This window comes from Helianthus annuus, chromosome 17, assembly GCF_002127325.2.
Source record: "Helianthus annuus cultivar XRQ/B chromosome 17, HanXRQr2.0-SUNRISE, whole genome shotgun sequence".
Lineage (NCBI taxonomy): Eukaryota > Viridiplantae > Streptophyta > Magnoliopsida > Asterales > Asteraceae > Helianthus > Helianthus annuus.
This window is the reverse complement of record NC_035449.2, coordinates 7571230-7643318: the sequence shown is the minus strand read 5'-3', so window position 1 is coordinate 7643318 and position 72089 is coordinate 7571230. Positions and strand designations below refer to the sequence as shown.

At 37.2% G+C, this 72089-nt stretch overlaps 3 protein-coding genes across 5 annotated transcripts; 1 reads left to right on the top strand and 2 right to left on the bottom strand.

Annotated features, from left to right (window-relative positions):
* Positions 1-17110: 17110 nt before the first annotated feature.
* On the top strand, positions 17111-22914 carry LOC110921325 ((E)-beta-farnesene synthase). Of its 3 annotated transcripts, XM_022165623.2 has the most exons (8): positions 17111-17255; positions 17402-17493; positions 17596-17884; positions 18168-18552; positions 21502-21720; positions 21805-21943; positions 22070-22318; positions 22416-22914. In XM_022165623.2, exons 3-8 carry the CDS (start codon positions 17695-17697, stop codon positions 22707-22709), a joined length of 1476 nt encoding a protein of 491 aa, XP_022021315.1. In that variant the 5' UTR covers positions 17111-17255; positions 17402-17493; positions 17596-17694; the 3' UTR covers positions 22710-22914. The 3 variants fall into 3 exon arrangements, with proteins under 3 accessions (XP_022021315.1, XP_022021314.1, XP_022021313.1); XM_022165622.2 differs by lacking the exon at positions 17402-17493 and having other exon boundaries at positions 17125-17341; XM_022165621.2 differs by having other exon boundaries at positions 17125-17493.
* A 21476-nt stretch (positions 22915-44390) lies between these two features.
* Positions 44391-44744, bottom strand: LOC110923639. The gene has a single exon (XM_022167709.1). It carries the CDS (start codon positions 44742-44744, stop codon positions 44391-44393), a length of 354 nt encoding a protein of 117 aa, XP_022023401.1.
* Positions 44745-46927: 2183 nt separating this feature from the next.
* LOC118488785 lies at positions 46928-50905 on the bottom strand. Its single transcript, XM_035986127.1, has 2 exons — positions 49648-50905; positions 46928-47184 (listed from the first exon to the last, which is right to left on the bottom strand). Exons 1-2 carry the CDS (start codon positions 50903-50905, stop codon positions 46928-46930), a joined length of 1515 nt encoding a protein of 504 aa, XP_035842020.1.
* Between the last annotated feature and the right edge of the window lie 21184 nt (positions 50906-72089).

The window sequence follows — 72089 nt, the reverse complement described above, 5'->3', positions numbered from 1 at the left end:
GTTTAGTCTTAGGAAATTCAGAATTTAGAATAGCTACCATGATAGCAATTATTAAATGAGTTCTTAATTATCATAAGAGACATAATGTTTGACTTATCCACCAATCATACTCTAGTTTTCTTATGTAGTACTTTTATGAGTAAGAGCAGTAAGATTGTTATGTATTGGGGATCTAATAAGAGCAAATTTTATGAAAACACTTAAGTCAAGCATATCTCAACTTAGAATAAAGCTTACGAAAAAACACCAAGAATAGTTTTATGAACATTCTAACTGCTCTTGACTAATTATATCAGCCTGGAATCAAAATCTAAAATCGTGTTTCATTATAAATTTTGACAAAAATAAGTGTTCAATGAGACCAAAACAGGTTTTAATCAGATCTGATAATCCATGAAAACACAACTATGATACCATATCCAAAAAATGCCTAAAGAACCGATTTGTATTAGGTTTTTTCATCAAAACTTCATGTTTCTGATTTTAATTCTAAATCTATCCTATCTAATAAATGAAGAACTTGGGTTGCCATGTGGCACCCTTGACAATCCAACATTTTGGAGGGAAAGTTTTCTACAATTTAGAGATTTATTATAATTAATTAATAATTAATTAAGTAAACAAAACAATATAGATATTCCGCAATTTCTGTTTCATTTAGGGATTTAGAAACGTAAAGGTCAAATTGAATCCCGCATATTGCTTGATTTCTTCCTAATATGGCGTCCCTTTTCAATTCCTTCTCGATTGCACATCAAAACCCATTCGCGAAACACTTGATTCATCCCGATTTTGTATCGTTTCTGGTTTGTGATCTATTTGAGATTTCAATTTCAAATAAACTATATTCGTTTTCTCATTTACTTCTTACTGTTGCTCTCAGTTGTGATTATCAGCTTAAGATTTCAGGTAAGAATCATTTATTTTTTGTGTTAATTCTTTAATTAGGGTTAGGTTAATTATAATGCATATATGTACAATTTCGTAGTGGTTGTAGAGCTTAATGAAATTTTTGGCTATTAAAACCTGATTAGAACCTTGAATTAGAACAGTCCGGTTTCAACAGAGGTGGTTAATTATAAATTCGGTGTGTGGTTATGTCAATTTTATGTTTCATAGTTCTTCAGTTGTATGAAAATATGGGAACCTTCAATATTACTGTGCGAATTGTTAAGTGTTTAATTTTTTTTTCCTGTTATTAATATTCTGGCTTAGAAATTCAATTTGGTTGTTATTTTCATTTCCAGATCGTTTTCACCAATACACCTCACGATAGCATTCTTAGTTTTTTTTGTGTGAATTGCTATTTAAGGGGTTATACTTGATTGAAATCTATCAATACAATTGCAAAATGAAGTATGTTTTTCTGGCTTATTTATTCATATCCTTTGCAATTGTGATTCAACTTCAAATAGATACAGATGTTACTATGTTAGATGAAAAGTCTTTTGCATTTAACACACAGAAAATTTTATTCAACAATTCTAAAGTCGTCTAAAGCTATAATAACCAGATAATTAGTTGTTAGTGTTTGGAAGGTTTATTATTTAAGGTTTGCCATGTGAATTAACCCCTAAATATGAATTTTTATTTCTGAACTTCTCTAAGTATCATTCAGCAATGGAACATTGTGATATAACTCAATTTTCCTTCTTCTGAAACATGAGTGACGTGCTTACTTGTAATTTTTTGTCTCATAATATAAACTATTTTTTCTTTTTGTTTCATTGTGTTATGAACCTGCAACACCTAAAGACAGTCCACTCACGACATTTTTCCTGGTCTTCTTCCTTGATCTACTTAAAGTTTGTTGTGTTCTTCATTGCTGGTTCTTATTTATGTGAACAAAACTATTTTGCGGACTTATAAAGTTCTCATCCGCCATGGATATCTTGGTGATCAAGATGCAAACAAGAGAGGGCGTTATTATTTATTAGTTTTTTAATTTATTTTTGTTTTTAATGAAAACAAATTGGAGTTTCGGAGAAGACTGAATATTCAAATAGTAGGCATTGAGAATTACTATACAAATTGGAGTTTCAGAGCCGTGAACCTTAGATTTTTATATTTTCTTGTGTTTTTATTCTTTTATCATACTAGAAGGTAGGCACTATAACTTTCCATACTCCCAATCTTTGTTTCTGGTAATAAACTCATATGTATCTACTTTTCAACTTGTGCAGTGACCAATATTTTATTATTATGCAAAAGGTTATAGTAATCTTGATTGATAACTCTTTTAAGAAATAACAAATTGGTGGATGAGATAAATTTGTCCATTAGGACTATGTTCATGGGTGGTTTTTGGTGATTAAAGTATAATAGTTTAAATAACCACCTTGGATTAGGATTAATGGTTAACATTATAAGGTTATACGTAGTGGGCGCCATGTGTGGGGTTTTTTGGGTGATAGCGCCCCATAGCGTCCGCCACACCACGACAGACGGCGCTATGGGGGTCAAATTTGGATGAAGTGCCATGGCTATAGCGGCGTTTTGAGAGGATGATTTTGATAAAAAGGACCGTTGAACGGTCATAAACTTAAAAAAATTAATTCAATTTCCAATCTATAAATACATCCCACATCTCCCATTTTTTTACAATTCATCACACGATGGTGACGACGAAGAAGAAGAAGTTGGGGAATTCAAAGCCGGAAACTTTGAAAATATAGGTTTGGATGCTAGAGAAAACGAAGAGGAAGGAGAGAACGACGATGAAGACGAAGAATAAATGTAATTTTTTTAGTGTAATGTGTTTTATTTTAATTTTAATGAATTAATGATCTAAGCATGAAAGTAGTGTAAGTTAACTCTTAAACGTAGGACTAAGTGCTCTACTATCAAAGGTGTTACCATGTTTACTCATGAAATATTTTGTTTATGGTTACAAATGGTAAAATTCTAGGTCTTGGTTATAAGTAGAGACGGACTAAAAGTATTAAGTTTAGATTAAGATGTTCAATTTATAGATAACCAAATGTTGTTTACAAAGAAGTATTTAAAATTATAACTGTAACATTTCAATTTCAATATTATATGCAATATGTGAATTCAATCATAGAAGTATTTAGATATTTATAAACTATATCATTTTTTATACTCAACCCGTGTAATACACGGGTTTCTAACCTAGTTTAGGAAACATAAAAGAATTGACTTATTAACATATAATCTGATAGCACATGTTGATCAATTCTTTAGTAAATATGACAGAAACAAGAAGTATAGAACATGTATATCTGATTTAGCTAGCAACCGCAGAGATGGATGTGGATGTAGACTGATCGAGTTCCCGTTTAGGGTGTACAGTTATGTTATGATGGCTAAGATGATTTGGCGATCACATTTTGTAGAGAGAGAGTGAGAGAGAGAGAGAGAGGATGGGACAATTTTAGTGTTGGTGTTGTTGCTATTGTGTGTAACCCCCTTAACCTCTCTATTAATCTATCTATATATACACACAAGGGGAAATCCAAATGTTTATCTAGTAATGGAAATTACTTCCATCAAATAATTACCAATTAAAATCAATGATGTAGGGGTAATAAAATCAATGATCATTTATCTAGTAATGGTAATTACTTCCATCAAATAATTACCAATTATTTCAAAAAAAAAAATAATAATTTCCAATTAAATGATATAGAGGTAATAAAATCAATGATCATTTATTAGATAAATGATAATACTGACCATATTTAATATATTTAAGAAATATATTCTCACATGTTCATTACGTATAGTAGAAGATGTTTTTCTCTACCATATTATGGTGGATTACCTGATCATGTTAGACTCCACCTAGTTTATCAAAGTTAAAGATCAGACCATTGTGTCAGTCATGTCTATGGTTAATCATTGAATCATCTACGTAATTCATTAAATATTTCTCAAATAAGTAACCAAACCAAGAGATGGAAGTGGTTGCTTGTTTATTATATTTACATCGATTTAAGCTTTCTAAAAATTGGTGCTTTTGTTCTAATTAATTTGCATTTTACATATTTTCTTAATCAATCAAATCATTTAGTAATTGATTTGCATTTTATATATTTTCTTAATCAATCAAATCATTTAGTTTTTCTTTTCTTTTTTAAATCAAGCAAGATGTGTTATACAAATTACTTAATGATCATAGTGGATACATACCCAACCAAGCATATCTATTTATGTTCTTACATGACTTCACGAAAATCATTATTATACAAATAGTGTTAAGTTTATGAAATTTATAGTTTTGGGCTCATTAACTTTAGCTATAAGTGTATGAGTGTTCTTTGTATCCGATTTTACCTTCTTCGAGTCGGGTTCCTCGTATTTGGAATTTCTGAAAGTGAACTTCAAGTAAATTTAAAAAAAAATATTTGAATTTTAAAGTTTTAATTTGGTTCCAATCTGGCTTAGTTCGATCAAATTAAGAAGAAAAATATAAGCACTGGATAGTGGATATGGGTAAACTTTAAAATAGTCTCTTCACTTTTAATTTTCAAAACATGCAAAGCTTCATCAAACTAGATCTACTATGTCCAATTGTCCATTATCTAACATCAAATGCCCATATCTACGAAACTAAAATCAATGCAAATTAGACTACGAAGATGGCATACGAGTTGTGACTTGTGAGGCGAGGCGAGACTTAGAGGCTGTTTGTTTAACTCTAAGCCTCTTAATGGTTCAAACCTCTTACTGATTCAGCACTTAATGGTCCAAACTGTTCGCTTCGCAAGCAGATGTCTGAATGGTTTAGACATTTGCCTTTGAATGGTTAAGCAATGTACTGAGTTTGAATGGTTAAGACCTCTAATCTAAATTGGTCAGACATTTGCCTCTGAACGATTAAACATTAATACTGGCTCTTAATGGTTTAAACCTCCTCTTACCAGCAATTAACTATTTCAGAAGTTGTCAGACAGCCCCTTAGACGAAATACGAGTTGTGACTTGTGAGTTGCAATTAGTTCTTAATGGCAAACGAATTGAAGTAAATTCGAATTTACATATTCAATTTGGTTATGTTAGAAAGAAATTATAAATTCAAATATGAATACCGAAATATTAAAACCAATATACTTCCTAACTCGATTCACATAAATGTAAAGCCGATTTGGTTCGACTTTTAGTCCAAATTACGAGTACAGAACACCCTTGCTAATTTATCTTTTTAACGATGAATGTAGTAAAAAATAAAATAAAGGGTGAAATATTTTTATATATATTTATTAAATAAAAAATATACATAATAAGAAAAACATAGATGTCAAAAATATTTAAGAGATTTATAGGAAACAATGGTGCTATTTGTTTTTTAAACGTTAAGCGGATTTGTAGGTCCCTTTTCTCGGAGGATCGAGAACAAACCTAAACCTTGTTATACTAACCCACTAGCGAGTGCGGAATCCAAGCTAGCGGGCAAACCGGGATGATGCAAGAACAAACACAAGAACACACAAAGTTCACCGATTAACACCACTGTATTAATACGTATGAAGGTTTACGGTTACAAGCACAAGGTTTACAATCTGTTTGCAAACTCTCTAAAGTGTGTGTGTGTGTGTGTTTTCCAGCAGAGTTTCTCTAACTCTCCAAATGTGCATCTATCTAACACTAACACACTGCATGGGTATTTATACCCATACATAACAGGTCTTGGTCGAAGGATCGATAGATGGTCCGAAGGATCATCTGTCGATGACAATGTGTCCGAAAGATCAGCATGGACATCGAAGGATCATCCTTCGATGCCTAATGGTCGAACCATGGTCGAACCATATCTTTCGAGCACCTCGAAGGATTAGCAGTATCCTTCGAGGCTATCCTTCGATCCAGACAACATCATGTTGTCCAAGTCAAACTAGGAGGATAGTTGACTTGGTCAACTTACAGACTGATTTAGGACATCGTTTACATACAGACCGAATACAGACAAAGTACAGACACAAGTGCACCAACAAACTCCCCCTTGGCTGTAGCTTTGTCTTTATCTTGTCTTTATCTTCTATAGATGTAGACTTGTCTCGAACTTCGACAGTCTTTGGTCTTCGAGTTTCCAAAACTCTGATGTCCTTTCAAGTCTTCATGGTCGGAGGATCTTCAAAGTCTTCACGTCTTGAAAGCAGAGAGTGTATCAACAAACTACCCGTATCATGTAGGCAGTGTGTTAACAAACTCCCCCTTAACATAAGCTCCCCCTTGAGTTATGCTCGTGAAATACTTTAACTTTATGAAGTGAGATCCTTGTGGTGTTGATGATAGCCAGCGGCAACTCGATCATCTTCATCTTTTGAGTGCCTTCTCGTCGTGTCTTCATTCCAAAGCTTGTCATCGACCATGTTCTCCTAGCCTTTAGAATCTGCACATGCAAGAAATCTAAACGCGTAATGAGAACAACTGCTTGGAACATAGTATAAGCAAATGACACACGAATGACCATGTCACAATCAAGCACCGTCCGACAGTTTGAAAGTTTAATAAATTTTTCAAATTTTAAATTCTAACTTTCAAAACATGCAAATTTCGACCGTTTATGAAGATTTAGTCAGTTTGGTTTTCGTTCAGGTTTCAGGCAACGAAGACTTGAGCTCCAACATCGTACGATCGAAAATAAAGCAGAAATAAAATCTTTTTGGCTTTTATAAAGTTTATATTAAAACACAGATTTTAGGTGTGTTTTTGAAATTAAAAGACAACAATTTTAATATCCTTTGAGTGTTATCAAACGACATCACCGCTAATGTCGTGCTGATATGCACCAAACGACGAAACTGTTTAAAAGAAAAACAATAAAAGTTAAGCAGTAAATAAATATATACAGACATTCTTTTTGCGAGTTTCGAGGGTAAGAGAATCATATCAGTGTACGGTCATGCCAAAACACTCTTGTTGTTCAGTTAGTTAACATTAAGATAAGCATCCTATAACAATTATCGGTATTGTTGTCCACTTAAGCTCAACTTATCAGATGTAATCATGTTTAGAGGATACGTTAAGGTATGATTTATACTTACCGACCGGTGTTCATCCACATCACGACACATTCCCGTATCAAGGTATGCACGAGAGTTCATCTTACCGGTGAGTATACCGATTATCATCTGTTTGACCGTATAAATTGTGAGATGCTCACTTATTTTGATTCGAAAACAAGCCCTTTGTGATATAATCACTTATTGATGAGGAACTTGATTTTCGTATGCATGAGGGCACAGGTGCAAGTCCGTGAACAGGTCAGTACTTCCGTACAGCAGAGAGACGAACTTGACACCCGGATAAATGTGATATTTTATCACTTATTTGAGTTGGACATGTGATTGTTTATCACTTATTGAGGTCGAATGCAGTATGCAATATGTACACGTATGTATAGTATCATGGAAGATCTAGACTTGCGTCCCCGTTATTTTTCGGTAAAAGATACAACCATGATACCCAGATGATAAGCAGCATAAAGACCGAATATCTCAGAACCTCGGCAATCTATCAAACGAAATTTCGGTACTAAGACCATATGCCAATGAATGGTTCCCACCTGATCTTCAGTCGATTAAGATTTATATCACCCTGCACACTTTAAAATGATTGTGAGCCTACCGATACATCTTATATAGAGCTGCTTATCGTTTTTCATTTAAGGTTTAAAGAGGTTTGGATAGACCACTGATGTACTATCATTTTCTCTTTTGCTCGCCAGGAAACTCATTTTTGTTTTTCTATTGTTTTTGTGTTTTTGAAATTTTTCGATGTTTTTGTATTTTCCGATTTTTGGATTTACTCCCCCTAAAATCAACAAACTAAGATAAATTTAAAAACACACAAAGATATTTACAAAAATGATTTTCCGATGTTGGTTTACTCTTGCTTGACCTTAATGCCATTTACCAATAATAAGAAGTCAAATCTAGATTTGTCAAAAGCTTTGGTAAATAAGTCGGCACGTTGGTCATCGGTGTGGACCTTAACAACATCGATTAGCCTTTTCTCAAAGCAATCACGTATGAAGTGATATTTGATTTCGATGTGTTTGGTCTTTGAATGCTGCACAGGATTTCTAGTGATATCTAAAGCAGCAGAATTATCAACGTAAATAGGAGTAGTTAGGAATTCAAAACCGTAGTCCCGCATCTGTTGTTGGATCCAAAGAACTTGGGAGCAACAACTTGAGGCAGCAATGTATTCAGCTTCGCATGTTGATGTAGCTACACACGTCTGCTTCTTGCACTGCCATGTGACTAGGCGATTTCCTAAAAACTGACATCCAGCCGTTGTGGATTTGCCGTCGATTTTACATCCGCCAAAATCAGAATCACTGAATGCGACCAAGTCAAAGTTATTATCCCTAGGATACCACAGACCGGTGTCTGGATAAGCCTTCAAATAACGAAAAATCCTTTTGACAGCTGCAAGATGTGAGGCCTTCGGGTTGACTTGATATCTGGCAAGCAGGCATGTTGGGTACATTATATCTGGCCTTGATGCTGTGAGGTACATAAGGGATCCGATCATCGCGCGATAGTATGAAGGGCTAACAGGTTCCCCCTTTACGTCAGGAGTTATTCCGTGATTAGTTGGCAATGGGGTACCAATGGGCGTTGCATCGGACATCTGGAACCGGCTCAAGATGTCTCCAACATATTTAGTCTGATGGATGAATATCCCAGACTCCGTTTGTTGCACTTGTAGGCCCAAAAAGAAATTCATTTCCCCCATAGCACTCATCTCGAACTTATCCTGCATGATGCGCTCGAAATTCCTACACAAAACATCATTAGTAGAACCAAAAATAATATCATCAACATATACCTGTACCAGAAGAAGATCTCCATCTTGTTCTTTGATGAAGAGAGTACAATCGATAAGACCTCTTCGAAAACCGTTCTCCAACAGATATGTAGATAGGGTTGCATACCAAGCTCGTGGCGCTTGATGAAGACCATAGAGAGCTTTGTTGAGCAACCAAACCCGATCGGGATGGACAGGATCTTCAAAACCTGGAGGCTGTTCGACATATACCTCTTCTTCAACCACACCATGTAAAAATGCACTTTTGACGTCCATCTGGTAAACCTTGAATCCTTTGAATGAGGCATAAGCCAGAAAGATCCGAATAGCTTCCAGACGTGCAACTGGTGCATAGACTTCGTTGTAGTCGATTCCTTCTATCTGACGAAAACCTTGAACGACTAAACGAGCTTTGTTCCGAATAACTACTCCACGGTCGTCTTTCTTGCACTTGAAGACCCATCGAGTGCCAATCTTCTTGTAATTCTCAGGCTTTTCAACAAGCTTCCAAACACCCAGCTTGTGAAATTGCTGTAATTCTTCCTGCATGGCCTCAACCCAAGCACTGTCTTTCAATGCTTCTTTCCACGACTTTGGTTCTTCTTGTGACACATAACACGCGAAGGACCAGTCATTTTGTTGACCAGATTCTCTTATAGCTGAATACAAACCAGCATTCCGGTTGTTTCTCAGCTGATTACGCGTCTGCACACCGCGATGGACATCTCCTATGATATTCTGCTGGGGATGGGTATCGTGAATCCGCATTTCAGGATTATCTGGCACACGAGCATTGATACCCAAATTATTCAGATTAAGATCAACAACCAACTCCACACCAGGAATGTGGTTAGAAGTGGATGCATTCCCTTCAGCAGTATCGACATTCTGCGTATGAGGTGTATCCCCAGAGGCACCTTGAACAGGAGCAGCTGGAGCTGAAGATCCTTCGGCTGCATCATGATATTCATCATCTTCAGAAGAGTCATTATAATCAGCAGCATCTTCATAAACCTCATTTTGAACCATATTGTTGACTGACGTAGAAGCTTGAGGGTCAACAACAATAGGTCTAACCAATGGCGAGACAGCAGCGTTGTCACTTTCCAACAACATTCGAGCCGCTGCTGATTCTTCGTCAAAGGTTGGCAGATTGAAGGAGTCAAATAGCCCATCATAATCGAACATCCACGGATCACCCGGAGCCCTAACAGGACTCGTGTACCTTTGAACCCTAACTTCACTCCATAGCTCAATCTTTTTGGTAGCTAGATTCCAAACACGAAAATTCGGAGTTGCATATCCAAGGAAGAAACCCTCGATAGCTCGTGCACCAAACTTTCCATCCGGTTCAATCATAGTACAAGGAGCACCAAACGGTTCAAGGTAAGAAAGATCCGGTTTCCTTCTCTGAAGGAGTTCGAAGCAAGTCTTGCCATGTCTCTTAACTGTAAGAACTCTGTTCAACGTGTAGCATGCAGCCGATACCGCCTCCCCCCAGAATTGAATAGGGAGTTCCGACTCTACTAACATTGTTCTTGCAGTTTCAATAATAGTTCGATTCTTCCTCTCAGCGACACCATTTTGTTGTGGAGTATAACGAGAACTGTACTCATGAAGAATGCCTTTAGAAGTACAAAACTCATCCATAACTTGATTCTTGAATTCAGTTCCATTGTCGCTTCGGATCCTTTTCACTTTCAACGTATAGAGATTCTCCAACATTGTAAGAAGATCCTTGAGGATGCCAGGAGTTTCACTCTTGTGTGCCATAAAAGATACCCAAGAAAATCTAGAGTAGTCATCAGTAACTACTAAACAATAAGCATCACCAAACGTTGTCTTGTGCTTCATAGGTCCAAAAAGGTCCATATGAAGACGTTCGAGAGGCATGCTGACAGTGTTGATTTTCTTCAAAGGGTGAGACTTCTTCGTTTGCTTCCCCTTTTGGCAAGAGACACAGATATCTTGTAGATGAAAACTTCTTACAGGCACACCATTCACAAGATTATTTTTCACCAAATGGTTCATTTTCCTCAAGTGAATGTGTCCCATTCTTCTGTGCCAAGATATAGACTCCTTTTCTGTGGCTTTTGAGACAAAACAGGTGACTTGTGCAGATGTAGTAATCGCTTGGCTCATGTCGAGAATATAAAGATCATTAACTCTCGGAGCCGATAAGAGAACCCATTCTTGTGGAATTTTGAAACCAGGCTTCAGCACATAACAGCCAGCATCATCAAAAATCACTGAGAACTTTTTATCGCAGATTTGCGACACACTGAGAAGATTGTGATCAATTTGCTTCACATAATTGATCTTATCAAAGCACACGATGCCATTGGAGATACTTCCTTCTCCAGTGATGTACCCTCCTTTATCACCCGCAAAGGCAACATACCCTCCTCTGATATTTCTCACGTCATACAGGAGCCGTAAGTCGCCAGTCATGTGCCTGGATGCTCCACTATCAACAATCCAATGACTATTGATAGTTCCTCCTAGAACATCCTGCACATGTCAAATAAACACATCAGTTGAGAATGGGGACCCAAGCCTTAGTGGTCTTGGGTCGTCCCTTGGCATCACGATACGTAAGCTCTATCTCTTGATGGTTTTCAAGAACAACCGCTCCCCCTGAATTGTCACCCGACTTAGGTAACCAAGTTTGTCTTTGCCTACCAGTTTTTGAAGATTCTGGTTTTACAGGTTGTGACACTCTTGGTTCCTTTTGAACTGTTTTAACTTCAGATTTTAAAGCTTTTTCAACAGTTTTTATGTTCTTACGTCGTTGTTTAGTTTCTTGTTCTTTTACAGTTCGTTTATCTTGTTTAGGTGAAACTGACCGACGTTGAGGGTGAACTGCTTCAGGTGGAGCCTTTTCAACCAACTTCTTCTTTGGAGCATTTGGGCAATTTCTGATAATGTGCCCAATTTCTCCACATTTGAAACAAGTTCTCCTTTCAACAGACTTAGGAGAACTTGATCGACTACCAGATGTCGATCTTGTAGAACCTGAGGTACTTGCTTTTTCATCACACCCGTTTGTGTGTTGGGTGTAATTGTTATCACTGTTTCGTTTCAAAATTTTGACTTGTTGTACAAAATCAGTATTTGATTTGTTTTCAAAAGTCTCAATTTTATCTGTACCTCTTGATGCTACAAACTTAACATCTTTTCCTTTCTTCATGTCACGAGCTCCTTTTGATTCAACTTTACCTTTTGGCTTTGGAGCTCGTTGTGGTTGTTTACCCTTAGAAGCAGTAGGTTGTCGAGTGGTTGGAGATTTTTGATTGCCAAATTGTTTCCTAATCTCAGCCTTAGGAATTGGATCACATTGTGTTACCACAATTCCTGGAGGTGTTTTTCCCAAAAATTTATTTGTATTGTCTTCAAAGACTTTGTCAATCAAAGATTTATTTACATTTTTAATTGGAAAAACATGATCTGAGTAGATTTTATTATCTCCGACCAAAGTGTACAACACATTACTGCTTTTAACAGTAGACACACTTGTCTTATCAACCTTGACAGGATCAATCACTTGCTTCTCAACAGATGAAGCCTCAGGAGTATCAGGATCACAAAGGATGTGATTCTCAATGGGAATGACAACTCCTTTCATCTTGTTAAGTGAGTTATCCTGTTCACTCACATCCACTTCTGATTCATCATCCGATGACTCACAGTCCTCGATGATTGGAGGACTTTGTTTCATGGATGTTGAAGCTTCCTGTTGCTCTGTGGATGTATTTTCAGAATTCTCCGGTTTGAACCCTAGGCCAGTAGAAAATTCCTCAAAGTTCAAAGGCACACTGGGTTCATACCGGGGCATTTCCTCTTCATCAGGCATCTTGGTATAGTTGTCCATCAAAGGGGGTGGACACGCCTTATACCCTACACCTTTCACGTTACCTTTCAGTTGTTGAACGTCTATGATGTGATCAAGCACAAATCGGGAGTTAGAATAACTATCCAATTTCTGTTTGATCGCATCATGCTTGCATTGGGCAATGGCTAATTGCTTCTTAGTTTCTTCCACAAGGTTAATGTACTCATTTATACTTACTTGTTTGTGGTAAACTACTTTGTTAACCTCGGACACATTTTTCTTTAATGTTTCTATTACAGATTTAAATTCTTTTTCATTCCGGGTTAAAGCCATGTTTGCCTCTTGGCATTTTGACAGTTCAATAACCAAATTCTGATTATGACTATGAAGCTTTTCTGATTCAAGCTTCATCTCTGCACATGATTTACAAATACTAGGAGCAGGAGGTTCAGAAGTTACCTGACTAGTAGAGGCTGAACCATTTGCCATAAAGGCAGTTTGAAAAGAAAAAGCTCCATCTTCAGAGAATAGCTTTTCCATTTCCATTGATGTATCAGCAGCCTTCCTAATCAGAATTGATTTCTGACATTTAAGCTCATCAGCTTCATTCAGTAGCTCCTGTATATCATCATCTCCTTCTTCATTCACATCAGGCTCTGAGTGATTATCCCCAGAAACAGAGCCTTCTTCATCCGAACTGCCCGAATAACCAGAACTGTCATCGCTCCCAGAAGATTCTTCTTTATGAACCTGCTCGATGACTTTAGCATACAATGCAGTTCCACTTCCTTGATCACCTTCACCAAACTGCACTGACCAGTCACATCCTTCATCAGCTTGAACAGCCAAAGCCCGATTGTGATTGGTAGCTCCAGGCTGTCCCTGATTGTTGTTCACTGCCACCATCCTCCTCTCACGGTTTTCTTGTTGGGCATTCGCATTAGTCTGGTTTCTGAACGGGTTGTGATTGCCGTGTTTTGTTGGTCGAGTGCACTCACGTTTAAAGTGCCCTTTCTCGCCACAATTAAAGCACGTGACGGCATTAATATCAAACCCATACTTCGTGTTTTTCTTTCCTTCCAACGAAGTTCTTCCAGTTCGTGCCATGAAATCTTTTGCCCTTCTAACCGCACTAGCAAAAGCCCATTTAATATCCATCAACTCCATTTCTTCCTTGTCGATCTGATCATAATCTTCATTGGTCATGTTGATGTTTCCAAGCTGACCAGCTACCAAACCACAGTAAGCACTGACCATGGTGTTGATAATTTCCATATGTTCCTTAGCAACTTCAATACTAAGGTGTGAAAGATTTGAGTTGTCGACTCGGATTGTGTGATGACTTTGAGGCTGAGGTTGAGGATTGCTTGTATAGTGAGCTTGCTGTTGTTGTTGTTGAGGTTGTGGTTGTGGCTGTGTTGGAACAGGAATGTAAGACCTCGGATCGAATTGAGGTTGTGGTGGAGCAGCTGTTGATTGAGGAAATGGAAAAGAACTCGTATTGGACACAAAAGCAGTTTGAAGCTTCGGTTGCTGAACAGAACTAGCTGAAGGACCAAAACCAGGCAAATACATTTCTGTATTTTGAGGAGCTGGAGCACGCCTTGCTTTCCTAATTTCTTCATCATTTTTATGTTCCAGCTTCTGAATGAACTCATAGATGTTAATCTCATCTAGAGCTTTAGTATGCTTCAACAGCTCAATAAACGAACTCCATTTTGGGGGTAGGGCGTCAGCAAACCTGTTCACCATGTCTTGTTGAGTAGCTGCCACCCCATAAGCACACATTTCACTAATCAAATGATAGAAACGTGTGGTCATATCATTCAGAGTCTCGTTTTCCAAAAACTGAAAAGATTCAAATTCTTTCTTCAACAAATCATGCCTAGACTTTCGAGCAGCTGCATTGCCTTCTCCTCTAGCAACTAAGGCATCCCACAATGCTTTCGTGGTCTTGCAATATGAAAACTGATGGTAGATGTCTTTGTTGAGTGCTTGAGTAAGTATGGCATATGCCTTTTTCTCCAATTCATAAGCCTTCTTGTCATTTTCAAGCATATTGGCGTAACCTTCTGAAGTGGATGCTCTACTTTCAAGACTTTCATTGAATGCATTGACAAAACACATCCAAAGGTCGGTGCTTTGTCCTTGAACATATGTGTGAAATCGGCCTTTCCATGATGGAAAATCGTTCATGTGGTTCAGCTTTGGTGGACGATTGTTACTGCCTGTTTCACTCTCACTAATCAGAAGATTCTGAAGACTTTGACTTTGATTGGATACCAAAGCCCATTGACACGAACTTATTGATTGTTGTTGTTTTGGAATGGCACTCGTCATATATTCAGCCATCGACATCTGTTTCAGATCTGGTTGTGGATCCGTACTCCAATCCCAAGGACTTGTGCAACTCATTGTGATCAAAAATTAATAAATCACCTACACACCACAAACTGTTAACAACAAACAGACAACAATTGAAAGATCCAATCTGATCGAAAGATCAAGACTTGTTCGAAGGATCAACAGTGATCGAAAGATGACTGTTGAGTTTCGAGCAAAGTCTTCGAAAGATTCACAATTGAAAGATCCTTATCTTTCGACTGATTGTCACGAAAGATTCACAGTTCGAAAGATCTTTATCTTTCGAATTCTGGTCTCGAAGGATTCACTATGAATGATCCTTATCTTTCGAGATGAATTTGTATCTTTCGGACAATTATCTTTCAAAAAGATTCCAACTACGAAGGATAACCCTTAGACTTCGAAAGACTACTCGAAGGATGCTTATCTTTCGAGCTGCCTTTGATCGAAAGATGTCGAAGGATATCTTTCGATGTCGAAGGATATCTTTCGACAGCTCTGACACACTGACACAAAGTACGACGGGTTGGTGAAAAGGTGATGTGTTGATGTACCAACTTTCGGCAGAAAGGATGTTTCTGCAACAACTTTTCACCAAACAATTGACTTTCAAAAATTTTGCCAAAATAAGCAACCTTATCTTCAAGAACTGGTCACCGGAAACACATCGGAATATGGCCGGAAAAATCAAAGTTTTACAAACACGATTTTTATGTTACCCAAACCGACCCCGAACACTCCCGATAGGTTTAGAACACGTTTTTCAGTTTCAAAACGCAAGGAAATCTCCAAAAACGGGTGCTAAACCAAGTGTTCAAACACACCAAGAACTCGAACAACCCGGTTTTAAACAAGGTAAAGAGCCAAGCTCTGATACCACTTGTAGGTCCCTTTTCTCGGAGGATCGAGAACAAACCTAAACCTTGTTATACTAACCCACTAGCGAGTGCGGAATCCAAGCTAGCGGGCAAACCGGGATGATGCAAGAACAAACACAAGAACACACAAAGTTCACCGATTAACACCACTGTATTAATACGTATGAAGGTTTACGGTTACAAGCACAAGGTTTACAATCTGTTTGCAAACTCTCTAAAGTGTGTGTGTGTGTGTGTTTTCCAGCAGAGTTTCTCTAACTCTCCAAATGTGCATCTATCTAACACTAACACACTGCATGGGTATTTATACCCATACATAACAGGTCTTGGTCGAAGGATCGATAGATGGTCCGAAGGATCATCTGTCGATGACAATGTGTCCGAAAGATCAGCATGGACATCGAAGGATCATCCTTCGATGCCTAATGGTCGAACCATGGTCGAACCATATCTTTCGAGCACCTCGAAGGATTAGCAGTATCCTTCGAGGCTATCCTTCGATCCAGACAACATCATGTTGTCCAAGTCAAACTAGGAGGATAGTTGACTTGGTCAACTTACAGACTGATTTAGGACATCGTTTACATACAGACCGAATACAGACAAAGTACAGACACAAGTGCACCAACAGGATTACATCTCCAGACATCTATAAAAGAATAGATGGATCAAACCTCTGCAGTCTGCAAGAGAAAGCTTGTTTATTTTTAACGTATGTGGACCAAACCTCTACCACCACCACATCTACAAGAAGAAGGTGGTGGTAGACGGTGGTGGTGGGCGGTAGTGGTGGGTGGTGGACGGTGGTGGTGGTGGTGGTGATGGACGGTGGTGGGTGGTGGACGATGGTGGTTGGTGGTGGGTGGTGGTGGTGATGGACAGTGGTGGTGGGTGGTGGTGTTTAACCCTACGCAGACTTTAGAAGATCTTAGAAGTGGTTAGGCCAAGTCTGCACCAAAAAGAGCTCACGCAGGCGTTTTTTCATGAAACGTCTTTGAAAACATAAACAGTCCGCAGATGACTCTGTTTGTGTGTGATCTGCGCGACACAGATAGAAGAGCCTTTGCATATTTTTTTTTTTAAAAAGAAATACCACCTATATCTAACGTGAACCACACAAACTTACGTCAAAATTAACCCAAAAGGCCAAAAGTTATTAATAAATACATTTGGATTCTTTTGACACATTTTACAAGGCTCTAAAAAATTCAACATCACTTTCACATGTCTATATGTTTTTGTAAGCGTCCAAGCCCGGCCATCGGTACACTCATAGATAAAAGGTCATTCATGTTCGCGGTCGCAGTCGCCCAAATACCCATTGTGGTAAAATCCCGGCTCGCGCATGACATTTTGTCACTAACGAGACTTCAACCAGCGACCTCCCATAAAGAAAGTCACCGGGTACCACTAGAGCATTAGCCCTTTGTTGATTTTGTCTATATATGTATACATGTTCAAGTCTAGCACTCCATTCATGCACACTAAGGGTAACTTATTAACGCTCTTAATCATATATTAAAGCATGTCTATATCTTCATCTGTTTCAGCCCTTAATGAAAGTTTTAAGCAAAACCTTGTTCGCAACACGGTGAACTTCAGTCCTAGTATATGGGGAGATCAATTTCTCATATATAATGAGGTTTTGTGACTTTTATATCACTACTTTCTAATTATGATATGAATTAGAGCAATTTGATTTGGTTGGCATTTTTTTAACTAGCTGTTTCTATTGTTGGTGTAGAGAAAGGATATTGCTTGTGAGGAGCAACTGGCTAGGGAACTAAAAGAGAAAGTGCGGAAAGAGCTCCTGGTCGAAGGATCAACAGGACCTACACAGCATATGAAGTTACTAGAACTTATCGATGTGGTCCAACGTCTTGGTGTAGCATATCATTTTGAAGATGAAATTGAGGAATGTTTAAAGCATATTTATGTTACCTATGGGGCTATATGGATCAACAAGAATAACCTCGAAAGCACTTCACTGTGGTTCAGACTCCTACGACAACAAGGCTTCAATGTTTCAAGTGGTATTGTATTGTTTGCAACTAATTATTTATATGTTTTCAAATAGGTTAAATGCAAAGAGTTGGCTAGAGTGAAACAAGTTAAACTGATCTAAAGAGGCTCAATATTGTGAAAACAAATATGAAAATTTTAGAAAGGTATTTGCTAGTTAACGACTAACCAACTCATACCAAAAAGACTGGTTTACCCCTACCCCATCGGCTAACATGTATGCCGATATCCATTTGTTACCTCTATTGTAAAATATGAGATCCATGCTTTAAATTTTTTCTTCTTTTTGTATAGGAATATTCTACAAGTACAAGAACGAAAATGGTAATTTTCTGGAGTCCTTGAGAGACGATATTCATGGTATGCTTTCTTTGTATGAAGCAACGTACATGAGGGTGGAAGGTGAAGAAGTTCTAGACGAGGCCCTTGAGTTTACAAAATACCATCTTGGAAATATAATCCAGAAACACATTTGTAGTAACGGCGCTTTTCTTGAAACTCAAATATATCAAGCGCTACGACAACCGCTTCGAAAAAGATTGCCACGGCTAGAGGCATTGCGTTACATACCAATCTACCAACAACAAGATTCCCGTAATGACGACTTACTAACACTTGCAAAGTTAGATTTCAATTTGCTCCAAGAATTGCACCGAAAAGAGCTTAGCCAAATTAGCAAGTAAGTGTATTAAAACAAGACTACTATTATAGTCCAGTATAAGGCCCGAAATGGCAATTACGAAAAATATGTAGACCGGTCGAGGTTAATATATATCATTATAAACGGTAATTATCTTATATTTGAAAAACAAAACTTTATTAAAGAAATTTAATTTATAACATCAACTTGGTTAAATGAAATAAACTAATTGTACATTTATGGTTCGTTGTTAATCATGAGTAAGGGTGTTCAACGAACCAGATAATGAATTTCGAATTAAGAGAATCAAATTTATATATGAATTCATAAGGAGAGGATCAAATAGGAAGTTTAGTTTGGCTAGGAAGATAGAAAGCAATAGGATTATAACAGGTGACACAATTTAAAAATAAATGGGAAGAGTATTTTGGTGAATTTTATCCAATCTTCTCCCTTCTTCTCTCCCTGTAACGTCAAAACCCGTCATCTTTAATCTTTTCCCTACGTCTAAAAAAAACCAGATCCGTATAGTTCATCCCACCTCCACACCGCCACCACCACTCCACCACCCACCCCTCCACCACCGTTTTGCTCTGTCACCATCATGAGGCCTCAGATCCAGCGCCGCCGCAGTCTCCTGTTAAGAGGTCCCGCCATGGAAGAAAAATAAAGGCAATTTTATTGAGTTCTGCAGATTGAGTTTTGAGGGAAAGGATAGAAATGGTGGCAATTTCTCTAGTCAAGAGTCTTCTCATTTTATAATCAACTAACATCTATGGTTATCCAGTATCATTTTTATCTAGAAGAACTTATACTTACATCCATTTGTTATCCAGTATCATTTTTATCTAAAAGAACTAATACGCGTTGTGTTAAACTGAAAATTTGGATGATTTTTGATAATTTATAAAATGTAATGGTTTCAATTATATTATTGTTTTATGCATAGGTGAAAACATCACGTTATATTATTCATTTTCATAACAAGTTGGTTGATTTTTGATAATTTTATAAAACACAATGCTCCAATTATATCATTTGTTTTATGCACAAGTTACAACAACACCTAGTGCTACTTATATTATTCTTTTTTCATAAGTTATTCTTAAAGCAAAGTTTCAATCATTGAAAAGTGGGTTAGTTTGTGGGAATTTCTAAAACGCAGTTATTTTGATTATGGAAAATGTCAATACTTTCAATTCTATATTGTTTTCCATAGGTAAAAAACCACCTAGCCATCAAACATGACACTGTTATACGCATTTTACAACTTCTGATGTATATTTCTATAACGCAAGAACACATCTAGTTCATCACTTTTTTTGTATTATGTTTTATAAAAACACTAAATCATTATGTTTTATTCCATTGCGTTTTATAACACAATGATAAAACTGTGTTTTTAGTCCATTGTGTTTTAGAAAAAAAACACATTTTATTGTGTTTTTGGTCAATTGTATTTTAGGAAAAACACATTTTTTTGTATTTTTTCTCAATTACGTTTTAGAAAAAAAACACATTTTGTTGTGTTTTTGGTTCATTGCATTTTAGGAAAACACATTTTATTATGTTTTTGGTCTTTTGTGTCTTACGGAAAACATTTTTTTGTGTTTTTATCCATTGCTTTTAGAAAAAAAACATTTTTTTTTGTGTTTTCTAGCCATTGCGTTTTAGAAAAAAGACATTACTTTGTGTTTTCTTGCCATTGCGTTTTAGAAATAAAACATTTCTTTGTGTTTTTTAGGCAATTGCGTTTCACAAAATTTCTTAGTGTTTTTCAGCCATTTCGTTTTAGAAATAACACACTTCTTTTGTTTTTTAGTCTATTGCATTTTAGAAAAAACACTTTGTTTTGTGATTTTGATCCATAGCATTTTAGAACAGACACTTTTTTGTGTTTTTTTGTCAATTGCGTTTAAGAAAGAACACTTTCTTTTGTGTTTTTGATCCATTGCGTTTTAGAAAAAAACAATTTCTTTTGTATTTTTTGTCTATTGCGTTTTAGAAAAAAAAAATCATTTTTTTGTGTTTTTTGTCCATTGCGTTTTAGGCATCTGGGTTATCGATTTTTTTTTTCAAAAATATACCAATAGTATGCTCGTTTTAAAGATTAAAAAAATTTGTTTTTATGGTGCATTTTTTATAACAATAATGTAGTACGAAAAAGTTATTAACGTTTTAAAAAAATGGGGGGAATTGTAGGAGAGAGAAACTATTGACTTTGGATGAATTAGAATGCCCTCAAATTAACCCAGGTGCATTCATCTTTTTGTTCAATCTCACTGATTCAATCTTAGCCCTTGATTAGTTAATAGATGGTCAGGATTACTTCCTAGCCTTCCTACTAAATAAACTTTCTAGTATATCTTGACCCTGAATTCGTATTCAATTTTGATTTGATTTAGTTGATTCGATCTGATTCCTATTTGAAACAATAAATTATATTACTTTTATTTTTGAAACTACTACAATCTAATTATTTATAACTTAAATAAAATACTAATTTATAAAATTGATAAACTATCAATATGTCAAAAGACCAAAATTTAGAAGTTAGGTTAGTTACTTGTAGCAAGTAAGTTAAGAAAAAAATTTAGAAATAAGTAGTATGTATTATTTATCATTTAGGCTTGGTAATGTTATATGGACTTATCCTTATGGATGCAATTTATATTTTTGCCCAAATTTAGAAGTTATGTGTGTATATTAACGAAATCAAATTATATGTATAAATTGAGTTTGAATTTCGAATCGAAATGGATTGAAAATCATAAATTCGTATTCGATTCGAATACATTCGAATACGAATTGAATTGAATTCAATTTTTTAAATTGATTCGAATCTTGATTATCAAATTCTATTTCAAATTTTTGGAATCCGAATCGAATTCTTAATACCACTATAATCATAAGGGTATGGTTAATTCTAATCTAGCAATATAGCATTTGGGTTATTCTCATGAGCTCACATTTTGTGTATGTGTCTAGATGGTGGAAGAATTTGGATGTGATGAACAAAGTACCTTATGCTCGGGATAGAATAGTCGAAGGTTACTTTTGGATATTGGCGGTCTACTTCGAGCCTCAACATTCTGAATCAAGGATTTTTCTGATGAAAATTTGCAATCTACTAGTCATTTTGGATGATACATACGATAATTATGGTACTTATGAAGAACTCCAGATCTTTACTAAAGCTATTCAAAAGTAGGTGGTAACTAACAATTAACTTTTATTCATACATGCAAAAAGTTCGCAAAATTTATTGGTTATTGTGAATGACTTGCATAGATGGTCGATAAGTTGCATGGATATGCTTCCTGAATACATGAAACTCATATATCAAGAAATTCTCAATGTTTACAAAGAAGCTGAAGATTTGCTAGAGAAGAAGGGAAATACATATCGTTTATGTTATACAAAAGAGATGGTACATCATATCCAACCTGTTTGATTTTTATAGTTCATTTGTTTTGTTTTATAAACTATCATATTCTTGCCTTCAAAAACATGAAATCTAGTTAATGTGCCAATTGCTCGTTCATTTGGAATTTAGGTTAAAGAGTACACTCAAAATCTCTTGATTGAAGCTAAATGGGTAAACGAGAGGTATATCCCAACCTTTGAAGAATATATGTCCGTTGCCATAGTATCTGTTGGCTACCCGTTGTTGATCATGTTGTCTTATGTTCACCGGGATGATTTGGTTACCGAGGATACATTTAAATGGTTGTCTAACTATCCTCCTATTGTCAAAGCTTCATCTTTGATTTTTAGACTCATGGATGATACTGCCATGCGTAAGGTATGTGAAACTTCAAGATTCATTTTGTGAATATTCAAAAGAGAATATAAAACTATGGGAAGCAATTAAGTTGTAGTAATTTAAATTAAAATCGCAGGACGAACGAGAAAGAAACCATGTAGCTTCGAGTGTCGAATGCTACATGAAGGAACACGAGGTCTCAAAGGAGCACACACATGAGTTATTCTCAAAGCTAATCGAAGATAATTGGAAAGTTATTAATAAGGAGTCTCTAAGGCCTACACACATACCCGAACCTTTACTTATGTCTCCTATCAATTTTGTACGTGTTTGTGAAATCCTTTATACAGGTGGTGACAATTATACTCATGCCGGGAAAGAAATGATTGGCTACATTAAATCACTTCTTGTTACTCCCATAACTGTTTAATATATAATGCATATGTAATAATCAAATCATGCTTAGAAAATGTTTATGTGTAAGTTATTATACCGACTTGTGTTATTATTGTCGGATAAGTTCGTGCACATGTAGTATTTGATACATATGTAACAAATAAGTAATAAGTGTGGTTTGAGTTGTTATTGTCGTAGAAGTTTATTGATCTATAATATGTAACTATTGTGATTCCCCATGCATAGCGCCGGGCATTGGTTGGTACCTGTTTGGTTCTTTACAATAGTAAGCACTTAGCATAGTAACCGAATAAGATATACTCAAGAAGGATCGATAATAAAAGAAAATAATGAATTCTAACCAATTCCTTAATCTAGAGGCATGACTATGACCACTTGTATAGAAGGAAGGCAAACAACAAACTACGCTGACTTTGCATTTCTTTTGTTATTGGAAAGAACTTTATGCCACGTGAAATCCATTGGTCACTATATATCGATAAGCAATTATATCCACCTTTTATAAAACAACAAAAAATACTAGTGACCATACTTTGATCCTTACATATGTAATAGTCATTAATCCTTAATTTTGACAAACTTGTTTTATCACTAAATCGATAAGAAAGATACCAAGATAGAATTATAATATTAACTTTTAACTATAATGTTGTAAACCAAAAAGAAAATTCAAGAGTCTACTCTAGACACCGGAAAATAATATTCTGAATTGTCCTCTAAACAAGTTTTGTTTCTTTGGTTGGTATATTTATATCAAAAATTGACATTTTAAGCTAATAATTAGATGCCAAGTCGATGTACCCTTCCTTACCTTAGTAGAGGCAAATATTTAGTAAAACGTTATGGTATGAACTTAAAACTAATCTTTTAGTAAACACACAACACACAACTAACAGCACACAGAAATCCCCATTTGCCAACTTTACTTTTCTTTTCTATCCACAACCATCCTATGTTGCTCTCTCTAAACCCCTCTTGTGTGAATCTTTGATTCCAAAATAAATAAATAAATAAATAAATAAGCTTGTTCCATGTTCTATTTCAACAATTGTGCAAATCTAAGAATCTTTGTATGTATCTAAATGTGTAACCTTATCAATTCTGCGCGAAAGTTGTTTCCAACAGAACCCTCTCAAAACCTCATCGCCAAAGCATCCACACGCGTCGCTGGAAAACAACCGCTATGGTCGTTCGTCCTCTACTTCTGGATCGGTACTGTTAGTTTCACAATTACATGGTAAAAAATATATCTTAACAAGTTTTATTACAACTAATTATTAACTATTATATAACCACTGCATCATAGCACCCATGTAACACCCTAACTTATGGCGAAAATATCAGGGAGAAACTATAATTGTTCAAAACACATGATCAACTATTAACATTTAAATGATTATTCAACCAAATTAAAAATATCCTTACATGAAATAGAAAGACAACATGAATGAGAAAACCATGTAATGCTCCAAAATCCAATCTAATACTAATAAAAAAGCATCCTTAATGCCAAATGGCATTATCTCATAATAAAGAATTTTATCAAAATGCCATATGGCAATTTATTGTACTACTACATCAACCATAATAATAATAGTAATAATAGTAATAATAGTAATAATAGTAATAATAGTAATAATAGTAATAATAATAATAATAATAATAATAATAATAATAATAATAATAATAATAACTAAATTAATATAAAAACCATTCTCCACCTTAATAACTAATTTTTTATACATCGTCTCACTCAAAAGAAATTGATATACCATGATACTTGAGTTACTAAATTATACTATATGATATATAGATAAAAATATAACAATTACTTTATCTATTGAATATACCGATTTTACATATTAAAGATCAAGATTATCTTCACCTCTATTACATACGATAAAGGGTCATTATATATTTTTTAATATGTATGTATTTAATATGAATATCCTTTAAAATCAAAAGCCTTTTGATCGTAGGTTTATTATTATCTATAGCAAAACTATTATTATTTTTTATTATTATTAATATCCCCGATTTAATTATTTTATATTTACTTTATTTGATAATATAACACCTCATTAAGATTAACCACATATATTTCTAAAACCAAATGATTTAAAAGATTAATCATTGACAAAAATGATAAATTGACAAAAATGATAAAGTAACAAATCTACTGATAAAAAAATCCCCTTAATGCCGCATGTCACTCTAATTTAACTTTAATTTAACTTTTAATAAACATCAAATATTATTTAACTTTTAATATAAGATTCCAATTATTGTCATGGGCCACTCTCTCTTTCACCTTTACAATTTAGACTTACATTTTATTTAAAAATATTTTTTAATACTTATCCTTACTAATATAATAAATTTAATTTAAATATGTTAATAACCATATTAGGATGCACTATTTAATTAATTTTATAAATAAATACAATGTATTTTACTAAATATTATCGTAAAATAAAATAATACAATAATTAGATCTTTTTTACTAAACCATCCTTATATTAATACTAATCGGAAACACGCAATAATTAAATTATACTGTTATTACATTTTTTAACTATGTGATTAGGATTATATAGAAGTATGGTTTACAAATTTTTTTTATTTTATGTGTGTAATACACGGGTTTGTAACACTTATAAATTAAAATGTTGTTCAATCTAAAGTTCTTTTTTATATTTAATTCGTGTAATACACCGGTTTATAAACTAGTGTTTTAACAAACATGGTGTTTAATAGATTTATGGTGTGAATTAACTTAACTAGGTTGCTTAACCTAGTAAACATAAAAAGTTAAATAGAAGAATGAAGGAAAATACAAGGGCCAATTGTGACATCTTTGGAAATTGATGAAAATGGTCAACGGATTTAGAGTCAAAATCCTGCATTCTTTAGTGTGTGTGCGCGTGCGTCGATGTCTAGAGAGAGAGAGAGAGAGAGAGAGAGAGAGAGAGAGAGGAAGAACTCTCTAGTTCAACTTATCAAGTTCAAGCCAAATCAAGACCAAACTGGATGTTGGAATCAATACATGAATGAAGAATCCTTACCATCTAATGCTAATAATCACGTGGTAAGTTGTAGAATTTAATTTTGTAATTTTGTATGAAGTTGATTTATGATCAATCCACGAATTAATAAGAAATTAAGCATGAATATGTATTAGAATCACCATATGGATCATGAATTATTCAAGACTTTGAGTAATTTGATGATTTGGGATGAAAAAGGAGGGTACACCCCTAACACTTGGAGGTTTTTCAAGTGAGGTAGTGATGTGTGAAAAGTGTTATTAACTACATTCAACAAGTTTTAAAATTGGAAAAACCCGTAAACCACACACTACCGACAAGTGTACCGGTCGTACGTAGTAAAACAAGTAAGTCCGAGTATCGAACCGTGGACACAATCTAGCGACTATTGATACTAAATCTCTATCGACCCCTAGCCTAATAATTTGGTTTTGTTTTGAGAAAAATATTTTTAAACTAAATAGCAATTTAAACAAATAGACAACCAGACTGACAGCAAGCGTAGACAACTAGAGATTGGACTGGAACTCAAGTATGGGAAAAATAGGTTACCTAGGAAAGAATGTGACAACCCGAGCTTTCAAGGTCCTTCCCGACACGTCACCTGTTTCATACTATGTTTTTGTGATTAGTTGCACTGTAACTTGTTCACGTTTGTTAGATGACTAGGTTATCACCCGGGATTGCTTCCCGGGCTGAAGAAAGTAACTTATATTATTATTTATTTTTTAATGCATAATGTTTTGAAAAAAAAAAGTTAAAAACTTTAAGTTTGAAAGAAGGTTTGAAGTTGTATGTTTAAAATATCATTTTTCAGTTTATACAGATATTATATTAATCGATTCTTTAAATAAATAACATTTTTGTACGATTGTCTTTTGATTCTTTTGAATATATTGAGTAAACATTATTATTTGAGTATATCAAAATGCAACACAACCATTTAGAATCTAAAAATATGTAAACACAAATATATCATTTATGGTCAATATGTATAAAACGAAATAATCCATTTATGGTTGATGTACACAATGAAATAAAAAACCTTACAAAATTTAAAGATTTGGTAATTATTATTATTTTAAGGGAGAACTACATATATCCCTTTATTTTAATATCTCATTGTATTATAGCTTCAAACTTTATGGATGTATAAATTAGGCATTATATTTTCATCAATTGTATACCAATTTTTGGTCTCCTGTTTTACTTCCTTAAACGAAGGTATTAGCCAAATACATCTTGTTTACTTACATTTTGAATGTATTGCGTATTAATGCCTTGTGTATTAGATTGAATGTAATGAGAAATGTGATTTGAAATGTTTGTAGTGCATCAGTTTATTATATACCGTGTGAATAAAGAATTGAAATTTAGAGATGATATTGATAATAAAGGAAGGTATACTATTTTAATTACTAACAGTTGTATATTGGCTTATATTTGTTAAGCATATATATGCTAATGTCAAAAAGTCAAATAATTTGTAATGTATAATGTCTATATGATTTTATGTATTTAAACTGCATATTCATATCAATGCATATTCGTATCGAAATAAGATATGGGAATTAATAAAATATTCGTATTTATCAATAAAACACTTACCGTCAAATTTCATATTTCAAGATAATTTTTGATTTGATGTGGTGTAAGTTGTCATCATGACATTCTTTTTTTTTTTCTTGAGACAATCAAAATAATAATGTTTATTGTCTTACACCATATAATAATTTTTTATTTTAACTACAATTGAAATCATAAGAACAATGTTGGTGAAATTCTTATTTAGGGTGTAACGGGTGCTCACCTAATAGGTGAGTTCCCTCTCTTACGTCCAACCAATCCTCGTGTGCCACGTCAACTCCCCTCTTAAACTCCCTTAACACCCCAATTTGATGGCGGCACTCCCCTCTTAGGGGACTTGGTTTTTTATTAAAAAAAAAAAAAACAACAACAACAATTTGATTGGTGGAAAAAATGGACCCCACACCCTCTCTCTTCAATCTTCATCGGTGAACAACCCACGATTTCACTCCCCTAATTGCCTCACCTAAGGGATGGCGGCGGTGTTCCCCTTAGGTGAATGGGGTCACCGATTTCACTCACCGCTTACGCCCCTTACACCCTTAATCCGAATGTAACGGTTACAAAAATCAATGTTGGTGAAATTCTTATTTAATCCGAACGGTTACAAAAATCGCAATTTAATGAAAATTCTACTTTCATTTGATAACCTACTTACAAAAAAATGGAAATGATTTATCACTAAGTAACGACAACAATAAAAAGAACACTGTCAATTTAAATTTCAAATTCGAATCAGAAAAAAAATGGAAAGATGAAAACTATTGTGGATTAATTACATATCTATCATCTAAAAATATCAATGATTTAGTTTTCTTTTAATCATAAATTAATTAAAGAAAAATATCCATCACGGATATAATAAATTCGAATGGTTGAAGAATGGTAAGGGTTATACGATAAAGTATAAATTAGAATTATAAATTTTTGTTAAGAGAAAATATGGAAAGTATTGATAAGTAATTAAGTAAAAAAAACAGAGAGACAAACTGTCATTTTGAATTTGAAATTCGAATGGAGACAAACACTAAATTAGATAAAGATGCAAAACATGGAAACTATTAAGGTAATTATAAATAACCTAAAACTTAAATACATTAAGTAAAACATGGAAACTATTGAGGTAATTATAAATAACCTAAAACTAAAATACACTAACTGTTATACATTAATTTCGTTTGTGTTTTAAAATTCGAAATATAAGAAAAATAAGATTCAATATTTAAATATTAATAAAAAACGTGAAAGTTAAATACAAATTCTAATTCAATACAAATACTAAATAACAAAACGAAAAAAATCATCAATCTTCAATACTTTAATTCAAAACAAACACTAACCCAACACGGCAGCAAACACCAATAAATGATAACAACCAACCTGCCCATTAATTCAACCAGCATAGTCAGTAGCATCAATTTGACCCATTAATCATAAACTTCGTAACTTCAGCAGCCATTGATACACTCTGAGGTGCATGCAAGGATAACCCCATAAGCCTCATTCTTAACATATCAAAGATTAGATTACATAAAACCTGCACCAACCTTTCAAAACTATTAAACGACCTGTTATTTCGTTCCTGCCAAATGAAACAAATCGAAGCAGCTAATACCAGCCTTCTAATCACACACTAAATAGTTTAGATACATTTCACTGTTTAACATACTCAACAATAGGTGGCCGAGAGTCCGAAGCATTAGTAAAATTCGCCAAAACTTTAATTTTCCTTGAAACCACTCTAAAAATAATGAAAATATACAATATAAAAAACAACAAAGATAATGAAAACAACACAATAAAAATCAACAGATATAGTGAAAACACTCCAATAACAGTTGCGATTACATAGAAAAAAAAACACAAGAGTGTTGAAATTCTAATTAGACTACATTGATGCAACTTAAATTTATTACCACAAATCAATAGAAAATGGTAGTTACATGATTAATTGTATCTCCTTTGCGCCAACATGATTATGAACCCTAAAATCGTCAAATCTAAATAAGGATAAAACATGATGTTTATAAAAAAAACCTAATAAATCAACATGCATAGAAATCCTCAAATCTAAAACCCTAGAATCGTCGAACACTAAACGGACAAAAAAAAATATAGTTGTAACAAAGACATTAGGAAACAAATAAGCATAAAAATCGACTAAAATAATGTTAAAACATTATCATTACGTTGTTCAAGAAAAACATCTACCTCGAAGTAGATCTAGATTGTAAAAACCCAAATAAATCAACAGGGACTGAAAACAGATGAATAAATCACATGAAAAAAACATAAAAAGGAAGCAGATGACAATCAAACGGAAAACCTGTTATAAGATACAGGATTGTAACATAAATACCTTGAAACACTTAATCGAAAGATTATAGTAAGAGATTGTATCGCCGGTGTTGAAAGATTCGATAACAGTGACAGATTCGAGTTAAAATGAGATTTTATGAAGACACAAGTGAGAGAATGGAGAGAAAAAGGAGAGACAAATAGGATGTTATATGGTTCTAAAAAGTAAAACAGTGTGTATTAGATGAATAAATAGGATCCGAAATCATGGGTCAAATATCTTTAACTGGTGCTTCGTGAATGAAAAAAAATACCCAGCTCATTTTCCCGCCAAAATGGAATCTAAGAGGCTCTCAGCTAGCTAATGACACATCAGCCCAAATATTCTCATTTATTATATATAATAGATTGATGTATTGTGTTATTTGGTTATTTAATTAAAGTTTATGAACTGTTCAAGACATATCACATGCATTCTCCATTCGACGAAACATTGAACTTTCGTCGCCATCAAACCGACGAAACAGTGGAGTTTCGTCAACCTCATCACCAACGAAACATTGAACTTTCGCCGTGTGGGCTTTTGTCCCAAAGGCTGCCCAGTAGAATCTCTATCTTATTATTCTCGTAACCGTCCCTTGTCTACAAAACTTAACAGCAAACCCTAATCTCTTTATCACCTCTCCTCTCCTCCTTCAAAACCAACGACAAACCTTTCTCAATTCAAGCTACTCTTCGATTTCCATCTTGGTTAAGGTTAGCATATATTGCCCCAGAGGTTCTGTTTATCCATTTGTCCTACATGGTTGCGTGATTTATTGGTGTGTTAATGGAACAATATGCATGTTTTGGATTATATGTTGATGTGAATTATAGTAAACATTTGTTGATAGACTGTTGTTATTGTTGTGAATGATTTATAAACATAATCAGTAGTTAGTCGTTAGATTTATGGAAAATGAATTCTAGAGAACTAATAAATGGTTAATGATGGTGACCTGATTACTTATGGTTTTCAGTGACGTGATTAAGGTTAAGGGTTAAATGCTGATTGGGATTATGTGGAATGAAATCGGTGATTAAGGAATGACTACAAATGATTGTATTGTTGTGATCAGAATAGTTGCAGTTAGGGTTTCTGCATTTTTAGCAACTGGTAGGGCACCGACGAAAGATTCTTTGACGGAACTAGATGATTCGTCGGCTTATTACTTCGACGAAACATGTGAAGTTTCGTCACACTCACATGCCGACGAAACATGTGAGGTTTTGTCACACTTCCATGCCGAAGAAACATGTGAGGTTTCGTCACTTTGAGGTTTCGTCGCTTTGAGGTTTCGCCGTAGGTCAGAATCTCACAAACAGGATGTAGTTTGGTACGAGTATAATAATGTATGATTATATGTTGACCTTTGTCTGTTGAAGATATCAGTTATTCATGAGGAAACATGAATCGGTTTTGATTAGTATACTTGACTATTGAATATTGATACGAAAAATACATGTGGGTTTGGATATACATGAGTAGAATAACTGTTATGTGCCATTCGGTGATTGTTGCATACACACACATTATGATTATGATTCATACGTAAACCTTATGAATGTAAACTAATATCGCATACATGAATACCATAGGCTGTGATTGTTTAAGTGTGAACAAGTAACAAATCATACCGGGCAAACCAAGGTGAGTTCACTTCTCTTAAAACAAGCATGCATCCGGTGGGGACAAATCAAACAGACAAAACTTGTAAACGGATTTTCGTAAACCCATATCCTCGTAGGGGATATAAGGCGGTTTCCAAATACCCACATCCTTGTAGGGGATGTGAGGCGGATTTCACAACGCTATCCTTGCAGGGGATATGCAACGGTTTTCAGTAAACGTTATGGTTGGATAATACACTCACTTCTATCACTTAAGTCCCATCATTCTACCGGGTTGTTGCTTGTACGTCTGCTGACTACGTCTTCCATCAAGTCTTGAAGATTAAGGAGATCAGACATGGCACGAAATTCTAGAATAGCTTGGTTGTATATAGGATCGCTTATATGTACAAGGTCTAGGATCGCTTATGTGTCATGGTGTCTGGATCGCTTATTAGGTCAGATGTTAGGATCGCTTATACGGCATCATGTAGGGTCGCTCATACGGACGTGTCGTATGAGCGGTCCAGATTACCTATATATAGGGGAGCGTTCCACAACACATTGTAACGGTGTAATCTTCCGGTTGAGCCACGAAGTGCTGCCGAAGTGCTGTCAAACCTTGTAATAGTGTTCAAGATCAATACAACAGCAGGATTAAAGTGAATATAGCTTAAATAGCACCGGATTATTAGTTTCCGCCTCTTAATTCGGTTACGAACTTCTCTGAACGACTCAAACAGGTCGACGAACGATCCTACAAGTGGTATCAGAGCTCAGGAGGAGGAGTTCTTGCCATTTTAGCTGCTATTCTTCTGATTTTCTACACTTTCTTCACTTTTTCAAAATTTTTCACGGTAAAACAAGCTCAAAATCACACAGTGCACTCGGAATCATGAATTAAGAAATCCTTGAAGTTTTCAGATCTAAAATCGAAGTAGAAACCAAGATTTTAGGTGATTTGTTCATTCAGGTTCGCTCAAAAGATGACGTAAGCTTCTGGATCGCTGATTGATACACTGTGTGAACCGCTCGAATAGACCTATCTGGACCGCTCATAGAAACATTTTTGAGGTTGAACCGCTTGAAAATTCAGTTTGAATCGCTCCAGTGACAGTTTTCTGGACCGCTCGAAGACACAAAGGTTGAACCGCTCGAACGTACAACATCTGAACCGCTCGAACGAACATCTTCTAGTCCGCTCGAACGGACAGTGTTTGGTCCGCTCTTTAGTCAGACCGCTTATTTGACAAATCGCTTGAACAGACGTTGTCTGGTCCGCTCATTTGATAATTTGATTGGATCGCATATTTGCCGGATCACTTATACAATTTGTCTTGTTGGAACGCTTATTTGAACAGTTTGTAAAAGCTAGGAAATTGTTGAGAATTTGTGAACGATTTGAACAATGGATACTGAATTTTATAACGCTTTTGCTACCCCGGTCTCGATTACTCAGAATGCTTTGATTGAAAATGAAACCGGAACGTCTCAAAAGCCACCGAAACTCATGGATATTGATGATTACAACGTGTGGTCGGAAAGATTTGGAAATTGGGTTGAAGCTTATCATCTTGATGCATGGGAACACACTGAGGAACCATATGTTAAACCAGTTAAAAATGGTGTGCAACTAACACTTCGAGATATGAGTACAGATGAGAAAAAGAAGTATCGAGATGAGAAATTGATGGTCAGTCTACTTCAGCAAGCGATAAAAGAAGATATTTTGATACTGCTTCAACATGACGGAACTGCATATTCGATTTGGACAGAATTGGAAGCAAAGTTTACGGGAAGTGATGACATGTTAAAGAACAAAATGTCTCTCATGAAGAAAGAATTTGACTTGTTTCGGGGATTAAAAAATGAAACCACCAAACAAATTATTGGTCGATACTGTAATTTGGTGAGAAATATGACAAAGTTGGGTGTTAAGAAAGATACTGATGAATTAATTGAAAAACTTGCAGATGCGCTTCCATATGAAATCTGGGGAACATTTTTGATGATGCTGAAGTCCAACAAAGCAGAATACAAAAAGATGAAACTAGGAGACTTCATAAAGCATTTGGAAGCTCAAGAAATGGAACAAAGAAAGATTGCTAGGATGAAGAACTACGATGGAGAGCAAGATATCAGTCTGTACTACAAGCATGGTGCTACTGATTCAACAAAGTTCTCTCCTAAGATTGAAACTGCTTACAGCGTTAAAGATTCTCTTGAAAAGAAGACATCTCAAGGATCAAGCAACAGCACAAGATTTTCATCTTTCGATCCTAACATTTGTGTAACAAAGAATGGTAGAAAACTTCAGTGTAACATTGTGTTAAGCCTTGAGAATGATCAAGACTACACTGAAGATATTGCAAAAAATCAAATGTCTTTGTTAGGAATGATTTTAGAGTCTTATAGTTGTTTTGTTGCAGGAAAGATCGGAAATCCAATGCTCACGAAAGAGGATTACGATCAAATTGATGCTGAAGAAATGGAATTGATGGATATAAAATGGTGTATGGCGAGTGTGATGAGACGCGCTGAAAAGTTCAAACAAATTACTGGTCGTGATGATTTTCGTGATGCAAACATTTCAGCTTTGGGTTTTGATAAATCCAAAGTTACATGTTTTCGTTGTAGGGAGAAGGGGCATTTCAAGAGAGAGTGTAAAAACCGTGAAGCTACCGGTGCCCAGAATCCTTTCGGAAACAATGATTATCACAAGAAGGCCATTTATCATCAAATCACTCAACCAGCATAGCAGCATCAGGCACAAACGGCTCATGGAAGAGATGTGGTGGATAAAAGAGCATGTGTTGTTAGTCAGGGAAAATATGATAATTTTACCTGGGAAAAGTATCTTCCAAAAGATAGCAAAGTGTGTCTAGCTGAACAAGATGATGAAAAGATGGTTGAAGGTTTTACCTGGGATGATTTTTGTCCAGATCAAAATCTTATGACTAAAGAGATGTCTAAAAACACTTCTCATGCTTTCTTTGCTAATGCGTATGATTTGAAATGTGCAGAGAGATGCAGAAAAGTCATGGAAGCTGCTGAAGAGAGACGAAAAAAGATCATTGAGGAGGCTGAAGAGGAAGAGAGATTGAAGGAAGAAGCAAAAGCTGAGAAATTAAGAAGAGCTCATTTTTTAAATTCAAGCAGGACAGTGAAAGAGGTTCCTGAATTTGAGATTAAAGTGGATGCTGAACCGGTCATGGTCCAAGAAAAATGCATGAACTGTGATTCGCTGATTAAGCAAAACAATGAGTTGCTGCACAATATTCACAAGCTGAAAGAATCGTATGATACTATGAACAGAGAAATCAACAAATATACTGATCCTGATGGTGAACAAGCTGAAGCGATGAATACTTTGAAGATAGCTTATCTGAGACAGCTTGATACGGCAAACTATAACATAAAGAAATGTGCAGATCTCGAGCTTGAGTTGGCAACACAAAAGATAGAAACTGAAAAGGTAAAGAAATTATTAGACAGTTACTCATGTTCTACTTTTGTTGTTGACAGGATTTATCCAGTGGTGAAATATTTGAAAATGTTTGAAAAAGTGAAGATGTCTGAAGAAAAGAAAGGTGTGACTGAAGATGAAGAAAAAGTGAAAATTTCTGGTAAGAAACCGAGTGTATCCTATAATAGATGTCCGCCCCCGGTTGAAAATGGATATTCACCTCGAAATCCAAATTCAGAAAAAGTCAATCAAGCAATCAATTTGAATTGGGAGTCTGGGTCATCGGATAACTTACCAGAAAGTATCGATGTCACATATACGTCATCCGACACTGATCATGAGTCAAAATTGATAAAAAGTATGGTCGATCAGGTGTTAGACACAGATGACAATGAAGAATCAAAACCGAGGTCAAAACCCGAGTCAAAGTCTGGGTCCAGTGCGTCAAAGCCAACAGTCAAAAAGGACAAACGGGTTTATGATAAAGAGTTTTTACTTTCAAAATCTAATTTGAATGATGAATCGGTTAAAGTGGCATATACTTTGAAAGGTTCTGACAAATTATATTCAGATGAAAGTTTTCTAATAAGAAGTGTTAGACTTGAAATGATTCACAAGGTTTTCAAAATCACAGAAATTAATATTTCTGAAATAAAAGATTTCAATCTTAATGGAAAACCTAAACAATACACTTCAAGAGATAAACAGAGAATTAACAAGAAAATGGGTTACAATTGTGGTTATAGTTTCCAAAAGGAACCAAACCATAATCGTAATTTCAAAAAGAAAGGTCTTGGTTTTGCTCCACAGAAAAACTATAAAAATGAAAAAGTTTATAAACCAAAAACAATGTTTGTTGCAGGAAAAACAACAGAAGCTGAAAAAGAGAAATCATTCAGAAATCAGACAAATAAAGAATTCCTTGCTAAGAAGCAAGAGGACATGAAGAAGAAGGTTGAAAAGAGATCTTGTTTTCAGTGTAAAGCTGTGGGTCATGTTGCGAAAGATTGTCCAAAGACATTTCGACCAAAACAAGAAGTCTCAAGAAAAATGAAAGAAAAAGTTGTTGAGAAGACTGAACTGTCAACCCGGAAGTTCACAGGCTTTGAGAATTCGACTTATGAAAAAGGAGAATCTTCAAAGAGTGCTTCTGATGCAGCGTGTGATACGATAAACGAAGATCAACACGTTGATTCTACGAATACCCGTGTGTCTCTTCCCCAACCCCCAAATTGCAACCCAAAGGCCACGGAATTTGAAGTGAAAAATAACTTTTCTCAAAATTCAATTCTGATTGTTTCATTCACTAAAGGGACATATAAATAATGACAGAAATTCGAAACGGGCCTAAAAAAGACAACGGGCCAAACACAAGCCCAAAAACAAAATGCCCAAAATACTTGAAAAAACATAAAAATGGAAAAAACTAATAGAAATAAGCGTTTTTTCGGCCCGGACGATGACCCAAACCGCCGTAGGCGTTTGCAGCAAGATAGAGCTCGTTCTCCCGTTCGTTTTGACTGGTCACACGCCCCAAACGGACCTCCGTAGCCCAAGTTAGGGCCATTTTAGTGAAGGCCCTTTTCTTACGCGGTCTTGGGCCTCCAAGTACAAAATAGCCCGTTCCTCCACACTTGGGCCCACATCAGCTTCCAAAAGAATAGACAATGCCACAAATCAGAAATGGGTTGTAAAAGGTTCAGGTAACAAATCTGGTGATGAATCTGATTCCATAAAATCAGAGGAGCCACATGTTGAGAAAGAGATTGTAAGACAAGTTTCGAAAGTGGACGATGTGAATTTTCCGCCACTAAGTGCTAAAAATTACAAATCTAAAATCGGAAAAGTTGAAATTTCAAAACAATTTTATTCTGATAAGAAGAAAATTGATGTTGAAAAAACTTTCAACGGAAATGTAAAACGCATCTTTGGAAAAATGGTCAGTGGTAAGGCCCAAAGCATTCAAGATTTTTATGCTTCCAAAGGATGGGTTTACAGGTCAGTTGAAAGAAACAATGAAAACGATGAGGTTACACCCAAGGAAGGTCAGGCTTGGGTGGATATATTTTTTCAAGAATGAAAACCTGACTTGCCGGAGATCCCAAGATGGTATCGTGGATCATGAATCGGCATCTTTCTAAATTTGTGTTTGAGAAGTTGCAGGACTTGCTGGAACTCCCAGGTTTGTAAGCGAGGAGTAGGAATCGGCACCTTGAGAATTCAACCAAAAGATGGTAATTGGTTGAAAAACAGGTTTGATAAGCTTATTTGCTAAATCTACAAGTGGTTGTATGTTGGTGGATGTTATAAATGGTTCAGAACGAGAACCAGTAGATCTTACAAGTGGTTAAATCAAGGTCATTAAATTGAACTTGATTTAATTATCATTCAAGAATTTGGTAAACAAAGTGATGATGTGAACCCCATTTTTACAAAAGGTAAAAGCAACTAAACTTATTTTCCGGAAAAACCATTATGATTAAAACAAACTTAAGTGTTTTGAAATCATTATGGGAAAATAGTTTGTTGTGAGGGGGAGTTCTGATTGTTTAAGCCAAATGGATGGAGAATTGAGGTGTTTTGATATCAGTTGTCATGTTTTGTACAGTTTGTTTTCAATTTTCTTTAGATGTATTTGAATTTTAGGGGGAGTAAGAATTTTTTAGAAAATCCAAAAACATCAGAAAATTTGAAAAAGACAAAAACATGATAAAACTGAAAAATGCGTTTTTGTTGCATAAAAGAGGAAATGATAGTACATTAGTGAACTATCACAGCACGCTAAAGAATTGAAAAGTCAAAATGTGATAAACAATCTTACTGCGGATGTGTCAGTAGATTTTTGCACATTTAGTAAATTGAAACGAGATATAAACCTAAATCAAACTTACTTAATTCGTGGGTAACTATTCTTGGATATATGGGTAACCCCCGAAATCTTGTTTGAAAGGTCCCGTATTCTGAGATACTAGGTCTTTATGCTCAGTGATATCTGGGGTATTATTCCGGGACTTCTGCTGTATGGAAATACTGACCTAGTCCCCGAATAATACTTTATGCAAAAAGCTTTGAAACATAAGCGCCGCCCTCAGCAAACTGATTAAACAATAAAATTGGTAATCTTTGCTGTTGTAACAAAAGATCCTCTAAAGGGGACCCACCAAAAGTCGAACCGTCATCTCTCTGCTGAACGGAAGTTCTGACCTGAGCTCTCACGGTTTCGCATTTACCCCTTTACAGATATCATCTGTGGTATACTCACCTGTAAGACTGAATATTTGGGATCTGGATACGGGAGTATATTCAAGTGGAGTGATACACAATTAAGTTTAAGTCTTTAAAACATTAATATCGTATCTCGAATCAGTTGAAATCTGTGTAAAAATTTAAGTGGACAAACATACTGACAATCTAGGTAAATTGTTTAGAACTTAACATGTAATCAAGCTTAACGGTGTTAGTGATATGTTTCATAACTGATATGATCCTCTTGCACAAACTCACAAAAATATTGTCTGTAAATATTTCAATTTCTGCATTTACTTTTATTCAAAAATCCAAAAAGATTTTCAGTGTGTTTTAGCATAAATTTTGAAAATTCAAAAAGATTTTCGACAACTAGTGTTGAGATGCTGATTTTCGAAATTCAAAGTGCTAAACTTGAAGAACTGGTTTGGGAAGTGTTTGTGTAAAGATGATTTTTGATAAAAATCAGTAATATTCTTGATTGCAAAATCATTACTGTTTTGGTTCAACATAGTTTCAAAATTGTTGAAAAGTTTTTATCTTTGTAGAAACTTATGGATGGGTAGAGATTGTGCAGGTATTAAAAAGCCAGGTTACGATCTTGAACCTGATGGGAGCCTGTTAACGATCTCAGAACCAATGATAGATTGAATTCCAGACTACGATCCCAGCTGTGTGAGAGGGGGAGTCTGAAGACACCAATTCAACATTCAAGAGAGAAGAGTTTGTTGATGATGAAGATAGAGAACGAGGATTCTTGGAACGACAGATATTTCAGAGGAAGATTGTCAACTGATGAAGATTGTAGATAGACATGTGCGAAAGCAGATTGGAAAGATCTATGAAGACTCCGTCAACATCCGAGGGGGAGTTTGTTAGTGCACCTACGTCTGCTGACTACGTCTTCCATCAAGTCTTGAAGATTAAGGAGATCAGACATGGCACGAAATTCTAGAATAGCTTGGTTGTATATAGGATTGCTTATATGTACAAGGTCTAGGATCGCTTATGTGTCATGGTGTCTGGATCGCTTATTAGGTCAGATGTTAGGATCGCTTATACAGCATCATGTAGGGTCGCTCATACGGACGTGTCGTATGAGCGGTCCAGATTACCTATATATAGGGGAGCGATCCACAACACATTGTAACGGTGTAATCTTCCGGTTGAGCCACGAAGTGCTGCCGAAGTGCTGTCAAACCTTGTAATAGTGTTCAAGATCAATACAACAACAGGATTAAAGTGAATATAGCTTAAATAGCACCGGATTATTAGTTTCTGCCTCTTAATTCGGTTACGAACTTCTCTGAACGACTCAAACAGGTCGACGAACGATCCTACAATAGCGCTATTAGGTTTGGCACCCTCACGACGCTCCTGGATAGGACGGGCGTGAACTAATAACTTTAAATCATGACCAATGTTTGATAGAGCATTGGGGAAGGGCAAAAAGGGCCGTTTGCGGTATCGAGTTATTATCAACATAACAGTCATAACAAATCATAATTCACTACTTGGTATTAAACGGATAAAACAAACTATGAACTCACCAGTGTTGTCTGACACACATTTTTCTGCATGCTTGCAGGTCCTTAGGTACATGGATTGGAACTTGCTATCTGGGAGTGCTGGAGTGGTCATGGGTCGTAGCTCTTGGATACAAGTTTAACGATTACCGTACTCATGATTTGAAACACTTGATTTATTATTTACATTATGCTTCCGCTGAACAGAATTGTTTTACTATGTTTGGATTAACTTTATGAGACAAATGAAAACTTTTATTTACTACTATGTTATGGTTCAATGTGACTGGTGGCTAGATCCTGGTACGTCACACGCCTCGCGGGGGTTCCCGCTTGTGGTATTTTTGGGGGTGTGACAGTTTGGTATCAGAGCCACTGGTTATAGTGAACTAGGTTTTAAAACGTTTTCATAAAACCAAACTATAACCAAACAGTAACGAAAACGACCATGACACTCAGCTCCAGATTACAAGGTTCGTCCTCTATTTACTTTATGCATTACTCGTTTAACAGTCACACACTCACGACTTGCATGAAACTACATACTAGATACCATGATATGATTACATGTGCGTGTATTAGTGAAGCTAGATAGTGTGGCACTACCCATCGACTCTTGTGGTTCTTAATCTTGTAATGCCTTTCGTGTTGCTATTTGAATGTGGGGGGGGGGGGGGAACTTTTAGCGCAAGTTAAGAGGCACTGAGATAAGCATGCAAATTGCCTTATTATTATGGGTGCACACATAATAATAACGTGAGGTGCATGTGACTCCCTGTGAGGCTTAATGAGTGTGAGAAGGGTTCTGCACTTTTGCTTGGTGTGAACTTTGTAGTTGTAGATGTCAACTTGAGATTTGACTCCTACCTTATCTCGATTCTTAAACTTATTCCCTCTCCTTATATAAAATCATGAGTGGACAAGTGACGTGTGCTAAACAGACTATAAAAATTAACTAAATTAGACTCTCTAAGCTAGACACTACAAAGCTTTAAATTCTAGACTCCACCTAAAACCACACAATCGGCAAGTGTACCGATCAATGTAGTATAACCTAGGAAGTCCGGATATCGAACCACAAGACTCTATGTATCACGCAAGCTAGACTCTGACAGACGCTGACAGACGCGACTTAACTTGTTTTAATTGTTTTTTTTTGGGGGGGGGGGTTGGTTACGGAAAACTAAGGAAATCTATATTAAACTACTTAGTAGACTAAAGCTAGACGAAAAACAAATAAAGACTGAGGACTTTTCTTATGTGAGAATGAGACCACCTAGACAAGAATCCTGGATCGTTTTTAAGAGATTACCGATTAAGTTAAATGCACGAGTTATGGAACCGGGGTCTTATAATACTAAACCTATTAAGAACCAACAAGGCCCCTCGACCCTTCTCAAGGAGAAACCTGTGGGGCTACCTAGGCCGTTAATCCTACCGGTTATTAGACGCCTTTCCAGTTGTCTAATTATTGTGTAAGTACCCTATTGTTGACCTATTCTTTTCCAATCCTAGATCTAGGGTAGTTGAAGTAATTAATTTGACTTGATAGACTAATAAAACTGACAGGTAAACCAAGACATGACCTTTTCCAAGGACTATCTAAAGCAATTCGCCGGGTAAGACCTACCAATAGCCCCTCACTTTCCAGGTATTAGGACTAGTAGAACCCTAAGACTTAGTAAATTATTACCAGTTACTTCTAGGGGTTATCGGCCGATTCTCCCTAAAGAGTGAAGGTTTTCTAACGTGATAACCGAAACCCTAAACCCTAATATGACTCTATGTTGTGATATAGACCGTCACTAAGAATCATATGAAGCAAATTATAACAATAAACCAAATCAAAGCACGCATATACATCAAACCATTAAATCAAACCGCTTACTAAACACAATCACCCATAACAATCATGCGAATAAAGAAAACGGTAAAAACTTTATATCAATCCATTCATCAAGTCTAGGTGGCTTAAATGTTTAGCCGAGCATATCAATAAGTGCAAACGAAACAAAGATATCTAAACTAGAATTCATCATAACAAGTTTCAAGAAAAGAAATCGACAAAACAAGGGATTAGAAAACCCGATAGATCCTTCGATTCTTCGCCCTTCTCTCGTACCGATGATTCCAACGCCTTTTTATCTCCGAATATACTCCAAGAATGCTCTAAAGTTGCCCAAAGAAGTTTGAAATTCGTCCTTAGGGTTCTTGTTTTGTTTCTTGGGAAAGTCCCTCAAAAACCCTATCTGCTAAACACCAAATCCACGATTCAAGGGCTTAGCGTGACGCGAGGGGGGCTTGGCGTCACGCGGCGCCCCCTTCTCCTGAATATTTTATTTTATTTGATTTCCAGCTCTCCGGTTCGCGTATGGATCCCGTTTTTCTTCCAAACTACTCGTTTTGACTCGTTTTTCATCACTTTAAGCTACGGGACCTGAAATCAAAGCTTAATGTCAGCAGTATCGAAATTCTAACCAAAACTAGACTCAAAATAACCGAAAACTGACCAAAGTATACACTATAAACATATGTACTTTGCAGTACATCAAACATCCCCACACTTACTCTTTTTTCGTCCTCGAAAAAGAATTGTGCAACGGAGTCATAGACAAATAATCACTCGGGACAAAAACATAGATATACTTTATTAAAACCAAAGCTTGCGTTAGCTGCGATTGCGAATATACTTGTCCACTTTAAACCCGAATCTAATCCTAAACCCTTATCATGTGATTTTAATTTAAGTGCAGTCAGTCTACCTAGGGTCTCACACTAGAATTTACGGTCCACCTACTCCCACCTCAAGCTTATAGGACTAAAAGAACGATCACTGGACCAATTCCTAACCGTCTTATATCAAAACCAAGAGAGTTTACAACCAACTTTTTTTCTTTTTTTTTTTAACGTGAGTCTAGACGATGCTTTCCCTAACCAAGAGGCAATCCGGCTGTAGAGTCGCTATCCCCAACCACAGACTACTTAGGTTTTGGTACTTTTTACTTTTTCTTTGCAAGTCGATTTCACACACCCTAGCGGTAATCTTGCTGTAGAGTCGCTATCCCCAGCCCAGACTACATAGGAATGCATTACTTTCATTTAGTTTCTAGCTCACTTTTTATTCTATTTTTTTCTAATCACAAACTCTAACAATTTTAACTTATAACGGTGCCCCTTATACTATTATTGGCAGTTTTAGTTTCCCATATCTCCCAGGCGAAAACCCACTAGCAGACCGACAATTAAGGTATATTAATTCAAAGGGACTTAATACCAAACCCGGGCCTATCCACATATCCCAAACTAGACGTAAGCTCGATTTATTTTAATCTCATATTATTATTATTCAAACCCGAGCAAAAATTCACCTATTCTATCATTTTCCGTTTTAATTGCAAACTTCTCATTTCAAAGGACATTTTTTCTGATTTTTTATTTTTATTTATTTTTTATTTATTTTTTATTTTTTTAACGACTCAAGACTCACTAACTAAGACCTAAACGACAGTTTCCCATCCCCACACTTAAACTCTACAATGCCCTTAATGTAGGATGGAAACTGACTCAAAAGACTAAAATAAATAAGAAATAAAAAACAAAGGGCAAATTTGAAAGGACTTAGCTAGTTAAAAAATGCATAAGTTCCAAAACTCTCGTCCGATCCAGCTTGACCGTATAGCATTTCATTCGCGATCGGCTTTTGACACTAACTAGTACACTCGGAAAATGCTTGATATTCGAAAAGTAGTTTCAAGATCACCCGAATGGAGATTGAGTACGGGTGGTACGACTCAAACCTGCATAAACAAAAACCAGCAACAACCCAAGCAGTACCAACTTGACACAACAAATGAGCAATAATGGTACCTACTAACGAGAAATCGCAGAAAACATACCTTGGAATTGGATTTAGCAAGAAAAATGAAGCCTTGAACTTGTGGTGCACGAGCTTGTCCAAAAACGCGAAGATTTGTCGCGATTTCAGGTGAAATTGATGGTGGGTATTGTGGGGATGGTGATTGTGGTAATGTAGGAGGAAGAATGGAGTGATTTGGTGGAAAAACGAGTGAGATATGGCGATTTCAATGTTCTTGCCATAAAGGTTTCGTCTTAGAGAAAAGGAAAAGGTTTATTCAGCGAAAAGGGTCAAAATCAATAGTTGAACCGGCTCAAGGGGTCCTCACGCGATGCGAGGGGGTCAGAGGGTGCCGTCACGTGACGCGGCGCTGCCAAAAATACTCAATTTTGACCCTTTACCCTAGACGTGACGCGAAGGCCCTAGGCGTCACGCCTAGGGTCGTTTTTCACAGAATGTGTCGAGAAAAGTTGTTGATCATGCCTTAGAATTATTTCCAATCTTTTCCTAACCATCCAAAACTCCTAAAAATTTCTCTAAGTATCAATGGAGCATACCTAGGACCTCTTTTCTCTTGCTTCATCCGTTCCATAGGGGTGACGAAACCTGCGAAATTCTCAACGACACAAAACAAACACCGAACAACTACGAAAATACTTGTTAGAACACGAAAAACACGCAAACAAAGACTCATATACAATCAATACAAAATGTACACTTGAGTTTTCAACTTTTTACGTACTTATGGAGGATCATAAAGATGCTGCTCACCTCGAAACACACACTCACGGGCTACAGCACCATTATACCTATCATTGCTCAACTCAGCCCAAAGACTCTCATCTCTCTCTCCACCTCTCAACTCCTCACCTGGCGGGTTGAATCTATACTCTCCATATTGAACTTTATCCCCACACTGAGCTTTGCTCAGTGTCTCCATCTTAGATTCTAAACGCACCATTCTCTCCTCTAATTCCTCTACTCTCCTATCCGGTGGATCCCCACACTTGAGTCCTAATTATTTCTCTAGACTCGGATTACTCACCACCTTCTCCTCATCTCTCCCGTCCTTCTCACACTCCCCTACTAACGATATCGCCTCTACTCTATCACTAGGCGCTCTCGAATTCATGACCTTAAAAACTACCGACTCCTCGCCCGCTCTAAGTGCGATGGTGCCTAAAAAGACATCTATGAGAGCTTTAGCGGTGTTCAGGAACGGGCGTCCCAAGATTAACGGTACGTTTTCATCGGCTTCCATGTCGAGAATGACGAAGTCGGCCGGAAAAACGAACTTGTCCACCTTAACAAGCAAATTCTCGACTATGCCCCTCGGGTGTTTTATGGACCTATCAGCTAAGGATAATGTCATTCGGGTAGGTGAAAGCTCGCCTTAGTCTAGCTTTTCGTAGAGAGAAAAGGGCATCAAATTGATGCTAGCACCTAGGTTAGCTAAAGCTTTAGTATTGGTGTTGTGAAAGCACCGGATCGATGACGAACATCAAACATTGCACTTGATTCAAGACATGAAGAACAAAATATGAAGAACAAGATAGAAATATGTAGAAGATAAATCTCTTTATTGATGAATCAGTCATCACAGATTACACAAACCAAAGGAGTATACATCATCTACAAGCTGGTTTAGAGCACAAAGATCTAAACCCTAGCTTTCTCTCACTAACACATAGTCTCTCTCTCTAGAATTCACACCAGGAGGCTGAACGAGTGGGAGAGGTGCACCAAGCTACAAGAGTTACCCTAATCTACACAATACACACATATATATAGGCTAGGGACTAAACCTCGGACAAACCAATTTTACACATAAAACTCAGACAAAAGTTCTCCTAAAACTTGGACAAGTTGTCCAAGGATAAACCTTGGACTAACTTTCAAGACATGTACAATAAAGACCCTAACAATTGGAAGGCATGCACTTTTCACCCAAAGTGCATTAACAACTTGTAAAACCCACCCCGTAACCCGGGCGATTGTGCACAATTGATACACTTACAGCGAAAACAAACTAAACTTTCATTAAAACTTGTAATAGTCTGAGTACAACACTTTATTTATTTACGAACTTTTGGCAACTAAGAACTCCTTGATCTTCTAAAATTCCCCAACTGTCAAGTAGTTCCTATAGCTTTCCTCATGACTAACCTGAGATAAGTATACTCAAAACGATGTCAGATATAAACTGGTGAGCTCATACTATACAATTTTTATAAAGACAGACCACAGTTTACATTATATGCATACACAATATGGGCATGTGACCACATTATAGTCAGGTTGGACCTCATTGAACCTTATAGGTCACATTTGACTTGTCACAAACCACCGTACAAGAGACATACTGGTCCTCCAGCTGTGTCCCCCTACGGCCGTCACATAGGTATGAGTGTGTGTCGCTGGACCTTATAAGCACGAAGTGCCTGTGGGTACAACACCTTATTACCCTTCCCAGAGTGACACACCTCATTAAGCATAACAGGATCCCATATACCCCTACTGACACATGCATACTGCAACATTCTCATTATTACCAGTTATGGACGAGTATACTATCACAGTTTAAAAGACAAGTATGATGACTCACCTGATTAGCAATTGCTTAACAGCCGCTAGTAATACTGGGTTATGTCTCAAGGTCCTGACACAATTACATAATCCTAGGTTAGGTAATGGTACACCTAACTAGTCATTATCATGGTTGGATATTGGTTAGCACTGCCTTGTTTAAGCATGGTTGATCAGTCCATGCCTAACTAAGGCTAGGCTACCCAATACCTGCCCCTGACAATAACCCTAGTACCTAAAAATAATACTAACACTACTACTACTAATATATTATTACTAATAATAAAACTAATATTAATTACTAAAAATAAATAATAAATAACTAAACATAAACTTAAACGAGAGTATACCTCAAAACTATCTACGGCACGTTGATGTAGAGTTTCCCTACTCCTGCTCCTACTCGCGCTCCAAAAACGACTACTAACAACACCCAACGGGGTATCGTATACTCATGATTCTCTATACTAGAGCATTCCCGTTAAAGAAACTGGTACCTAAACAAACTACTGAGACTCTTATTTAAAGCAAGCAAGCAGGCACCTCAAATCCCTTTCTGGTCGATGTGGGATTCAATTGACGTGCCTACCTACCTGCTAGCTTGCTTGCTTATATATATTAATTCAGCTGCTTAACTCGTTTTTCTTGTATAACTTTTAAAATATGACGTTTTATAAAACGACGAATATGTCATTAGAACAAGCATATTTTTATCTATGTTTTAACCTAAGTTTCATTAAAAACGGAGTAAGGTAAATAAAATAATATATTTAATTATTAATATTAACGGTCTCTTATATTAGCCAAGGTTTGTCAAGATATTTCACCTTTCACACAATTATCTTACTCGTTTAACAATATATGAAATATAAATTACATATTTCACACGTTTATAACTAGCACATTAAGATTCGGGGTATTACATCCTTCCCTCCTTACAAAAATTTCGTCCTCGAAATTTGTCATTACTTAAAAAGATGAGGGTACATATTTCATTATGTTTTCTAGTTCCCATGTAAAGTTGGGTCCATGATGTGCGTTCCACTTGACTTTGACTAACGGGATTTCCTTCTTGCGTAACTTTTTAACCTTCCTATCTTCGATTTGTAGTGGTTCTTCAATGAAGTTGAGTTTTTCGTCAACCTGTACGTCTTCCAGGGGTATTTGTTGGGCTTCGTCCACTAGGCACTTCCTTAAATTTGATACATGGAAAGTATTATGTATTCCTGCCAGTTGTTCAGGAAGTTTTAGCCGATAAGCCACTGGTCCTACTATGCTTGTTACTTCAAACGGCCCAATATATCGGGGTTTCAACTTTCCCTTCCTTCCAAACCGAATCACTCCTTTCAGAGATGATACCTTAAGCATTACTTTATCCCCTAGTTGGAACTCTAAGGGTTTATGCCTCTGATCTGCATAACTCTTTTGTCGATCTTGAGCACTTTTCATCCTTTCTTTGATTTGCTGAATCTTTTCGGTGGTCTCCACAATGATTTCTGGTCCTGACAGTTGACTTTCGCCTACTTCTGTCCAGCAGATAGGAGTTCGACACTTTCTTCCGTATAAAGCTTCATATGGTGCAGCTTTAATGCTAGTGTGATAGCTATTATTGTAGGCGAATTCGATGAGTGGCAGATGAGTGTCCCAACTTCCACCAAAATCAATTACACAAGCCCGAAGCATATCTTCTAATGTCTGAATAGTCCGTTCACTCTGCCCATCCGTCTGAGGATGATATGCAGTGCTTAGATTAAGCTTGGTTCCCAACTCTTGTTGGAAACTTTGCCAGAATTTAGATGTGAAACGACTATCTCTGTCTGATATGATCGATACAGGCACCCCATGTCGCGAGACTATTTCTTTGATGTAAATTTGAGCTAGTTTGTTCATCTTATAGTCCTCACGAATTGGCACGAAGTGTGCAGACTTGGTCAATCTATCCACTATTACCCAAATAGTATCATAACCGTGACTTGACCTTGGGAGCTTCGTGATAAAATCCATGGTGATTTTCTCCCATTTCCATTCTGGGATCTCTGGTTGTTGCAAGTATCCAGAGGGTTTTTGATGTTCTGCCTTCACCTTAAGGCATGTAAGGCATTTTTCAACATAATGGGCAACAGATCGATTCATTCCTGGCCACCAATAATCTCTCCTTAAATCCTTATACATCTTGTCACTGCCAGGGTGAATGGAATACTTAGACTTATGAGCTTCCTCTAAGATTGTATCCTGCAGTCCTCCAAAATTAGGAACCCATATCCTATTGTTGAACCTAAGGATATTATCATTTCCCATTGTCAGTAGCTTCAGTCTCCCAATCATTCTTTCTTTTACAATATGATTCTCTTTTAAGGCTTCTTGTTGTATATTCTTAACTTGATCTAAGAGACTAGTTTTAACCTCTATTCTGGTTGCACGAATTCTTATTGGTTGAGGTTTCTCTTTTCTACTTAGAGCATTTGCTACTATGTTTGCCTTACCTGGATGGTATTGGATCTCACAGTCATAATCACTTAATAACTCCATCCATCGTCTCTGACGCATATTGAGCTCCTTCTGCTCAAATATGTGTTTTAAACTTTTATGGTCACTATAGATAGTGCACTTTGTACCGTAAAGATAGTGCCTCCAAATTTTCAATGCGAACACTATGTCACCAAGTTCCAAATCATGGGTTGTGTAGTTCCGTTCATGAATCTTCAACTTTCTAGAGGCGTAGGCAATCACTTTGCCTCTTTGCATGAGTACACATCCCATACCATAGTGAGATGCATCACAGTAGACGGCAAAATCTTTTATTCCCTCAGGAAGTGACAGTATTGGGGCGCTACATAACTTATGCTTTAACGTGTTAAAGGTTTCTTCTTGTTTAGGTCCCCAATTAAACTTAGAGGCTTTCTGGGTTAGTGTGGTTAATGGTGTTGCAATCTTTGAGAAGTCTTGAATAAACCTTCTATAGTATCCTGCTAACCCGAGAAATCTTCTGATTTCAGTGGGATTCTTCGGTACTTCCCATTTCTTGATGGCCTCGATCTTTGCAGGGTCAACTTGTATTCCACATTCATTTATCACGTGGCCTAGGAATTGCACCTCACGTATCCAAAATTCACACTTAGAGAACTTTGCATAGAGTTTTTCTTTCTTGAGCAATTCAAGGACTGCTCTTAGGTATTGTTCATGTTCTACCTCGTTCTTAGAGTAGATAAGGATATCGTCAATGAAAACGATCACAAACTTATCGAGGTAAGGTTTACAAACCCTGTTCATGAGGTCCATGAACACTGCAGGTGCGTTGGTTAATCTAAATGGCATTAGCAAAAATTCATAATGACCATACCTAGTCCTGAAGGCAGTCTTAGGTATGTCTTCTGGTGCAACTTTCACTTGGTGGTATCCAGACCTCAAGTCTATTTTAGAGAAATAGCTTGCCCCTTGTAATTGATCAAACAAGTCGTCGATCCTGGGCAAAGGGTATTTATTCTTTATAGTGGCTTTATTCAAGTCTCTATAATCGATGCACAGGCGCATCGTCCCATCTTTCTTCTTGACAAACAAGATGGGTGCTCCCCATGGTGACGAACTAGGTTGGATAAACCCCTTGTCAAGCACCTCTTGTAGTTGCTTCTTGAGTTCTTGCATTTCTGTCGGGGCTAGTCTGTACGGCGACTTAGCAATCGGTGATGTACCTGGAACTAGGTCAATGCGAAACTCAACCTGTCTATCCGATGGTAGTCCCGGGAGCTCATCGGGAAACACTTCGGGGTATTCTCGTACTACTGGCACGTCCTCGACCTCCTGCTTTTCTGTAGTGTTTACGACATATGCTAAAAAGGCAACATACCCTTTCCTTAGGCATTTATGTGCTTGTGCTATCGTGATGAGGTTCTTAGTCTTGTCAGTGCGGTCTCCCGATACAGTTAGTTGTTTACCGTTGGGTAATCGGAGTCGGATGATCCTTTTGTCACATATAACTTCCGCATGATATGGTGTCAACCAGTCCATTCCTATGACTATGTCGAATTCTCCAAGTTCCATAGGCATTAGGTCTATAGGGATAACATGGTTGTTTAAGCTTATTTTACAATTCTTAACTATGTCAACTATCTCTCTTTGACTTCCATCAGCCATTTCTACTGTAAAGGCATGATCTAGGGTTTGGGACGCCTGGTTCAAGTAAGGTCTAAAGGTAGTCGACACTAGACTTCTATTTGCACCGGTATCAAATAACACACGCGCATATACATCATTTATGAGATACGTACCCGTGATAACGTCTGTATTGGTCTTGGTTTCTTCTGTGGTGAGTACAAATGCCCGCCCTTTTGGCTGATTTGGTTGTATCTTATCATTTCTTTTAAGTTCGGGACATTCAGATCTCATGTGGTTAGGGTCTCCACATTTGAAACACTTCTTCTTTTCCTTGCATTCTTGAAGAGCATGACCCGTCTTTTTACAATTTGGACAAGGAAAACGACATTCCCCCGTATGAAAGCGTTTGCAAATTTGACATTGAGGAAATGTTTTAGGCCTTTTAAAGTTGTTATTCCGGGTGTCCCCCTTTCTTTCTTCCCACTTTCTTTTTGGTGCGGGAGATTCAGCCTGCCGCAGAATCATCTCGGCAGCCATGACGGCGCCAACCTCAACAGTTTCTGCAAAAGTCTTGGGGGATTTGGATTTGATAAACACCCTCATTTCAGAGGGTAGACCCCAAATAAACCTATTGATCAGTTGTTCCTCAGTCAATGCTAAATAAGAAACCAGTCGAGATATGTCGTTGAAACGAGAAACATACTCTCGATAGGTTTTATTTCCCATTTTTAACTGAAAGAATTCCACTTCCAGTTGCTCGGTCTCACTGGGAGGGCAATACTTAGCAAGAAACTTATGAATAAACTCCTCCCACTTCATCTCCTTAACCTTTTCTTTTCCCTCTGTTCGGACCATAATGTTCCACTAGTGAAGGGCTTCAGCTTCAAACATATGTACCGCAAGCCGTACTTTGTTGCGGTCATCACACTCACATATGTCTAATACTAACTCCATTCTGTTGAGCCAGTCTTGAGCTTCTAGTGCTCCCTTTCTTCCGTCAAAGGACTGAGGTTTACAAGACATGAAGTGCTTATAAGTACATTTCTTTGATTTGGAATATTCACCTTTTCCTTCTAGTGGCATGGTTGCAATAGTGTTTTTCCTTTCGCCCATTCCTTCCCTTTGAACTGGCGTGGAGGCTGCTGAGCTTTCTTCATGTCGTTCTCCAGATTGGTTAACATTACCAGTTTGTGCATTCTTCATTACCTTAGCCACTTCCATAGCTATATAGTGGATATCCTCAGTATTTAGACGCATGCTTGTACTAGACCGGGACCTGACACTATGAGAGGGAGTTCGAGTCCTATACGAATCTTCCTCTCTCCTTCTGTTATTCTGATTATTTCTAGACCCTTGTTCATCTCTATGTTCAGACATTGTCTCCTTCCTATAGGAATATGAGTATATAGAGTTACTAGTATGTATGGTACATCATTATAATATAACAACTATATACATCACACACACACATATATATATATATATACGTGTATATATATATAGCACATAGAAAGGCACAACATAGTTTACTTCTTCTAGCGTCACTCAACTGACTATGCAAGTACTTTTCCTGAGAACATGTTATTTGGCCTAGTCTGAGTGTGCTATTAATCTTTAAAGAACTACTGGTTAAAGCTTAGGCATTCCTGCAATACCTAATTCGCTAAAACCTCGGGCTCTGATACCAACTGTAACACCCACCCCGTAACCCGGGTGATTGTGCACAATTGATACACTTACAGCGGAAACAAACTAAACTTTCATTAAAACTTGTAATAGTCTGAGTACAACACTTTATTTATTTACGAACTTTTGGCAACTAAGAACTCCTTGATCTTCTAAACCTCCCCAACTGTTAAGTAGTTCCTATAGCTTTCCTCATGACTAACCTGAGATAAGTATACTCAAAACGACGTCAGATATATACTGGTGAGCTCATACTATACAATTTTTATAAAGACAGACCACAGTTTACATTATATGCATACACAATATGGGCATGTGACCACATTATAGTCAGGTTGGACCTCATTGAACCTTATAGGTCACATTTGACTTGTCACAAACCACCGTACAAGAGACATACTGGTCCTCCAGCTGTGTCCCCCTACGGCCGTCACATAGGTATGAGTGTGTGTCGCTGGACCTTATAAGCACGAAGTGCCTGTGGGTACAACACCTTATTACCCTTCCCAGAGTGACACACCTCATTAAGCATAACGGGATCCCATATACCCCTACTGACACATGCATACTGCAGCATTCTCATTATTACCAGTTATGGACGAGTATACTATCACAGTTTAAAAGACAAGTATGATGACTCACCTGATTAGCAATTGCTTAACAGCCGCTAGTAATACTGGGTTATGTCTCAAGGTCCTGACACAATTACATAATCCTAGGTTAGGTAATGGTACACCTAACTAGTCATTATCATGGTTGGATATTGGTTAGCACTGCCTTGTTTAAGCATGGTTGATCAGTCCATGCCTAACTAAGGCTAGGCTACCCAATACCTGCCCCTGACAATAACCCTAGTACCTAAAAATAATACTAACACTACTACTACTAATATATTATTACTAATAATAAAACTAATATTAATTACTAAAAATAAATAATAAATAACTAAACATAAACTTAAACGAGAGTATACCTCAAAACTATCTACGGCACGTTGATGTAGAGTTTCCCTACTCCTGCTCCTACTCGCGCTCCAAAAACGACTACTAACAACACCCAACGGGGTATCGTATACTCATGATTCTCTATACTAGAGCATTCCCGTTAAAGAAACTGGTACCTAAACAAACTACTGAGACTCTTATTTAAAGCAAGCAAGCAGGCACCTCAAATCCCTTTCTGGTCGATGTGGGATTCAATTGACGTGCCTACCTACCTGCTAGCTTGCTTGCTTATATATATTAATTCAGCTGCTTAACTCGTTTTTCTTGTATAACTTTTAAAATATGACGTTTTATAAAACGACGAATATGTCATTAGAACAAGCATATTTTTATCTACGTTTTAACCTAAGTTTCATTAAAAACGGAGTAAGGTAAATAAAATAATATATTTAATTATTAATATTAACGGTCTCTTATATTAGCCAAGGTTTGTCAAGATATTTCACCTTTCACACAATTATCTTACTCGTTTAACAATATATGAAATATAAATTACATATTTCACACGTTTATAACCAGCACATTAAGATTCGGGGTATTACACAACCCCCCCTTGATCAATGCATGGTCTTCACGTGGTCTTGAATTCTTCGTTATGGTTGACTTTAACTTGGACTTCTGCTTTAGTTGACCAGAACTGATAAGCGACAGTTACCCGGCAGAAACTGCACTTACAGTCTCCCCCTTAACTGTTGCATCAGTTCTGTGTTGCATCGATAATCTTCAATCACCGGGTACTACACTTACAGACTCCCCCTTGGCTGATGATATCATGCATGCTTTCAACTTAAGTTGAGACTTGATCTTTTAGGTAGAGCACAACGATCTTCAACCCTTCTAATTAAAGACTTGCTGACGATCACTTAAGGCCGCTTTGAGAAACCCGAAGAATCCAACATCAAACACTGTAGATCCTCCCCCTCAAACTACTCCCGAATCAAATTAACGCGAACCGACCTACAACCACATGTAGGAATATCGCTCGATACATTAATCTTCAAACCTAACCGGTAGCAGAAAGAAACATTGGATTTCCAATGCCCAACCTTGAACACTTCAAACTTTACAAAGACATGAAGCTCAGTTCGATAAGTTAATAACAAACTGAACTTTGTAAAAGTACATCCACCATCTTGATCAGAGTCTTCAACCGAGTGTCTGAAATCATTTCATCTCGAATCTTCAAGATCCAATCCCGTATCTTCACAAATCCACCAATTACCCGATGACTTTCGTCTCTGATCTCCCCCTCAATGTAAGAACCCCTATTTCGAGAATCCGATCAGTCACCCACTTGGAAGAGGTACCAAGAAGACTAATCTTCTCTACTCTAACCGGCATACGATAAAAGCATGACCTTCAACTACTTGCCAAACGAACAATTTGCTTCATCACGTCAACACTTGATTGAACCTCGAACAAACTTGACAAAACTCAATCATACACTAGCTCTAACTTGCTTCATGTTATAAACACTTCGCCACCGGTAAGATTAACACTAAGTTAATCTCAAAGATAGTAAACATAAACTTGTTTCGATGTAGCACCACGAGCTTTTGATTTACAAAGAAAACAAGAATTTCAAAATTTTTACTCCCCCTTTTTCTTTGTAAACAATACAAAAATCCAAGCAAGTCTTATTCTCTTCAACTCCTCACTTGATCCGGACAACATAAGTACCATAAAACTTTTCGATAATCCGAAACCGACTTCAATTCTTCAAGCTACGCATAATTCTGACTCTTAGTTAGTTATCCGGTACCCCAGGTAACCCGGAATAACTAGAAAAACTCGGAACATGCACAACTCGAAACTTTCAAACTACACAAGCTTCTAAACTTAGTTAAAAATCCGGTACCCCAGGTAACCCGGAATTCTAGAAAATGCGGAACTCGTAAAACCCGAAAGCTTTTGAAACCTCGGATCAGATCATCTGAGCAGTATTTAGAGTACAAAGGAACTCGGAACAATCAAAGAAATAAAGGAGGCCCTGAAGAAATTTTCAAACTCGTAAAAACTCTATAATAGTGACTTTAACAGTTGTGAACATTACATAGTTGTTGAGAAAACTCGGGACTTTGAATAGAACTCGAACATCAGACTAGACTACTGTTTACTGTGACCAATATTCTGACTTAAACTCGGATTTTAAAGTCAGACTTGATAACTTGACTAACAGATGTTAAAGTTCGGACTTCAACTGATCAAAACTCGGAAACAGTCAAATGAAAACTCGGACCTGTTGAACACACTAAAACTCGGACCTGTTGAACAATTCAAATGACTGAACCACTAAAACTCGGACCTGTTTGACTGTTTAAAACTCGGACCCACAAAGGGTTATGGAAACTCGGACTCAAGATAGTGGTCAAAACTTGGATCAGTTTTAAACCTTCTAAAAACTCAGACACATCAAATCTATACAACACATATGTCTTGAGAGTTGAGATGTCTTGTATGGAATGAGATAAGTATAAGTGAGAGGATTTAAAAAAAATCGGACAGAGTTGGGTAAAAAGGTCGGGCCACAAGAGGTTATAAAAGTCGGACCGAGTTGGGGTTCAAAAGTCGGACAAACAAAAGTCGGAACTATAGAAAAGTCGGACCATACAAAGGTCGGACCTTCAGCTATAACTCAAAAGTCGGAACTATACAAAAGTCGGACTACACTTAGAAAACTCGGACCTACTTGAATGATTAAAAAAACTCAGACCAAAAAGGTTTCTATTAAAACTCGGACCACACAGAACTGATGTCTGAGTTTTGTATTGTTTCAAAATTCGGACCAGCACCTGATTAACAAAGATAAACCTCAGACTTTTGAATAGAGGTTAAACCTCATACTATTAGAACCTCAGAACACTTAAAACACTTAAAACCAAAACTCAGACAATTTAGCTGAAACATAAACTCAGAACACTTAAAACCAAAACTCAGACAATTTATTTAGCTGAAACATAAACTCAGAACACTTGAGAGGATTCAAGAATTCGGAGTATTAAAATTCTCGGAACACTAGAGGATCAAAAAATTCGGAGTAGGTTGATGAGAGTGTAAAACTCAGACAAGTTTCAATAACCAATCTCCGGACTCTCCCCAGTGTGACTTCACACTGGTTCACCAAAACCTCGGAAACGCAAGCACAGAGTTTTAAAACTCAGACAAGTTTAACACTAAGAAAAACTCGGACAGAGCAATTTTTGGATCAAACCTCATATGTGCAACAACTTGGAGAACAAAACAACCACGAACAGCTTCATTTTCTTCAACTTTTCTGCAAAATCTTCAAGTCTTCAAGATGTTTGGCGAAAACAAACATCAAATCAAGAGCAATGGTGATTCAGAAGGCGGTTAGACCATTCTGAATCGGTAACCATGCTCTGATACCACTGTGAAAGCACCGGATCGATGACGAACATCAAACATTGCACTTGATTCAAGACATGAAGAACAAAATATGAAGAACAAGATAGAAATATGTAGAAGATGAATCTCTTTATTGATGAATCAGTCATCACAGATTACACAAACCAAAGGAGTATACATCATCTACAAGCTGGTTTAGAGCACAAAGATCTAAACCCTAGCTTTCTCTCACTAACACATAGTCTCTCTCTCTTTAGAATTCACACCAGGAGGCTGAATGAGTGGGAGAGGTGCACCAAGCTACAAGAGTTACCCTAATCTACACAATACACACATATATATAGGCTAGGGACTAAACCTCGGACAAACCAATTCTACACATAAAATAAAGACCCTAACAATTGGAAGGCATGCACTTTTCACCCAAAGTGCATTAACAACTCCCCCTTGATCAATGCATGGTCTTCATGTGGTCTTGAATTCTTCGTTATGGTTGACTTTAACTTGGACTTCTGCTTTGGTTGACCAGAACTGATAAGCGACAGTTACCCGGCAGAAACTGCACTTACAGGTGTTACTACCGAATAGACAAGGAATAGTGAAAACCCCGGGATCGGTAAGCTTTTCGGGAAGCTGATTTGAGACAATGGCCGAACATCCTCCATTCAATGGACATTCGACAACTCCCCTAATTTCTCCTTATTCCTAAGAAGGTCCTTTAGGAATTTCGCATATTTAGGCGTGGACTGGAGTGCCTCGATAAAAGGAAGGTTAATCTTCAATTGCTTGAAGATGTCTAAGAATTGCCCGTATTCCCTCGATTATTTTTGATTCTTAAGAGGGGAAGGGAACGGGACATACGCATGGTTTACTAAAGGCGAAGGCCTAACATCCACGGGAGGTTTCTCTACTCTCTTCTCACCTTGAGACTCACCGGTCCGTGCGGTACTTGCTGGGCGCAACCTCAATTACACTCTGCTGGGAGCCTCCATCTCAATCTCTTCGTCTACAATATCTCCATCCTCATCGACTACTCTCTCCTCTACGCTCGGGTTCCCTACGGTTTGCCACTACGGGTGGTAATGGCCTTTACATGAGCATTCGGGTTAGGTTGGGTGTTACCCGCAAACTGACCGGGTAATCTCTCCTCTAACTTCCTAGACATATCACCTATAACCCTTTGAAGGTCTTGGAAAGCAGCTTGGTGATTCTTAAGCATAAGGTCATGTTCGCTAAGTTTCTTTTGGGTGGTTTGATCCCTAACAATTAATTGACTCAGCATGGACTCCATCCTTTCTATACTTCCCCCAAGATCATAACTTGACCCTTGACCTGTTTGAACATGATTACTTGACCCCCGTCCTTGACCCGCTCATTTGAACCCCCACTAAAGAGTGAACCTAGACCTCTGTTTGGATTTTGAGCGAAGATTATTATTAAAATTATTATTATTATTATTTCGCCAACCCGAATTAAAATTATTGTTATTACCAAACCCGCTAGGTTAACCTCCTACAAAATCAACTTGCTCCTCTCTGACTAACAAAGGACACGCACTCGTATCGTGACCCCCTCGGCAAAATTCACACTTGTCTACCTTAGCCTTAATTTCCTTAAGTTCCCTAGACATGTTTTCCAAAACAGCGGCTAAACTAGGATCCATGGTGGCATGGTTCACCCCTCGGGCGGGTGCACTAGTAGTGGTGTTGGAACCACCACTTTGATACCTCTGATCGGATCGTGATTGGGATTGAGACTGAGCAAATGCCTCAAAACGCTCTAGACACTCAACAACTGTAAGAATACCCATCATATGCCCCCCATTAGTGTCGAACCTATCACGAGTCTCTTGGGTGAGACCGTTATAAAATTTCTCACATAAAGCCCAGTCGGAAAGACCATGCTGGGAGCAACGAGCACAAAGGTTTTGGAAACGCTCCCAAGCAAGGTAGTAAGGCTCGTCGGGCTCCATGCGAAAGGTGTGTATTTGGTCCCTAAGACGTGAGGCTTTAGCGGGCGGGAAATACTTATTCGAAAAGGCTTGACGAAGCCCCGCCCATGTGGTGAAGGTACCGGTTGGTTGAGAGTCCAACCAAGTAGCTGCACGGCCGGCTAAAGAGAATGGGAAAAGCTGTAGGTAGGTGGCATTGTTTGGTGCACCGTGAAGGCTAAAAGTGGCCAGGATGCGGGAGAAACGGTTAATGTGGGCCGGGGCGTCCTCATCGTCTCGGCCATGGAATTGGATACTATTGGTTATAGCCTGCATGGCATAAGATGGAATTTGCCATGAGTTCTCACTAACGATGGGTGGAACGGTTATGGGTGAAGCAAGACCGGTGAAATCCTGAGTGGCTTGCTGATGGACGGTTTACCTAGGGTTTGCCATTGGTTCTAAGTTGTCTAGTTTACTAGAGGTACTAGAAGTAAGACTATCGGGTGGGGAAACCTTGGGTGAAGTTTTAGGTGAACGGTTTAGCGAAGGTGGTGGGGTAGGAGGTGGGGTGGGTAACGGGGTGGAATCAAAGTTGGGGAAACGAGAGAGGATGTAGAAGTAACCTGTGGGCCTTGACCCAATTGAGATGATGACTGCTTGACTGGTGGTGGTGGTCCGTGCGAGCGCAGATGTGGCATCCACTACTAGCAAAAACCTGAACACAAGAAAAGCAAACAATAGTTACTACGACTCAAGATGAAAATAAAAGACACAAAACAAAATAAACACGTAGCACGTATTTGTCAAGTAAATCTATCAAAGCTAATGAACGCAATTACCAAGAGTCCCCGGCAACGGCGCCAAAAACTTGATGTGTGCTAAACAGACTATAAAAATTAACTAAATTAGACTCTCTAAGCTAGACACTACAAAGCTTTAAATTCTAGACTCGACCTAAAACCACACAATTGGCAAGTGTATCGATCAATGTAGTATAACCTAGGAAGTCCGGATAGCGAACCACAGGACTCTATGTATCACGCAAGCTAGACTCTGACCGACTCTGACAGACACGACTTAACTTGTTTTAATTGTTTTTTTTGTGGGGGGGGGGGTTACGGAAAACAAAGGAAATCTATATTAAACTACTAACTAGACTAAAGCTAGACGAAAAACAAATAAAGACTGAGCACTTTTCTTATGTGAGAATGAGACCACCTAGACAAGAATCCTGGATCGTTTTTAAGAGATTACCGATTAAGTTAAATGCACGAGTTATGGAACTGGGATCTTATAATACTAAACCTATTAAGAAACAACAAGGCCCCTCGACCCTTCTCAAGGAGAAACTTGTGGGGCTACCTAGGCCGTTAATCCTACCGGTTATTAGACGCCTTTCCAGTTGTCTAATTATTGTGTAAGTACCCTAATGTTGACCTATTCTTTTCCAATCCTATATCTAGGGTAGTTGAAGTAATTAATTTGACTTGATAGACTAATAAAACTGACAGGTAAACCAAGACATGACCTTTTCCAAGGACTATCTAAAGCAATTCGCCGGGTAAGACCTACCAATAGCCCCTCACTTTCCAGGTATTAGTACTAGTAGAACCCTAAGACTTAGTAAATTATTACCAGTTACTTCTAGGGGTTATCGGCCGATTCTCCCTAAAGAGTGAAGGTTTTCTAACGTGATATAGACACTTACCGAAACCCTAAACCCTAATATGACTCTATGTTGTGATATAGACCGTCACTAAGAATCATATGAAGCAAATTATAACAATAAACCAAATCAAAGCACGCATATACATCAAACCATTAAATCAAACCGCTTACTAAACACAATCACCCATAACAATCATGCGAATAACGAAAACGGTAAAAATTTTATATCAATCCATTCATCAAGTCTAGGTGGCTTAAATGTTTAGCCGAGCATATCAATAAGTGCAAACGAAACAAAGATATCTAAACTAGAATTCATCATAACAAGTTTCAAGAAAAGAAATCGACAAAACAAGGGATTAGAAAACCCGATAGATCCTTCGATTCTTCGCCCTTCTCTCGTACCGATGATTCCAACGCCTTTTTATCTCCGAATATACTCCAAGAATGCTCAAAAGTTGCCCAAAGAAGTCTAAAATTCGTCCTTAGGGTTCTGGTTTTCCTTCTTGGGAAATTCCCTCAAAAACCCTATCTGCTAAACACCAAATCCACGATTCAAGGGCTTAGCGTGACGCGAGGGGGGCTTGGCGTCACGCGGCGCCCCCCTTCTCCTGAATATTTTATTTTTTTGATTTCCAGCTCTCCGGTTCGCGTACGGATCCCGTTTTTCTTCCAAACTGCTCGTTTTGACTCGTTTTTCATCACTTTAAGCTACGGGACCTGAAATCAAAGCTTAATGTCAGTAGTATCGAAATTCTAACCTAAACTAGACTCAAAATAACCGAAAACTGACCAAAGTATACACTATAAACATATGTACTTTGCAGTACATCAACAAGGCCATGGACGTGGACACATCGCTATGACTCGGGCTGAGTTGACAAATCTGATTAACACCCGTGTGGCTGAGGCACTAGCAGCCTACCAAGCTGGTGCGATATGTGCCAATTACCCTTTATTTTTGTGTCACGTACACAACTCTTACCCATGTGTTGTATTTTCTCTCGTCCATTAGGTAAGCAAGCGCATCAGAATCAAGACAACCCGCCTGCATGTATGTTCAAGACGTTCATGGACTGTAAGCCACAGACCTTCAGTGGGACTGAAGGGGCTGTAGGAGTCCTACGTTGGTTTGAGAAGGTAGAATCGGTGTTTGCGATGTGTAACTGTCCTGCTGGGGACAGAGTGAAGTATGCTACAGGCACACTTGAGAATGGTGCCCTGATGTGGTGGAATGCTCAGGTTCAGATGTTGGGCATTGAGATGGCAAATGCCACTACTTGGGATGATTTCAAAGAGATAATGCGGGAGGAATACTATCCTCGTGACGAGATTCAGAAACTGGAGAATGAGTATTATGATTTGAAGATGGTGGGGTTGGAGATTGAAGCTTTCAGGAGACGATCTCATGAATTAGCAATTTTGTGCCCTAACATGTCTCGACCTCCACATTGACGAATTGAGTTGTATCTCAAGGGCCTAGCACCATCTGTAAAGGGTTATGTCACTGCTGCAAACCTTAACAAGCTGCCCCAGATCATCCGATTGGCACATAAGATTACTGACCAAGAGGTCGAACGTGGCTTGTTTCCGCCAAGTGTTTCTGCTACTACCTCTGCTGTTACCGCTACCACACCAGCTAGTGATAATAAGCGTAAATGGAGCGATGCTGACAAAGAAACTATTGCAAGTCAATCTCAGAAGAAGCCTGACACAACAACACCCGCAGCTTCAGCCAGTCATCTGCATCAGCAATTCTTTTCATATCTCGTAGGTACTCCGCAACAGGACGATTTCCTTTCAATTGGATACATGTTTTGACTTTAAAGAGATGATTCTGGACCGGGATGAGTTCGCATAGCTCGCGACGAGATGTTCCCAAGCCTGTTGTGAGGTCTCGGCTGATTTGATTAGAGATTGAATGGTAGTTGCACAGCTGCCAATGAGGGCAGCAAGAATAACTTGGTCCTGTCGATACTAAGCAGAGAAGGCTGGATTCGGTTTTGTGTTTTCGGTGTCAAGGAATTCCACCGGTATTGTTTGGGAGCCGGTGACAAAGTGACGCATTGATTTGGACAATGGATTGAGATGCCATGGTGGTTGATCGGGAGTACTGACCCAAAAAAAAGGAAAAGGATCAGACTCCTTTGAGCTATTTAGGCTCTTAATACCATATAAGACTTTGATATTATTGAGAAAAGCATAAATACAATACAGAATTACAATGACTTTAAATAGCCTGTACAAGGACTCAACAATGGAAACGAGAATGCAGAGGCAAAAGAGAAGGCTAATCTCAAGGAGGAGAATAATTACAAATTGTATCTAAAAATAAACCTCATAATGACTAGGAGAATAGTATGTAATATTGCCTTCAATAACAATTATAGGTAAATGCTTATCGGCCATTCCTCATCATTTTGTTTCAAATCTACAAGCAAAAGCAAGGACATGAGCAAAACATGGGCGGCCGAAACATATGAATCAAGAAATGTGGAAGACAAGAAAATTAAGAAAGAGCCATTATGAAAACATGGGAAAACATATGGGTCGTTCAAATGGAGGTTTTCAAATAGTTGTATTCTATATCACATTAGCTTTATTCAATATTTAACTTTAGATAAATGGATTTCGACAATTGACTTCATTTGTTCTTAGTAACCTCCATATATACACACACACACACACACACACACACACACACATACACCCAATGAGAAACCCTTTGTTTATCTAGTAAGGGCAATTACGTCCATCGAATAATTACCAATTAAATGATCTAGGGGCAATAAAATCAATGATTATTTACTAGATAAATGACATATTTACTAAATATATTATTACATTCTCCTACTTGACCGAGTTATGATTTATTATGAGTATTAACTAAGTTTGATCGGGATTTTATACTCATTTAGCTTTTAACCGAGACCATAGTAGAGAAATACAATCATTAAATCGATGGTCAACTCAAGACCCCCATTAATCATACTACAATCCCAAATTTAGAATGTACCTAGTTAGGATCAAATTGACGAATAAGCCCTTAACGTTGATTTGAATAATTACTGACTTACTGTCTATATGTCATTAGGCTAGCTGAACATATTTAGAGACAAACAATTTCTAATGAATAAGGAAAATTAATAGTTAATCTTTCATAGTACGATATGCAATTTTACATGGTCATTAGTAAACTAGTTCTATATTATAAGTGCTTACATAATACTTATGGGTGATAGAACTTTAGTCGTTGGATCCACAAGCATATCATGAATGTATTTGATACGAACATTTAGTTTCCTCTATTTGTTTATAAACGAACAACAATTTTGAATCTAAATTTAACGCAACTCCTCTCCAATCGTTACTATTCGAGAAACTAGGGTAGCTGACTTATCACAATAAGTCTTCAATATAGTATTTATATGGAGTTACTAGATTATGAGTCCACTGATAAATTTCAACAATATTTAATGATAATTGTGTTTGTGATTAGCAACATTTATGTCATTATAACTTAGGTTGTTGTTAACAATTTCTTATGACTCCTCCATGACATGGATTTGTCTCTTAACATAAGGATATACCCCGAAATTACATTTTGATTCCTTCAAATATAACAAAGTTAGAGTTATCAATGATTTGACTCCTTCTTTAAACTATAGTCTCTCGTTTCTTAAATATTATTAGAGGCTTCATAATAATCTTGACTGGTCAAGTGTTCAACATTGTGATCAATATCTAAATGAGTTTAGACTTGAACCTAGATAAGGTTTCTTATTAATGAAGCATAAGAAAATAATCCCATTTATCCTATTAGCCTCTAAAGGCGAGCAATATTGTATGTTACGTGTGTAAGGACCCGCTTAAGGTAAAGCTTATGGAAATAAACTAATATCTTGTTGGGTCTCTCTCGTGTATTTTGATATCTATTAGGTGAGAGGTATCTCTGAGATCCATCATGATAAAATGTGCATGAAGAATGCTTTGACTTATGTAACATATACTTGTCAAAAGAATGTCATTTATGTAAGGTCAAGTTTATATTAGTTGCTCCCACTCATCTTGAGGTAGGTGCATTAATCCACTTTATTCTTAATGAAAATAATTGCATTATGATTTCTTCACAATTTGATGTTTGCTTCAACCCATGCATGGATATCATTCACTTATATACTAAGTGTTCTTGACCTTAAGTTTAGAACTTTCATGTTGTTTAATGAACATGTAGGTCACTTGTTCGGGAAAGTTTTTTAAATGTTAATCTAATGTAGCTCTAATTTATTATAAGCTACCGCAATAATAATGATCTCCAAATAAACCTTTTGCAAGACATGTAAGAAGATTTTTTGATAATTTATCCCTCTTAAGTGTAACCTTTAGCAATCAATCGTGCTTCTTAATGTCTTAACGTTCCCATTCGGATTTAGTTTAGCTATGAACACCCTTAGGTAATTCAACCAAATCCCAAACTTTATTTTGACTCACAGGGTCATGTTTTCTAATAATAGCTTTATTCCATTTAGACGATTGATTGATACTTATGGCATAATTTAAAGAGGTCGGATCAGTAAACTTTCCAACAACCATTTCAAATTTAGTCAGGTAGGATACAAAATCATCAAAGTTAGTAGACATTTAAACCTAGATGACCTCTTGGGTTGATTATGAGGTTTATAAAAAGTTTCAAAATTATGGATTAGCTCATGGTAAGATGCTATCATTTTCGGGTATATAAGGAGCAACATTAGTTTCTAAGTGTTTAAGAGATGGTTCGCTATGGGGTACAAGAGGTGCAATCAGAGTTAAATTCGGAGTAAAATTTAATGAGTCTCTCTCCCTGTCTCTTGTTTTTCCGACTAGTCATGATAAGGACATTTATAGCTCCCATTGACTTTAAAAGTTGTTGGGAATTCAGCTTGCTCAAGGTTAACATTAGAACACCAACCGATTCTAATACAGAAACAACTTAATGATGGTTATGTTAGTTTCTATTGTTTGAGAATTACTTAAGTCTTGGTAAGAAATCTAAGTTTGCTCACATTTTAGCAACAATGAAACTTTTGTAATAGTAACATTAGTTTATAAGGAAACAACTTATGATGGAGCAGTGTCTTGTACAAGATGTGTAAATTGAGGTAAGATTAGTTTTTACTCCCCCACCTCTTGCAACTCTTGCAAGTTACAATGAAGACACTTAACTCGAGTTGATCTTTGATAGTTTCTAGAAATGCTACAAGATAAATTTCAATGAGCACGTGACGTGGGAACTTTTCATATATATAGACTTAATTTCCCTAACGTCCAGATTTCATAAGAAATTCTAGGGACATATTTATAAGGAATCCAAATAAGTATATATGAATTGACGTCTTTAAAACCTTAAATCATGGGAGACATAGTAGATACAAGTAAATATGCTTTTAAATGATAAATGAATTATGTCTAAATATTCTTTTTGGGATAAGCTCCAGTGAATTATAAATTATGGTAAAACATTACTTATTCCTTTAGCCATGTAAATATTAGGGCACTTAACACATGATTTTAAGTCACTGAGTATGAAAATTGATAAAATTTCATCCCATATCATCGTGATCATGATTCTCATGAACTTTGGCCTCAATTGATGAAGTTCACAAATCTCATTTTTCTTTTGTTAAACTTTCATTTGCATGATAACGAAAAGTGTATAATATCATCTAATTCCATCTTACAAAGGTTTCTATCCAAATAGCTATAACAAATAATATAAGAGTTTAAGGTAAGTGTGACGTTGTTTTTGCCATGCATACCCCACAACTTTCACAATGTAGCTTTGGTATTTATACTAAATTCCGAGTAATCCCCAAAGTATGTAAGGTATCATGAAGCCCAATACAAACATGTTTATTATGGTTCTTATAACTTTAACATTAAATTTGCGGCTAACTCTCATGTTAAATATATGTTGATTTATGGTAAGGAAACGGATAGAACTAGACTTAAACCGTAATGTGTTTAATCTGAATATTAATATTAGCAGACTTAAATATGATTAGTTTGTGACTACCTATGTTATCCAGATGTTCCTTTAAATTATGGATAGTCTAGTTGCTTGTGCCTAATACGATTACATAGATTTTGCAGTGAGACTTTCCCTTTGAGAACCCTAAAGCTGGAAGTACTACTTATATTATGTGTCTTGACCTTAGAACTATCATCTCTTTAGGTTTAGTGGTAGTGAGGTGAATGACATCTTGTTTTCCAATTTCAGGCGTTCCTTTTTCTTTACTTATGTTGCTAACCAACACACTCATTGTTCTTTGGTACTCTTGAGTGTTATAGCTAATTCTTAAGGCGTTAAATTATAATGATGGAAAAAGTTATTATGTAACGCACTGGACAATTTTACTAATTTCCATGCATAAGCCTTTGGTTTATGGGTCATGGCATGTTTGTATTTGTAGGTCCCTCATAGGATGAGGTCAAACCTTAACCTTGTTATGTGAAACACACTAGCGAGTGCGGAATCCAAGCTAGAGTGCAAACCGAGATGACACAAGCACAAACACAAGACACACAATATTCACCGATTAACACCACTTGTATTAATGCGTATGAAAGGTTCGGTTACAAGCTCAATGTTTACAAATCTGTTTTGCAAACTCTCAAAGTGTGTGTGTGTGTTCTTGACATAATACTCTCTCTATGTATGTCTATCCTTCTGTCTATATGTGTCTAACTTTTTGTGAACACACTACATGGGTATATATATACCCAGCACAGATCATCTGGTCGAAGGATCAGGTTTACTGATCGAAACATCATCTATCGATCATACTGCCATCGAAGGATCCACATATACCTCGAAGGATGGTATATCCTTCGAGGTCCATCAGTATCCTTCGTGGGATATCTTTCGAGCTCATCGAAGGATAGAAACAATCCTTCAATGACCCAACCTTCGACACAGACAATTTACAACCATGATATAACTGTTTGGCCAAGTCAAACCAGGAGGATGGTTGACTCGGTCAAACTTACATGACTAACAAAGACATCGTTTTACATCATGACCGAATACAGACAAAGTACAGACACAAGTGCACCAACAAACTCCCCCTTGGCTGTAGCTTTGTCTCGATCTTGATCATCTTTGATCTTCGTGTCTTCAAGACTCTAATGTCCTTTCAAGTCTTCAATGTCGGAGGATCTTCTAAGTTTTCACGTCTTGAAAGCAGAGAGTGTATCAACAAACTACCCGTATCATGTATGAAGTGTGTTGACAAACTCCCCCTTAACATAAGCTCCCCCTTGAGTTATGCTTGTGAAATACTTGATCTTTATGAATTGAGATCCTTGTGGTGTTGATGATGGTCAGCGGCAACTCGATCATCTTCATCTTTTGAGCGCCTTCACGTTGTGTCTTCATTCCGAAGCTTTGTCATCGACCATGTTCTCCTTGCCTTTAGAATCTGCACATGCAAGAAATCTAAACGCGTAATGAGAACAACTGCTTGGAATATAGTTAGTATAAACAAACGACACACGTATGACCATGTCACAATCAAACACCGTCCGACAGTTTGAAAGTTTAATAAATTTGTCAGTTTTAGATTCCAACTTTCAAAACTTGCAAATTTCGACCGTTTATGAAGATTTAGTCACTTTGGTTTTCGTTCAGGTTTCAGGTAACGAAGACTCGAGATCCAACATCGTACGATCGAAAATAAAATAGAAATAAAATCTTTTTGGCTTTTATAAAGTTTATATTAAAACATTCTTAAAATCTTTTTGGTATTTTTGAATTTTTCAAATGTAAAGACTGAAAGCAGGAAATAAATATATACAGACATTCTTTTTGCGAGTTTCGAGGGTAAGAGAATTATATCAGTGTACGGTCATGCCAAAACGCTCTTGTTGTTCAGTTAGTTAACATTAAGATAAGCATCCTATAACAATTATCGGTATTGTTGTCCACTTAAGCTCAACTTATCAGATGTAATCATGGAGAGGGGATACGTTAAGGTATGATTTATACTTACCGACCGGTGTTCATCCACATCACGACACATTCCCGTATCAAGGTATGCACGAGGGTTCATCTTACCGGTGAGTATACCGATTATCATCTGTTTGATCGTATATGATGTGAGATTCTCACTTATTTTGATTTGAAAACAAGCCCTATGTGATGAAATCACTTATTGATGAGGAACTTGATTTTCATATGCATGAGGGCACAGGAGCAAGTCCGTGAACAGGTCAGTACTTCCGTACAGCAGAGAGACGAACTTGACTCCCGGATAATGTGATATATTATCACTTATTTTGTTTTGGACATGTGATTGTTGATCACTTATTGAGGTCGTATGCAATATGTACACGTATGTATAGTATCATGGAAGATCTAGACTTGCGTCCCCGTTATTTTTTGGTAAAAGATGCAACCATGATACCCAGATGATAAGCAGCATAAAGACCGAATATCTCAGAACCTCGGCAATCCATCAAACGAAATTTCGGTACTAAGACCATATGCCAATTAATGGTTCCCACCTGGTCTTCAGTCGGTTTAAGATTTATATCACCCTGCACACTTTAAAATGATTGTGAGCCTACCGATACATCTTATATAGAGCTACTTATCGTTTTTCATTTAAGGTTTAAAGAGGTTTGGATAGACCACTGATGTACTATCATGTTCTCTTTTGCTCGCCAGGAAACTCATTTTTGTTTTTCTATTGTTTTTGTGTTTTTGAAATTTTTTCGATGTTTTTGGATTTTTAAATTTTTGGATTTACTCCCCCTAAAATCAATAAACTAAGACAAATTTAAAACACAAAGGTATTTACAAAAATGATTTTCCGATGTTGGTTTTACTCTGGCTTGACCTTAATGCCGTTTACCAATAATAAGAAGTCAAATCTTGATTTCTCAAAAGCTTTGGTAAAAAGGTCGGCACGTTGGTCATCGGTTTGGACCTTAACAACATCGATTAGTCTTTTCTCAAAGCAATCACGTATGAAGTGATATTTGATTTCGATGTGTTTGGTCTTTGAGTGCTGCACAGGATTTCTAGTGATCTTTAAAGCAGCAGAATTATCAAGTTAGATAGGAGTAGTTAGGAATTCAAAACCGTAGTCCCGCAATTGTTGTTGGATCCACAGAACTTGAGAGCAACAACTTGAGGCAGCAATGTATTCAGCTTCGCATGTTGATGTAGCGACGCACGTCTGCTTCTTGCACTGCCATGTGACTAGGCGATTTCCTAAAAACTGACATCCAGCCGTTGTGGATTTACCGTCGATTTTGCATCCACCAAAATCAGAATCACTGAAAGCGACCAATTCAAAGTTATTATCCCTAGGGTACCATAGACCGGTGTCTGGGTAACCCTTCAAATAACGAAAAATCCTTTTTACAACTGCAAGATGTGAGGCCTTCGGATTGACTTGATATCTGGCAAGCAGGCACGTTGGGTACATTATGTCTGGCCTTGATGCTGTGAGGTACATAAGAGATCCGATCATTGCGCGGTAGTATGAAGGACTAACAGCTTCACCCTTCAAGTCTGGAGTAATTCCGTGATTTATCGGCAATGGGGTACCAATGGGCGTTGCGTCAGACATCTGGAACCGGCTCAAGATGTCACCAACATATTTAGTCTGATGGATGAATATCCCAGACTCCGTTTGTTGCACTTGTAGGCCCAAGAAGAAGTTCATTTCCCCCATAGCACTCATCTCGAATTTATCCTGCATAATGCGCTCGAAATTCCTACACAAGACATCATTAGTAGAACCAAACATAATATCATCAACATATACCTGTACCAGAAGAAGATCTCCATCTTGTTCTTTGATGAAAAGAGTACAGTCGATAAGACCCCTTCGAAAACCGTTCTCCAGCAGATAGTTAGATAAGGTTGCATACCAAGCTCGCGGTGCTTGATGAAGACCATAGAGAGCTTTGTTGAGCAACCAAACCCGATCGGGATGGATAGGATCTTCAAAACCTGGAGGTTGTTCGACATACACCTCTTCTTCAACCATACCATGTAAGAATGCACTTTTCACGTCCATCTGATAAACCTTGAATCCTTTGAAAGATGCATAGGCTAGAAAGATTCGAATTGCTTCGAGACGTGCAACAGGTGCATACACTTCGTTGTAGTCGATCCCTTCAATCTGACGAAAACCTTGAACGACTAAACGTGCTTTGTTCCGGATAACAACTCCGCGGTCATCCTTTTTGCATTTGAACACCCAACGGGTACCAATCTTCTTGTATCCAGCAGGTTTCTCTACGAGTTTCCAGACACCCAGCTTCTGGAATTGCTGCAATTCTTCCTGCATTGCTTCCACCCAAGAGTTATCTTTCATGGCTTCTTTCCAAGTTCTTGGCTCTTCCTGTGAAACATAACACACGAAAGACCAATCATTTTGTTGCCCGGATTCTCTAATAGCCGCATACAAGCCTGCATTGTTGTTGTTCCGCAACATGTTTCTTGTTTGAATGCCACTTTACACATTTCCGATGATGTTTTGTTGAGGATGGGTATTATGAATCCTTGTCTCAGGATTTTCTCGAACTGGAATATTTATACCCAGGTTGTTGAGATTGAGATCAACAACTAAATCAATGCCCGGAATTGACAAAGAGGATGATGCAGTTGCTTCAGCTGTTCTGTGGGCATCCACTGGAGGAGTACCCTCTGAAGTACCATGAACTGCTGTTGTTGGAGCTTCTTGATCTGCATCTAGAAATTCATCATCCTCTGAAGATTCGTTCAATTCGGCAGCATCGTGAAAATCCTCATTGTCGAGAGTATTGTTGTTCACCGAAGATGGTTCTTGATTGACAAGAATTGGACGAACCACCGGTGAAACTGTTGCATTGTCACTCTCGAAAAACATCCTTGCCGCAGCATTTTCTTCAACGGCTTCAACATTGATCGAATTGAAAAAGTCATCGTACTCAAACATCCAAGGCTGACCAGGACATTTGACTGGCAAAGTGTGCCTATGTACTCTGACCTCAGACCATTCTTCGACCCTTTTTGTCTCTAGATTCCAGACTCTTAAGTTAGGGGTGGCATACCCAAGAAAGTATCACTCAATTGCTTTTGCCCCAAACTTTCCATTAGGATCGATCATTGTGCATGGAGCTCCAAACGGTTCAAGATAAGACAAATCTGGTTTCCGTTTGTTAAGAAGCTCAAAGCAGGTCTTGTTGTGCCTTTTGACTGTAAGGACTCGGTTCAATGTATAACATGCAGAGGCCACAGCTTCAGTCCAGAATGGAATGGGCAACTGCGACTCTACCAACATTGTCCTAGCAGTCTCGATCAATGTGCGGTTCTTACGTTCAGCGACGCCATTTTGTTGAGGAGTATAAGCTGCACGAAATTCATGAAGAATACCTTTTGAAGTGCAAAACTCCGCCATGGCATGATTTTTGAATTCAGTACCATTGTCGCTACGTATCCGCCTAACCTTCAACTTATACAAATTCTCAATCTGAACAATCAAGTTTTTGATAATTCCAAAGGTTTCACTCTTGTGTGCCATGAATGCCACCCAAGAAAATCTTGAATAATCATCAGTAATCACGAGGCAGTATTGATCATTCCGAATACTCTTGTGCTTGACTGGACCAAACAAATCCATGTGCAAACGTTCAAGAGGAACTGCCACCGTGTTGATCTTCTTTGTAGGGTGCTTCTTCTTTGTTTGTTTACCCTTTTGGCACGAAGCACAGACGTCTTGAAGATGGAAATTTTTGAGAGGAACACCATTCACCAATTCATTTGAAACCAAATGATTCATTTTGCGTAAGTGAATGTGACCCATTCGTCTGTGCCAAGAGATTGAGTCTTTTTCTGTGGCTTTGGAAAACGAAACATGTTTCTTGTGCAGACGTAGTAATAGCCTGGCTCATATCAAGGACGTACAAATCATTTATCCTTGGAGCAGACAAGAGAATCCATTCTTTTGGAATTTTGAAGCCGGGTTTCAGCACATAACATCCATTAGCATCAAAGTGTACTGAGAACTGCTTGTCACAAATTTGAGAAACACTAAGAAGATTGTGATCAAGTTGTTGCACAAAGTTGATTTTGTCAAAGCTGACAATCCCGTTGGATATCATTCCTTCACCCGTAATATAACCACCCTTATCTCCAGCAAAAGCAACATAACCTCCTCTAATAGATTTGACGTCGTAGAGAAGCTTCATGTCGCCTGTCATGTGCCTGGATGCCCCACTATCAACAATCCAATGACTACTGATAGTTCCTCCTGGAACACCCTGCACATGAACTCAAATGATTAGTTGGAGATGGGGACCCAAGCCATTGTGGTCTTGGGTCTTCCATTTTCATCAATAACAATAA

Excerpts from the sequence above, each read along its gene's own strand:
- LOC110923639 (XM_022167709.1), bottom strand. The coding sequence starts at position 44,744 with ATGACATTATCCTTAGCTGATAGGTCCATAAAACACCCGAGGGGCATA.
- LOC118488785 (XM_035986127.1), bottom strand. The coding sequence starts at position 50,905 with ATGGTCCGAACAGAGGGAAAAGAAAAGGTTAAGGAGATGAAGTGGGAG. Across the intron at positions 47,185-49,647 it reads TCGCATTGACCTAGTTCCAG|GAATACATAATACTTTCCAT; the intron begins GTACATCACCGA and ends AACAACTGGCAG.
- LOC110921325 (XM_022165621.2), top strand. The coding sequence starts at position 17,377 with ATGTCTATATCTTCATCTGTTTCAGCCCTTAATGAAAGTTTTAAGCAA. Across the intron at positions 17,494-17,595 it reads AATTTCTCATATATAATGAG|AGAAAGGATATTGCTTGTGA; the intron begins GTTTTGTGACTT and ends TTGTTGGTGTAG. Across the intron at positions 21,721-21,804 it reads TTTACTAAAGCTATTCAAAA|ATGGTCGATAAGTTGCATGG; the intron begins GTAGGTGGTAAC and ends TGACTTGCATAG.